Raw genomic sequence first — 72089 nt, forward strand, 5'->3', positions numbered from 1 at the left:
TGAAATTTTTCGGGAAAAATGTAATATAAAAATGTTTGCGGATGACACAATAATATATGTAACAGGAAAGAATAGTGAAGAAATAGTAAATAAATTGAATAGGATGATAAATATAGTAGAAGAATGGATGAGTGTGAATTCATTAAAATTAAATGTGAATAAAACAAAATGTATGATTGTTAGAAGCGTAAGAAAAAGATTATGTGCAGATATTACTTTAAGATGTTGTGATGTATCTACTATTGAATATGTAGAAAAAATTAAATAACCTTGGTGTTATTGTGGACTGCCACCTCAGATTAGAGGATCATTGCGATTATATACTTAAGAAGGTAGGGAAAAAAATCAGTTTCTTGAATAGAATAGGTGGTACCTTATCTGTATACACGAGATGTCTTGTATATAAAGCAATTATAGCACCTCATTTTGAGTACTGTGCAACGCTGCTAGTCGGTATGAATGAAACACAATTACATAGACTACAAGTGGCGCAGAATAGGGCAATGAGAGTGATATTACAATGTGAACGACGCACAAAAATTGAAATTATGTTACATGCGCTACAGTTTATGAATATAAAACAAAGACTCTACTTTAATGTATGTATTTTTATATTTAAAATAGTGATAGGGATTTTACCGAAACAGATGAGAAATAAGATAGAAGTAGTAGGAAAGACGACATACAGACAAACAAGGCAGGCAGAAAATATTGCAATTAAATTTCGTAAAACAAGTAGTGCACAAAAAAGTCTATTCTACGAAGGTATAAAAATGTATAATGCTCTACCTATTGAATTAAAAAAATGTACAAATATTACTGTATTTAAGCGAATATTACGAAATTTTATAATGTCAGAGGAATTCAAATGATAGATATATATTGTATATTGTATTAACCATATGTTATGTTATATGTATTTCTAAAAATAGCTGAGAAAGCTAAATAAATTTATTCATTCATTCATTCATTCTCTCCTTCTCTCCCTCTCTCCTTCTCTCCCTCTCTCCCTCTCTCTCTCCCCCCCTCTCTCTCTTGTTCAAATTGTTCAATATTGAATATTATATATTTAATCCGTATTATAATTTTTATATTATATTACAACAATATATTGTGTTTTAAAGGTGTAGCTGAATATACGGTATGTTTCCGGAACCGGTAATTTTTTTAAATTTACAGTGCCAATCTATTATAAATCTTAATTCTAAACTATAATCAATACTACTTCAAAAGATATTTCAATTATATAATTAGATATTAAGAGTCGAATTTTGGATTAAAACGATTATTTAGTCAGAAAGTTTATTTTTTTCTTCTCGCAATATTATAATGTATAATAATATCATTGATTTTGATTTGACTGTATTTTTATTTTTTTTATTAAAAATTGATATCAATTTTATATTCAGAAAGTTTCTAATAAGCTTCTGCAGCATTCATCTTTCTTTTATAATATTCTGTTTTATCAAATTGAAGCGATATATTCTTATGTTTAAAATATAGCAAGTTTATTTGGATTTTTGAATATATGGCATCTTCCAGAACCGATACAATTTTTTTTTTAATATTGTACTTTTCTTTATTTTGTCGCAAGATATATTTAATTCATTAAAATATTATCTAATGTGTAATTTTTTTAGGAAACTAAGATAGCCAGTCATGTCCTGTATGTTATTGCTTAAAATGTGATAAATGTTTAATAAAGAGTGTTTTTGTTCACTATATTATTGATTAATAACAATCAAATCAATATGAATTATTATTCATATTTTTTGTAAAATTGCAAATCATCACACAAGAAATCTTCGGCTTCCGGTTCCGGAGTGAGAGTGTGTGACAGGTGTGAGAGTCTGTGATCAGAGTTTTACGGAAAAAAGGTGGTTGGAAGGAGAGGAGTGAAGAGAGGTGTGTATGGGTGATAAGAGAGCAGAAGTGGAGTGAAAGAGAAAAAGGGAGGGCGGTGAGTAGTGATAGTTGGGACAGGATAGGAGGAAGAAAGTAAAGGAGGTTAGGTTGTGACCGGTCTTTAGAGAGTAACGCGTGATACGTATCACTCACCAGTCCCCAGGTTGCAACGCTTTCGCCAAGTTTCATCGATCGCCAGGTATTTTAACCAATGGAAATACTAAGGTTTGGTTATTTGGTAAGTAACGATGAACAACTTTGGCCAGAGATCCTTCTTCAGGCCAATTTCCCTATTTCCTCGATTTAGACTTCCTTCTTTTTCTGTTTCAGGTCGCTGGACATCGATGCACCGCCCGTAGAATCCGGAACCACCGACAGGACAACCATTCACAAGGATGGTCAACTCAACCGATTGGGATTGGGTAAGTATCACAGGTAAGTGAACACTTGATTTTAATTGTCACTGACACGTCATATATATATTTAAATATATATTTATTTTAATGAAATTATGTTTTATTACAGGGAATCTCAATTAAATTAACTCGCGCTGTTCTACTATGGTAGGTATACTCGCGGTTACAATTCTCGACCTTATATCACGTCACGTTTCTTTCAGGTTTTGTCGCGTTCGCGTCAACGAGTCTGAAAGTGTTCTTTCTACGCGGTACGAGGGTGTGAGCGGAAGCCCCCATCGCCGAGCGATCCTTACGCGTCGGGAGTCGGAGAGTCTAAAGCTCCCGAGTCCTCGGATCGTCGCTTCTTATAGTACGTCTCCCCACTGCTGGGTAGCCGGCCAATCCGCGTCCTCGGAGGTTCTGTTTCATGTCAGTTGCTTCTTAACTATTTTTAATTTAATTACAATGCTTAAAACTATCTGTACACACATATTTATATATTTACACACTTCAATCATTTATTTCTTGCATATAATATTGATAAATTAATATTTGTAATTGACTTTATAACGTGATTGTTTTTCACAACTAAAAATAACGTCAATTCATAATTTTAATAAAACGTAAAATAAATAGCATCTGTCTGCTTGATTTAAATTATAAAATAACTTTCAATTAGTGTTTTCATTTCTCAACACTTTGTTCACGAGCGCGTGCAGGAAAGCGGATATATTGAGGAAGCGAAGCGATAAGTGCACTCAGATATTAGTTTAACAATGTTTACTGTATTAACACAAAATTTAACATATACAACAAAACAGTGTTTGTCACTACTAACAATAGTGCCGTAATAGAGTTCTAGTCCGTAATTCGAGATCGTTAGTTGGTTGATAGCGGGTGTCGACAGCGGTTTTAACTAGGTATAAGCGGTATAACAAGCGTGCGATATGCGGTTTCACGACGGATAACTGCGATAAGACCCGGATGATCATGGGTGAGCTCCTTTTATTGATTCGGTCAAGGAGTCACCCTTTTCGCCGAGCGCCAATAATCATCCTTAATTTTAAACATTTAGAGGTGACTCGAAGGCGCCGTACGCTATAGGCTGCCTCGTGATCCGCGCAGAGTAGGCACGTGCCTGTCATGCGCGAGTCTTTAGATCGCGCGATCGATTGGCCTTACAGTGCCCATGTGATGCGGCCGCGCATGCTTTTCGCGACGTCGGTGGTTGTGTTCCGGCGCGGTGGCTGTTACGTGTTTATATGTTTATGTTGTTTTTTATTGGCGTATCTGTCATCGCAGATTTATTGCCTATTTGTTTTTGTCCTCAAAGTCGCAAATTAACAGATCTTTTTGAAATTACAGAAATAATGTATAATTATTTATTGCAGCTTTGAACAACTTCCTTGTTGATTTTGCATTTCGCTATCTCAAAATCATTTCTTAACTAACCTAATGATTGGAATGTATTTTAAATATGTATAGCGTTATGTTATTAGAGTTTGCTAACGATTCGTCAACTTTCGTTTATTGACCTCGCACTGATCATACGGATCGTTCTCTAATTCTTTTCTTTTTCTTTTTATTTTTATATATTTCGCTTTCTCGCGATATTATAAACTTATTCTAATTATTAAAAAGTTATAATTAATTATATTACAAAACTTTGTTCGTACGCTCTATCGTGCGTATATTATAATTAATGTTTCAACTCAAAATAACTATAGGATTTATTTCTCCTTTTGATACTAAATCAAAATCAATTATTACTTTTGCGCTCTTATTATTTAAATTAACTTTTGCTCTTGCGCACTCTATAATTAGAATCAAATCAAAACTAATGTTTGCTAATCAAAATAAAAACAACTTATTCTTTTACTCAAAACTCAATATTTAAAACTTAAATCTATTTTAATCTAACTTTAAATATTTATATTCTTTTACATGTATGTATGTATCATTTATTGTTTATCCCCTCGGGGTTTACAAGGCGCTTTTACAAGGAGCGTTCCCGAATCTTTTACAACACACCACCTCTCATTAACCTGGCTATAGTGACTTTACAATATACTACCAACACCTCTCTCCCTTATCCTTCCTTCTTCCTCCTTCCATCCTCCTCCTCTCCTTCTCTCCCATCTCCTTTCTCCCTTACTCCTTCTCCTTAACTCATCCTGCTCCCCTTCTTTCCACCGCTCCGTTTTTCCTTTCCATCAGTCCCGACTACCAACACCTCTCTCCCTTATCCTTCCTTCTTCCTCCTTCCATTCTCCTCCTCTCCTTCTCTCCCATCTCCTTTCTCCCTTACTCCTTCTCCTTAACTCATCCTGCTCCCCTTCTTTCCACCGACTCCGTTTTTTCTTTCCATCAGTCCCGAGCAGGCATATGGGGTGATTGGTTCGAACAGGATTCGAACCTGGGACCCATCGCATGTCAGCCAGATACTGAACATGCGGGGCCACATTTCACCCCTATATTCTTTTACATTTTAACTTTATTTAACTTTTTATTTCTTTCTCAATTATAACTTTAGTTATAATTCTTATTTTTCTTTTAAACTGTATAACTATTATTTCAAATAAACTTATAACTAACTATTTACATTCCTCTCTTTTTATTTACAGGTACCTTGGCCTTACTCCTTGGAAGATCCAGGTCTCGGCTCTGCTGGAAACGGGTATATTCGAGCTGTGAGCGCCTGTCGGTCGCAAGGTGAGGGAAAGGCACGAGGCGTGGAAGGTGCAGAGAGAGTAGAGAGTGTAGACGGGTGGTGCGGAAGGTGAGAAGGCATAAAGTATAGGCAGTGGAGAAGGAAGAGTCGAGTGGGTGGGACGGAACGGTAGAGCACGGACAAAGAGTAGAGAAGATAGCCCGGGGAAAGAGAGAGTAGGACGCGGAGAAAAGAAAGGTGACGAGAAGAAAGTAAAGGCGGCAATGGAAGTAGAAGAGTTGGTGAAGGTAGGAGACGGGGGAGAGGCGGTAGAGGCGGGAAAGAAAAAGGTGGGGAGGCCAAGGAGGATACAGGAGTTAGGGAAGGAAAGGAGAGGGAGTACGGGGAGCACGGGGTGTATGGAGGATTTTTTCAAAAGGAAAAGGGATGTGTTAGGAGAGGAAGGAAAGGATAGAGAAGAGGGAGAATTGAGGAGATACAAAAAAACGGAGAAATTACAGGAGGAGGGGAAGGAAGATATAGGCAACTTGATTAGAGGAATGAAAGAAAGAATAACGAATAAGATTAGTGAGAAGATCAGTGAGGAGAATAGAGAGATAGGGAGAGATAGGGAAGTTGAGACTGGAAATATGGCAAAGGGAAAAAGAGTGGAAAAAGGATTCAAAACTTAGAAAAGAGGGTAACGGATATGGAAAATGAAAAAGGAATGGGGTTGGAAGGAGGAGGAGGAGTAATGAGAGGGGTTGGAGGGGGGTAGGGGATTGGAGGAGACAATGGTAGCTAAAATGATAGGATGGGATAGGAAGATGGAAATGAAGGAGAGAGAGGAAAGGAGGAATAATATTGTTATTCGTAGATTAGAAGGAGGAACGGGGAAGACGAGGGAAAAGGTGAAAAAAAGTGTTAGAGGAGATCGGAGTGAAAGCTGAGATAGAGTGGACTAGAAAGGTGAGAGGAAAGGAAAGGGGGGAGACGGAAACGGTGGTGGTAAGGTTAGGAAGTAGAAACCAGAAGAGACAGGTAATGGAGAGGAAGAAAGGGTTAAGAGGGAAGGCGGTAAGGATTGAGGACGATTCAACGTGGGAGGAGAGGAAAATAAAATGGAACCTGGGGGAGATTGCAGACGAGGAAAGGAAGAAGGGGAATAGGGTGTGGACAGGATATGGGAAAATTAGAATAAATGAATGTTGGTGGTGATGGGATGAAGGGGAAGGTAGGCTTAGGAACTGGAAGGGAATGGTAAGAGAGGGGAGTGAAGAGAAGGGGGAAGAAGAGGACCGGAAGAGAGAAAAAGAATAAGGAAATGTAGAGAGGAGAGGAAAGAAATAAGAGGGGAGGAAGGAGCAAAGGAGAAAAGAGAAGGAAAGGGAGGAGAAGAGGAAACTAAAAAAGAGCGGAGGAGGGAAAGGAGAGAAGAAGAGAAATGGTGGAAGGTGAGTTTCTGGAATGTGGCAGGAGTTAAGAATAAGGAGGAAAAATTTTGGAAGGAGATTAAAAAATGGGACGTGGTAGTGATGATGGAGACATGGGTGGACGGAAAAAGTTGGGATAAGGTAAGGAGAAGTCTGCCGAAGGGATATAGATGGGAGAAACAGTTGGCGAGGAGGAAGAGTAAGAAGGGGAGGCCGATGGGGGGATTATTATCGGTGTCAGGGAGGAATTAGAGATGACAATGGGGGGAGAGGTGGGGGAGGAGGAAGGATTAATGATGGTGGAGGTAGGGCTAGGAGAGGAGAAATGGAGAATAGTGGGGGTATATGTGAAAGGGGATATGGAAAGAAAGTTAAAAGTGTTGAAGGTTTGGATGGAGGTGCAGAGAGACGATAGGTGGACATTGATAGGGGGTGACTTCAATGCAAGGACAGGTTCGGGGGGAGGGATAGGAGGGGAAGGAGAGGAAGAGGAGGTGGAAAGAAGGTCGAAAGATAGAAAGATAAATGGGGAAGGGAGGAGATTAATAGAGGGGATGGAGAAAGTAGGATGGGGAATTTTAAACGGGAATGTGGAAGGGGAAGAAGAAGGGGAGTTCACGTATACGAGGGGAAGAGGAGAGTCGGTAATAGACTATGTGATTTGTGAGGAGAAAGTGAGAGATAGGATGATAAGATTAGAAATAGGAGACTGTATAGAGTCAGACCATCACCCGATTATAGTGTCACTAGAAAGAAGGAGCGGAGGGAAAAGAGGGAGAAAGAGAGGAGGAGAGGAAGGGTGAGGGGGAAATGGACAGTAAGGAGAGGAGAAAGGATTATAGAAAGGATAGATTGGGAAGAAGGAGAGGATGGGGGCTTAGAGGGAGAATTGGAAAGGAAGGTGAGACAGATCGGAGAGGAGTTGAGTGAGTGAGCAAGAGAAGTGGGGGTAGGGTAAGGAGAGGTTGGTGGGACGAAGAGTATGAAGTGAAAAGGAAAGAAGTGAGGAAGGTTCTAAGAGAATGGAGAAAAAAGGTGGGGGATGAGGAGGGTACAGGAAAATGAGGGCGGAGTATAAATTGATATGTAGGGGAAAGAGGGAGGAGGAAAATGAGAGATGGATTAAGAAAGCGCAAGAAGCAAGGACGGAGGGGGATGTTTGGAGGGTAGTGAACAGGGAGAGGAAAAAAATGGAAGGGAGTAGATGAAGGGATAGAGTTGAAGAAATGGAAGAAGTATTTTATGTCGCTACTGGGAGGGGTGGAAGGTAAAGTGCTGAAGGGAGGAAGAGGGAGGAGGTTAGAGGATGAGGAGCAGGAGATAGAGGGGAATGAAATAAGGAAAATTTTGGGGAGATTAAAGAAGGAAAAAGCGGTTGGGGGGGATGGAGTGCCGAATGAAGTATGAAAAGCTGGGGGGGATAGGGCAGAAGAGTGGGTGAGAAAATTTTGTAATATAGTATTGCGGGGGAGGGATGGCCGGACAGTGAAAGGAAGAGATAATAGTACCGCTGTTGAAAAAGGGAGCAGGAGACAGGGTGGAGGACTATAGAGGGGTGACGTTAATGCCAACGCTATATAAGGTTTATATCCGAATTTTGACGGAGAGGCTAAAGGAAGAGATAGAGAGAGAAGGAATGATTCCACCGAGTCAAACAGGTTTTAGAAAGGGGATGGAGGTTATAGACAATATTTATGTATTGAATTATCTTGTGAACAAGCAGGTAGGAAGAAAGGGGGGAAGGATGGTTGCGGCATTTGTGGACCTGAAGGCGGCGTTCGACTCGGTGGACAGGGAGGTATTGGGGGAAGCGATGAGGAAGAAAGGGGTTAGAGAAGGGCTAAGGGTGAGGATTGAGGAGAGCTTTAAGGAAACGAAGAGTAAAGTGAGAGTGGGGGAAAGGCTAGGGGAGAGTTTCTGGACGGCAAGAGGGGTAAGGCAGGGGTGTCCGATGAGTCCATTCAACCTGGTTGTGGCAGATGTGGAGGAGGTACTAAGGAAGGGACGATGGGGTGGAGTAAAATTGGGAGACGAGAAGGTTTACTGTCTGGCGTATGCGGACGATATGGTTTTGCTCGCAGAGGAGGAGGAAGGGATGATACATATGATGGGGAAGCTGGAGGGGTACTTGGATGGAAGAAAGCTGGAGATTAATGTGGGTAAAACGAAGATGATGAGGTTTAAAAGAGGGGGTGGTAGAATGAGGAAAGTGAAGTGGTGGTGGAAAGAGAAAGAGGTAGAAGAGATGAAGGAGTTCACGTACTTCAGGTACAGGTTGCAGAGAAACGGGGGTCAGGGGGCACAAGTGAGGGAGAGGGTTAGAAAGGCAGCGGTGGTTATTAGACAGGTATGGGGGATAGGTAAAAGGAGGTTTGTGGGGGACTGGGAGAGAAGAATTTGGTTATGTGAGAGGCTAGTAGGAACGGTGATGGGGTATGGAGCGGAAATATGGGGCTGGAAAGAGAGAAAGGAAGTAGAATCGATGCAGAATAGATGGATCAGATGGACATTAGGAGTGGACTGGTGTACGCCGGGGTACATGGTGAGGGAAGAGATTGGAAAAGATAAATTTAGGTTGGAAGCAGGGAAAAGGGCGGTGGGATTCGAAAAGAAGATGGAGGAGGGGTGGGGGGAAAGCTGGCAAAGAAGTGCCTGGAGGAGATGAAAAAGAGGGTTAGGGAAGGTAGAGAGCTATCGGGATGGGAGGAGGAAAGGAAAAAATTCTTTGAGGGAAGGGGAAGGGGATTAAGGGAAATGGTGGAAAGGAGGGGGAGAGGGGAAGAAGTGTATGAAGGATGGGAGTAGCGGGGCAGAGAATTGCAAAGAGAAGAAAGATGGGAAAAGATCAGAGAGTCCAGGTATAACAGATGGTATGGGAAGATAAAGGAGGAAGGAGTACCGGCATATCTAAAGAAGGGAGGGGGGAGAGTAGACGGAGAGGGTGATTAGGCACAGAATGAACAATGAGATGAGAGGAGCAAAGTATTGGGAGAAAGAGGAGAGGAGGATGTGCAGGAGATGTGGAGGAGGGGAGGAGACATGGGAGCATGTGTTAGGAGAGTGCATGGGTGAGGAAGTGGAAGGGGACTATTGGGGGAGGATGAATATGATACTAGAGAAGGAAGGGGGGAGAATGGTGGTTGAGGGAGTTAGAGGAGGAAAGAGAGGGAAGGGGGGAGAGGGAGGAGGAAAGGGTGAAGGAAGGTGGGAGGGTGAATGGACGGATGGTTGGAGAGTGGATGAAGGAATCGGAAGTCGAGGCGGTTGTGATTAGGGTCAGATCTCTCTCTCTCTCGATAGGTTGGAATAGGGTAGAAGTGTAAGATAGTGTGTAAGATAGTTATAAGGAGATAATGTAAATAGTTGTAAGTAGATGTAAGTAGATGTAAGTTAGAGTAAGGAAGCAACAGATAAGCATAGAAGAGAAGGAAGGCTCGATAGGAAAGGAGAAAGGAGGAGAGGAGATAGGAGATCAAGGAGAGGAGAAAGGAAAGGAAGGACAGAGGAGGAAAAGGAGAGGAGGAGGAAAGGGAGAGGAAGAAGTTGGGGGAAAGGGGGAAAAGAATGTTATTAGTAGAATGTGAGGTCGCATATGGCCAGAAGAGGAAGGAAAGATGGGAGGTGTGAAGGTTTGGGTACGCTCCGTATAAAAGCGCCTTTAATCCCTAAGGGGACAAATAAAGAATACATACATACATACACACAAGAAATCTTCACATAAAATAAATCAGAATAAATTATGGAATACAGCTTCCTGTATTTTACCGGCAATAACAAAATTGAAATGAATTAATATAATAAGATATTAAATTATGTATAATAAATACTTATCTCGGAACGATATTTTAATAATATAGTTAGATGTTAAAAGCTTTGAATTAAAACAAAAAAGTTTATTTATCTTTTCTCTTGATATTACAAAAACATCAATGATATTGATTAGAATGATTAGATTTTTATTATTTTTTAATAAAACTTGATGTTATCAGTTGATTTTAATAAGACTTTAATTAAGCTTTTAAAGCCTTTAATAAAGCCTTAATTAAGACTTTAAGTTTCAATTGCTTTCAAGTTTCTCTTATATTATGCTATTTCATCATATTAAAGCGATATACGAGGGTTGTCTGATAAGTTTCCGACCTCAACATGAAGATGGCAGCACTCGTAAACAAAAGTTGGGGAATGTGTTTGCGCATGCTTTGAAAGGTACTCACCAAAATTTCAGCCATTTTGGACGCGCAGTTGTTGTTTGACAATCATTTGAGTGAGTCAATGTGAGTGTTTTTGTGTAAATGGAAAAAATCGAGTATCGAGCTGTCATTAAATATTTGTTTTTGAAAGGCAATACGCCTACGCAAATCAAAGACGAGTTGGACGCTGTGTACGGGGACTCTGCACCATCATTTACCACCGTGAAATTTTGGGCTGCTGAATTTAAACGTGGCCGTACCAGCTTGAGTGACGATGAACGTTCGGGACGTCCAAAAACTGCAACCACTGACGATAATATCGCTCAAGTTCACCAAATGGTGCTAGACAACCGTCAAATTAAAGTTAGAGAGATAGCAGAGGCTATGAACATGTCCAAAGAACGTGTTTGTCACATATTGAATCAAGATTTAGGCATGAGAAAGCTGTCCGCGCGTTGGGTGCCGCGTTTGCTCACTTTGGACCAAAAACGTGTTCGAATGAACATTTTCAACGCTCTGTTGGCGCAGTTTAGATGCAATAAATCAGAGTTTTGGCGCCGATTAATTACTGTAGATGAAACTTGGATACACCATTATACTCCAGAAACAAAAACACAGTCAAAACAGTGGACTGCTGCTCAAACAGTGGAAGGGGGAATCGGCTCCAAAAAAAGCAAAGGTTGTTCCTTCGGCTGGGAAAGTGATGGCAACTGTTTTCTGGGATAGTCATGGAGTTATCTTAATCGATTATCTTCAAAAAGGAAAAACCATTACAGGAGCATACTACGTATCAGTACTTGACAAGCTGAAGGCAGAAATTGCGGAAAAACGGCCACATTTGCAGAAAAAAAAAATTTTGTTTCACCAAGACAATGCGCCGTCTCACACCTCAGCGGTTGCCATGGCGAAAATCCACGAATTACGGTTTGAACTGCTTGACCACCCTCCTTACTCACCAGATCTAGCCCCAAGCGACTTTTTTTTGTTCCCTAAGCTAAAAGTTGCGCTCGGAGGACAGAGATTTTCGTCGAATGAGGAGGCCATCATCTTCGTAAACAACTATTTTGCAGAGAAAGACGCCGAGTACTATTTGGACGGGTTGAAGAGATGGGAGCATCGCTGGGAGATAGTGTATAGACTTACAAGGAGACTATGTAGAAAAATAAAAATTAATTTGAAGAAAAAATGTCTTGTATCTTTGTTAGGTCGGAAACTTTTCAGACAACCCTCGTAGTCTTATGTTTAGAATATTTTTATTTGCATTCTTGAACATATGGCATGTTCCAGGACCTGTTTTCGATATACACTCAAAATTTTTAAATTTACGCTATATCTTGCAGTACATATATATAGGTATATATATATATATATATATACTTATTTAGTATGTGTCACTTTGTCATGTTTTGAATAGAAACATTACTGTCTTTCTCACTGTCATTATGTCATATACGTTTGAAGCATAAGTTACAAAAATAAATCAATTATTATAACTTTACGTATAAAGGTAAACTATATTTGGATAATTCACCTTTTTATATATATATATGTGCAATAATTTTATAATATATAATCAAATCCGCCAAATACATATGTATATACATATAAATGTACGTACATCTGGATGTACAGACCCGGAATCTGCCTTTGTATATCATACGGCAGATTCCAGAACGTCCTGGAAACTGTCGTAGAACCTAATTTTTCCAGGACAGTCCTGGAAAATGCCAAATGTCTTGGAATCTGCTTATACAAAACGTCAAAAATCCCGGAAACTGCCCCTGGACATACATATATGTATATATATATGTATATATATGTATATATATGTATATATATGTATATATTGTTGCGTCCTCGCAGCTGACTTCGAGAATAGTCGAAGTCGCGTCCCGTCTCACGCACACTCACTCACGCTCGCCGAAATAAATTAGTCTTGCGTAGAAAACGAAGAACTTTTAATAATAAGAATATGTAAATTAATACAATAAAAGTAAATATCATATCAGGATAAGCCAGTCCGTATAATCAACCGCGCCGCGCGAAGGCTAAAGACCAACTCCACAATATGGCGCCGAGAAACAACAACGCGCCGGTTGTTTAACAACAACTCCTTGGAGACGCGCTCGGAGACGATCTTCCAATTCCTGTCGAACTTCCCGCCGGACAATATACCCAGCAGTCGACAAATACGGGGACACAACACTATCCCCTCTCTTCTAAGATTGTCGTCCCGACAATCCTATTGAGTATGATCCAAATTTCTTGTCCGTCTTTGGAGTACTTTATACGATTTCTTGTCCTACCCTGAGCTGCTGCTGCAGGTTACCGAATTGCGCGTTTCTTACTCCATTGACGTAATTTATTCTCCGATTGTTGTTTCTTTGATCCATCTTCGAACAAGGGGGGGGGGTATCTTCCGTGGACCCGTCATCCTCAAAGGGACTGCCCAAGTTCTTGTCTCGACATTTGCCCTACGACCCTCGGGAAAACCACGGATCTAAAAACCGCGGGTGAGACAGTCTTCTTATAATTTCCTCCTTTCCTTTTCGTCTAAACCATTCTTCCTCTAGTTGTCGTTTCTTTTTCGTCTAAACCATTCTTTCTCCAGTTTTCTTTTCCTTTTCGTCCAAACCATTCCTCTTCCAGTCTTCCTTTCCTTTTCGTTCAAACCATTCCTCTTCTTCTTACACACTTCTGACAACACTGCACCGATTCCATGGTTAGAAGCATCGAGAATAAATCGCCCTTTATTCCTTGGGAAAGATAAAATAGGAGAAGGCACAAAACGTTTCTTTAACTCTTCAAATGCTGCTTCACAATGTCGAGTCCAAACAAACTTTATTAAATTTTCAGTTAAAGAGAATAATGGCTTCGCTATCAAAGAAAATCCTTTGACGAATTTCCTGTAATAGGAACAAAAGCCTAAGAAACTACGAACCTGCTTCTTAATTTTAGGGATTGGCCAGTCTTTAACAGTAGAAATCTTGTCAGGAGCCGTAGTTATTCCTTCCTCAGAAATTACGTGTCTTAAATACTTGATTTCTCTTTTGAAGAAAGAACATTTTTTTGGATTCAATTTCAAATTAGAAGAGCGCAATCGCAAAAATACCTGCCTTAAATGGCTCAACATTTCTTCAAAACTTTTACCGAAAATGATAATATCGTCCAAATATACTAAGCAAATCTTAGATAACAATTGTCGTAAAACTTTTTCCATCAATCGCTCGAAGGTAGCGGAGGCATTACAAAGCCCAAAGGGCATTACAGTAAATTGCCACAAACCATTTCCAATCGAGAACGCAGTCTTCTCCTTATCCTCCTGACGAATCTTTACTTGCCAATATCCGCTTTTCAAATCCAAGGTGGAAAACCAGCAATTTCCATTCAACCGAACAAGCAAATCGTCAATTCGGGGCATTGGATAGGAATCTTTTTTAGTAACTGCATTTAATTTTCTGTAATCCACACAGAATCTAATGGTTCCGTCCTTCATTCTGACCAATACTGCAGGTGAGATCCAAGGACTTTGTGATTCCTCAATCACTCCTTGGCATCTCATTTCCTCAATAGTCCTGTCAACTTCTTCTCTCATGTGCAAAGGAATACGACGAGGGACCTGTTTGATAGGATTCGAATCATTCACATTAATTGCGTGCTCTACAACATCACAATTTCCAGCTACTATTTCTTTCGTAAAAACATACTGAAAATCTATAAGAAATTTAGCAAAAAGACCTTTCTGTTCTTCTGAAAATCCCTTCGTTTCTTTCTCAAAGAGTTCTCTTAAAAATTGAGGAAAGTAATAGGACTATGCCAATTCTAACCAATGTGGCTCCGAGGGGGGTGCGGGGCGCGGGGGTATCTCGGGGCGCGGGGGCTGACGTCATGCGGGGCGGGGGGATCTCGGTGGCGCGGGGGCTGACGTCACGCGGGTGGAGGGGATGTTTCGAAAAAGAAGGGGGAGTTTTCAGAGTGCAATATTTGTAGATGGTATCCTTACGACTTTTTTATGAGGGATCATAGACATTTTCCCAAAAAGGTATAGAACAAGCGCCGATGTACGGCTGCTCAATCTTGTCAACGGAGCGTTCTAGAGTCCATTAAAACTATGTTTTTTTTCATTTTTATGGACAAAATGTCCATTAAATGCCCATAAAATCATTAGGTTTTATGGAAAGGAATGGAGATCTTAGGGCCGACGCTGCGACGAACATGTCAAAACGTTATTTATAGGTGCAAATGTAAAAGCGTTGACATTCGGCAGTACCCTCGCAGAAAATCAGTCGTAAACGAGAGCGAAACATCTTCCTTAATATTTTTAAGGAAGAATTGCAACGTATCAGCGCCAACGTTCTTGTAACCGGAGCGTTCTAGAATCCATAAAACTATGTTTCTCATTTTATGGACATTTTATCATTAAGATATTCTTTTGTGGAAATTTAGGAAATTTTGAGGGGATGCGACTGTGACGAACATGTCGTAACGTTATTTATATAGGTGCAAATGTAAAAGCGTTGACATTCGGCAGCTTTGTACCCTCACAGAAAATCGGTCGTAAACGAGAGCGAAACATCTTTTTTAATATTTTTAAGGAAGAATTGCGATAATTTTGAGAGGAATGGGGGTTGAAACTTATGGAGAGTGGGTCTCCGCGTCAAAAAGTCTTTAGCATTCGACGAGTTAAAGTGTCCTATGCGAAGTGTCAGTGGCATAGTGTAGTGAGTTAAAAAGAAATGGAAAATAATAATTTCGAGAGAATATTAGTCGAGTCATCTGTTAAAGATGTGATTATAGTTGAAGACAGTGATGAAGAGATGGAGATAAATGTTGAAGTTAATAATGAAGAGGAAAAATTATCCGATGACAATGAAATACATGTTTTACAAGACTCCGATTATGATAGTGAGTGTAGTGCGGACCTTACTGAACAAAAACAAGTGCGGGTTCTAAAACGATCTGATATCCACGATATTGACGAACTACAAAAATTGTGTTGCATTTCTTTTTATTGTGAAGTTAATAACGACAAATTTTGCACAGCATGTTTTTTGCGAGTCAATGACTTATTTTTACGTGCTCGTGCTGTGCGGAAACATGATACTGAAAGATACATTTTACTTTGGGGAGATAGATGCTGCGAATGTCGATTATCAGTGTCTCAAATAGTATCGTGCAGTCTGTGCCCTATTTGCAGACAATAAACTTTGGGAGATTGTGCTGGGACAATTAAAGTGCTGTGAAAATGGCGAGTGATGTGAAGATGATAACTCAGGACGAATACATTGCATCGCTGGAAAAAGATGTGTTGAAGAAAGCCGATTTCTTCGAAAAAGAAAATTTTGCAGTGCATCCAAATGAACGTAAAATGAGTTATAGTAAATGGGAGTTGGAGTGCGATGGATGTATCGATTTGCTGAAAGGACAATACCCACGACCATGGAGATTTTTTGGGAAATTTTATGAAATAAAAATTAATCCAAAATTATTGATCGGAGATTTGCAGTCACGGACAGCTCGAATCGCGCGACTTGAAGAAATAAGAAGATCGTTACGCAGACGTTACTTAAGCGTTGATACCAATGTTCCAGCACTATCGACAAACACTCCAGTAAATTCAATCGTGCAGGCAATACACGGGCGTGAAATAGGTTTCAAAAAACGTCACACGAAAAACCTGTATGATTGCATCTTTACGCATAATTTGTATCATTCTCCACTCGACTTTTTTGAATGGCGAGTTCATAATTTCTATGTAACAGAACTCAATCCTGGTTGTATTGCAAACGAGTTTGATTGGAACTGGTAAGTGTTTTTTTTACAATAAATTTTTAAATTTTTAAAAAATTTCTAATAAATTTTTATGTTGCAGAAGGAGCTCCCTCCGCCCCACCGCCTCGCAGCCACCTTACCATCGCTGGCGCCAGACCACCCCACCGCCGCCCGGCGACCTTGCCGCCTCGCGATCTATCCGCCGCCGTCGCCCATCGCGACCCCCCAGCGCCTCACAGCCGCCGCTTCGCAGCAGCCGACGCATTTTTCTTACATATATTTTATTTTCATTCATATTTTTTATTATATTTTAAATTCTATACTCTTTAAATTTTTATATTCTTATATTTTAAATTCTATACTCTTTAAATTTTTATATTCTTATATTATTCCTTTTATATTATAATTAATATCAATTATTTTATATATTATTTTTATATATTCAATTTTTTTCTTATATTCAGACACACATGTATTACACACATATATGATTAAAAATTATTAATATTAAAAGAAAAATATATATTTATTCTAGAATAAGACGTCCTTCTCCCTCATCGCGACATTATTTAAATTATTAAAAAATTATTATTAAAATATTAATAGAAAAAATTCTCTCTTGCGAACACCTCACGCTCTCCTAAGCGCTTCCTCTCTCGCAGTCCCTAACCTCGCGCTATCTCTCTCTTTCATGAACCTCGCCGCAACATCTCTCTCCTTCACGTTCGCCTCGCGCTATCTCTATCTTCTCTCGCGCTACCTCTCTCGCGGTCCCTAGCATCACGTTCCCCTTCCCCGCATGACGTTATCCCACAAGGACCGCTACAAGCTTCGTATGAGAGCTGGAACTGCTTACGGGTGGGAGAAAAATGGAGAATGGAAATGCGTGTGAAGAAATTATGTCATGATTTAAACTTAAAATCTCAGTAGTGATACAAGGCCGGTTCTAACCCTGGTCCTCTGAGGGGGGTGCGGGACGCGGGGGGTTCTCCGTGGCGAGGGGTATGACATCACGCGGGGCGGGGGGATATCTCTGCGGCGTGGTGGCCGACGTCACGCGGGGGAGGGGATGTTTCGACAAAGGAGGGGGAGTTTTCTGAGTGCAATATTTGTAGATGGTATCTTTACGACTTTTTTATGAGGGTTCTTAGACATTTTCCCAAAAAGGTATAGAACAAGCGCCGATGATTGACAATTTTGTACCCTCGTTAGTATAATTTTATTACGGAAGCGCCGATGTCCGGCTGCTCGAACTTGTCAACGGAGCGTTCTAGAATCCATAAAACTATGTTTTTTTTCATTTTATGGACAAAATGTCCATTAAATGTCCATAAAATCATTAGGATATTATGGAAAGGAATGAAGATTTTAGGGCCGACGCTGCGACGAACATGTCAAAACATTATTTATAGGTGCAAATGTAAAAGCGTTGACGTTCGGCAGCTTTGTACTCTCGCGGAAAATCGGTCGTAAACGAGAGCGAAACATCTTCCTTAATATTTTTAAGGAAGAATGCAACGTATCGGCGCCAACGTTCGGCAACTTGTGTCCTTACTCCTCCATAAAACCGATATCTCGGGAAACTATCTTTTGAGATACGCCAAATGTTAGAAAAGGAGATAGAATTAGGTGAAATATATAAGGAGGATGAGAGCGCGTCAAACCATAGTATGATTTGAAAGCGCATAGATGCAGCAGTGAAAAAAGTTTAGTGGTTACTTTTCTTGTGTCAGAAGTGTCAGTGGCGTAATAGTGAATAAAAGAAATAATGGAAAACATCGAGCAGAACGAACGCGACCTGTTGGAGCGGTCCCGCCAAGTCACCACCTTGGGTGAATATTTTGCATGGGCGCTGCACTGCGAGGAATTGATCAAACAGCTTGAAGAACGCAACCGTGTCAAGCGTCCGCGACTCTCGATTGGATATAGACAATCTTTGGTTGCTAGAATCGCGCAACTCGAGGGTGTAAAAACTCGATTGCAGAAACAGTTTATATCCAGTGGTGGTGAATACAGTGGCGACAATAACGTGGAAAAACTCGTTTGGCGAGAGATTGATACGGCGTTCGAGAGCCGCATCTTAACCGGTGCGGTAATAAACAATAATTACATCGTACCTCGTCAATTTCTCAAGGATGCCAAAGACATTATGATCGAACACGTGCAGAAAGTGATGCAAAAACACATTAATGTAAAAGTGAACACCGTGTTTAATGGCGAGTTTGTGTCCGGTGATAAACGCGCCAACAAAAGTGTCAATACAAAAAACTATGAACTCTTTCGCACGTCCGATTTACACGAGTGGTACGAGCGCCGTGTTATCGAGCCCACGCTAGCATCGCTAGAAGAGTTTCAAGAACGCGATAGTGGTTGGGCGTTATCACAAATAATTAACTTGACTATAAATATAAACAAGTTCAATGCGCGCGGGATGCCATATTAAATTACCGCGAGAAATTATGACGAAGAGAGCGGTAATTAATGTGCAATCCAGAGACAATGCGTGTTTCGCGTGGTCAGTGGTGGCCGCTCTGTACCCCGCTGAAAGACATATGGAACGGGAATCTACATATCCGCACTATACGACAGTGCTAAATTTACAAAACATTGAGTTTCCAGTGACCATAAATCAAATTAAAAAATTTGAACATATAAACGATATCTCAATCAACGTCTACGGCATCGAGAGGAAGAAGGAACTATCAATTGTTCCGATACGACTCGCCGATCGGAAAAGAGAAAAACATGTGAATTTGCTATACGTGGAGGACGACAACGTTGGACATTTCGCATGCATCAAAAATCTATCCCGGCTTGTCAGCACGCAACTGAGCAAACATGATCACAAGAAATATATCTGCGATCGGTACGTATATTTATTGCAATAAAGTTATATATTAAAATAATCGTAAATAAAATTTTAATTTTTTCTTTCATAGATGCTTACACTATTTCGGATCGGAGGACAAGTTGCAGTCACATACAGTAGACTGCGGAAAGATAAACGACTGCGCTATCCGGTTACCAAGCGATAAAGACAAGTGGCTCGGCTTCGACAACTACAACAGAAAGGAGCGACTTCCATTCATAGTGTACGCCGACTTGGAATGCGTTTTGGCAAAGACCGAAGAAGCAATAAATTATCAACATCACAAGCTATTCAGCATCGCTTATTATATACATTGTTCGTACGACAACTCGTTATCCGCGTATAATTCTCGCCGTAGCGTCGATTGCGTTTCATGGTTCGCCGAAAAACTTAAAAATTTAGCGTTACGTATAAAGACTATTTTAACGACAAATGTTCCCATGGTAAATTTAACATCGGACGAGTGGAAAAAATTTCACAGCGCAACGCATTGTCATATATGCGAAAAACCATTTATACAAGACGATACACGCGTACGCGATCATTGCCATCTGACTGGATACAGAGGTCCCGCGCACTCAAATTGCAATCTAAATTATAAAGAATCTTTTTGTATTCCAATAGTATTTCATAATTTATCAGGTTATGACGCGCATTTCATTATCGAGGATATAGCTACAGCGTTCGAAGGGGAAATCGAATTACTTCCGATAACGAAAGAAAAATATATATCATTTACAAAAACTGTTAAATTGACACAAGACAATTCGAAAAATCATATAAAATTATGTTTTATCGATTCATATAAATTTCTGATAAGTCTTGATAAATTATCATCTTTTTTGAATAAAGAAAAACTCAAAATTTTACATTCTGAATTTAAAAATTTACCGACAGAAAATTTCAATCTATTAACACGGAAGGGTGTCTTTCCATACGAATATATAGATTGTATCGACAAATTGCAAGATACATGTTTACCACCGCGCGAATCATTTTACAGTTCTTTGACCGGTAGCACAATATCCGAGAGCGATTACGCGCACGCCGAGAACGTCTGGAACCGATTCTCCCTTCGAACGCTAGGCGAATATAGTGATCTATATTTAAAAATTGATGTCATGTTATTAGCAGATATTTTTGAAAACTTTCGCGACACTTGCATCGTGAGTTATGGACTCGACCCTGCGTATTACTACACTCTTCCCGGGTATACATGGGATGCCATGTTAAAACACACAAATATAACATTCGAATTGCTTACAGACATTGATATGGTCATGTTTATCGAACGGGGAATACGCGGTGGTTTAAGTCAATGTTCCAATAGATACGCCCATGCTAATAACAAGTACATGCAATCGTATGATCCGTCGAAACCATCATCATATTTAATGTATTTAGATGTAAATAATTTGTATGGATGGGCAATGTGTCAACCGTTGCCTTACGCCGATTTTCGATGGGTCGATGACATATCTAATTTTGACATATCATCTATCACGCTCGATTCGCCTATAGGCTATATCCTCGAAGTAGATTTAGAATATCCGCAACATCTTCACGACATGCACACTGACCTACCGTTTTGCCCAACGCGATAAACCACCCGGTAAGCGGGAAGATAAGTTACTCGCAACGCTTTACGATAAGAAGCGTTATGTGATACACTACTACAACCTGCAGCAGTGCACGCGTCACGGCCTTCAAGTTACAAAAATACATCGCATATTACAATTCACTCAATCCACATGGCTTCGCGGTTACATTGGACTTAATACGCAATTTAGAACTCAAGCGAAAAATGATTTCGAAAAAAATTTATACAAATTAATGAACAATGGAATTCAATCAGGATTGGCAATCCTGAGAAGAGGATTTATTTTATCACATTATTTTTTCGCATGTCCTGTGCTCATAAAATCGGAGAGACCAAGCCTCATGGTTGACTCAAAATCATCATGGATTACAATGGAAAGATGGAAACGTTTCATATAGCATGGCTCAACGTTTGATTACAACAGCTATCGTTGGTGGACCACATGAAGAAGAAGAAGAATCCATTCTCGTATATGTAAAAGGACTTGAAAAGCGAGAATGGTTAGCCGATATATTGGATGATGCGGGAAACGGTTTCATTATTGAGACCTTGGATGCTGATTACGACGATATCGAGTCTCTAAATAATCTAGATGTTAAAAACACTGTGCGATGTGGAAAACATGTTAAGAATTGCGCATTACAAAATGTATTCAAAACATTTAACTGGTGGCCGCAACGCCAGAAAGAATTGCAAGATTTGGAAAAATAAAGTATTTAAACATTAATGTGTTTTATCTCTTATTCCCCTTCCCCAATCCTTTCCTCACGAATCGTTTCTAAGAATTCTTTTTATCCGAGCGCCGTTTCCCCTTCTCCTAAATTTCATAGCGCCAATAGTATTCTATAATCTCTCACCACATTTATCCCACTACTTTGAAAAATAAGTGTCACGTATATTCTTAATTTTATACGATCAATGTTGCGTTAACCGTTCGTGCTGGTGGTTCACTTTTAAAATCTGGAAATATGTACTACGCTGAAAGAAGCAGCGGCTCCGGCAGACATGTGAATAATTACATACCGAATTGTAATGAAACTCCATCGTTTGAGAACAAATGCGACAAGTAAGTTTAACTTTTTCTATTTTTCTATTTTTATGTCTTTATATTTTTACAAATTGTATTATTTTTCAAACTAATTTCATTTTTACAGCATTTCGTTGGAGCCTCGTGCAGTTCGTATACTAGGTAGACGATATGCATTGACAGCTACGGAATTTAAATTCCTCGAAATTGGTATCAAAGTGGATCCACCGAGTTACGTGGAAATCGCCATAGGAGATCATCGAGGAAAGGAACTGATACTATCTCTCGAAGCGTGGAAGGGACTCTACGAGCAACGTCACAATATTCAGAATCTGCTTCGGAACGACTCTAAAGATGTCCACAGTTTTAGCGTTGGACCACTAACAGTGAGATTTCATACGATTAACGACGCCAAGTTAATAAGTCTCGAATCTTCAAATGTACGCATGATGATGATCGAATCGACGTTACACCGTATGTTCGATCTCGATCCATCCATCGATGTAACTTTTGACCGATTGGTTAAAATTACCAATACAGTCGATATCAAGTTTACGCAATTTTCAAATATCGCGTCCAATGTAACGAGTCCTAAAGAAGTATCAAATGTAATACGCGCTAGCGACGCCTTCAACAAGCATCAGCTCATCGATTGCGAGCTGGCAGCTTTAGTTTTTAATCCATAATATGTAAGAAAAAAAATATTTAAAAGAAGAATAAAGAGTTTTTAAGTCTAAATTATGATGTAATTTCTTTGCATGCATTTCCATTCTCCATCTTTCTCCCACCCGTAAGCAGTCCCAGCTCTCATACGTAGCTCGTTGCTAGGTCCTTGTGGGGATGACGTCATGCGGGGAAGGGGGAACGCCAGGCTAGAGATCGAGAGGCTAGGGACTGAGAGGCTAGGGACCGAGAGGCTAGAGACCGAGAGGCTAGGGACCGAGAGGCTAGGGACCCTGACAGAGGTAGCGCGAGAGAGATAGCGCGAGAGAGATGACGCGAGGCGCAGCGAGGAGAGAGAGAGAGAGAGAGAGAGAGAGAGAGAGAGAGAGAGAGAGAGATGACGCGTGATGCAGCGAGGAGAGAGAGAGAGAGGCGAACGCGAGAGACAGAGATAGCGAGAGGCGCACGCGAGAGATGATGCAGCGAAGGAGAGCGCGAGGTGTTCGCAAGAGAGAGAATTATTTTTTTAAATGTTTTTTTTTCCCAATATTAATAATAATAATTCTTTTATAATAATATTCTTAATATAAATGGGAGGAAAGAGAGGAATTATTCTAAAGTAAAATATGTGTTTTTATATTTAAAATAATTTTTTTTTATTCATAAAATAGGTATGTGTAATATTTATAATTTTGTGTGTGTGTGTGTGTGTGTGTGTGTGTGTGTGTGTGTGTATGAATGTGTGTATGTGAATTTAAAATTTTAAATATAAGAATATATAAGAATATAATAATATAATATGAATATAATATAAAAATATTTAAAAAAATATATAATAATATAATATGAATATAATATAAAAATATTTAAAAAAATATATAATAATATAATATGAATATATAAGAAAAAATACAAATAAGATAAATAGATAAACAATATAAATTTAAAAACGAGAGTACATATCAAACAAGAGGGCGAATCTATTTTTTCAAAATCTAAATTTAAATCATCGTAGAGATAAGATTCCGAGTTTAGATATAGCTTAACGTTGGCTAATTTACAATGATCGAATGTAGTAACATCTTTTGTCATAACATTCTTTTTACCAGTCTGCAATGCAAAGATCACATATCGCGGCTTTTCCAGCTGAGAGGCGGTTTTCACAGTCCACGAATGCTTGGTCGTACTATGTAACAGCGGAAATTCGTACAGATCCCAAGAGCGAAAATGTTTAAGAATCGCCCGCTTTCCAATGTTCGTAACAAGGTTTATTGATTTCGTTCAATATTATATGCGGCATACGCCATTGTATCTTGATCAATTCAATATCAGCTTCAGCAGGTCCATACAGACAATTGTTGTCGTTGCGCGAACGTATCAAAATTAATTCGTGGCGAGCATTAATCACAACTCGCTTGTAATCTTCGCAAAATCCCAACAGCATGTTGAGCGGCAAAAGTTAAACATGCAACTATCACCACATGATCCATTATGTGTCATATCCCACCCGGCATTCTTCAAGATTTTACTTCTCTCGGTAGTTAAAGAGACATAATTTTTCAACGTAGAAGTTATTCCAACGGTTCTGTTGCGATCAATCTCCACACCATCGAGTTCATATCGAATTTCATCAAACATGAACGCAACGCAGTTATTTGCCAATACCAAGTGTTTCATTTGCATCTATTTTAGATATCGTCAACTTTCCCTCAAAATACAGAAAGCTTTCGCACGGTAACGTGTACAAATCCTGGTGATGTATAGGTATCCGTATCTCATCGCTATGTCCAAGCGATGAGTTGGCGTATGGATTGTATGTATGTGTCTCAACCTTGACGATACGATCATCAAAGACTGGTTCACCACCAATATTCCAAATATCAATCATCTTTTCGTACGATGAATCCCAATGATTTTAAAAATTCGCGATTCAATGCGCTGAGTTTCTTTTTAGTGTAACGAGATCTCTGATTATTGTCGCTCACTGCCGCAGCTGCTCTCGCAAAAGTATTGTCCCTCGTAAAAGTATTGTCCCTCGTAAAATTATTGTCTCTCACGTGCTCCGTATCATTTAGCACGAGCATCACACGCTAATTTTGTCGACGCCGTACGTGCAATTTTACAGTAACTTCCTCTCCTCGAAAATCCAGCAATCGTCCTTCTTGATCAACAATGCGTATCGTTAGATCAGTAATGCTCCGTACGACGATCGGGAGATAAATGATCTGTGCAGGCGTTTCCGATATCTTATATCCTGGCGGCACGCTCGGTGAAAATTCATGTATCGTGTGTACGCGCTTGTCATTACTGTACGCACCAGTGGTGACGCTACATTCTATACGGATAATATTCACGCTAATAATATTTATAGGTAAATCCGAATCATGCCATTTGTGAGGTTGCAATATACGATTCGACGAGAATCCCAACAGCGATCCAATGCTGTCTGGTTTACTAAAATTTATTCTATAGATGCATTTGATTTCGCTCTTTAGAGTATTATGATTGGCGCGAAGCGCTATTGCATCTTCATTCTGCTCTTCATTGGAAGGATATTCTGAAATTGCACGTCTCAGATACTCATCTGTAGCTTGTATTTCGTATGATCCTTCGGGTATCGTAATTTCCTTGTCATCCTTATCAAAGTAAAATTTATTATTCTTAGAATTTACATTCGGTATCGTATGATAAGTTTCAAAATCTGTTAAACCGAGCTCATAATCACCATTCGATAAATCTATAGCTGGAAAGTAGCTTACAGCGAGAACGCTACTTTTGCCAGTCAACGTTAATGTTAGCAACATGTTGTCAAACTGAATCGTGATGATGGATTGACAGGCTTTATATCAGTCGTTTGAAGAAATCGTAAACACAATTGTCCACAATTATTCTGATTATAATTTTGATAGGATGTGTGATTGTATTCTATTTTCGCAACATTTAAATATTGCACCAATTCTTTGGGTGGTTGAAGATTGCCAAAACTATCGAAATATATTGCTCGATTTCCTTTCTTTACATATGCTACCCAATGGGTACCGGAACCATCAACGTCATCCAAATTTACAATACCGCTTTCATTTTGTCGTATACCGCTTATCGGTAAATTATTGCACATGAAAACACCTCTAAAGAATGGTATACGCATACGTCTTGCCAGTTGTTGCAATTGTACATTAGTTGTTACACCCACAGGCATTTTTATCGTTTTTTTTGACGTTTTTTTTTCTTAGTTGAGAATCCCTGTCCACGCTTGTATGGAGCGAGATAAACTCCACGACCTTCCATAGCGCGATTATGACATTGCATTTCTTCAAGCTGACGTTGCGCAGCCTTGCTATCATTCACAGCCTTTGCGACTCCCGCTGCTCCACCGGCCAACGAACCGAGAACTCCCAACAATGGTAAAATTGGCAAGATACCACCACGCTTCGCCACAGGCAGTATTTGTTTCTTCTTCTTTTTCAAAGATTTTTTCGTCTTCATCCCCATACCGAATTTTGTCTTTGCTTTCATAGCTGCCCAAACAGTCGTAGCGGCTGCTCTTTCACCAAGAGTCGAATCTCTCGCAGTAATACGTTTTCGCGCTTTCGCAGCGAGTATATTGTCAGCAACGTGTCGTTCTCTGAGGGCGTTGCTTTGAGAATATGCAATGTCGTGCTCGCGACACGCAGCATCCAATGGATTAATGCCTCGATCACCTCTAGCCAATCGCTTTTCCAAATGAGTCCCTGGACCGCAAAACTGATAGCCGGGGATATGTAATTCGATGGGAAGTGCGTTTATCGCGCGATTAAAGAGACCACTACCTATTTTCGTTGACATTCGCTGCAATCCTTTATCATCGGCGCTGGACCGTCGATGTGCGTTCGCTGCCTAGGTCGATTGTAATGTTCGAAACAGCGGCAACAGGCCTGAATCTCTGGATCCGCCTTTATGTGTTCCGGAAGCTTGTCCCACACGTAGTGGATGTGATTTTCGTATCGCAATAAAAATGCTTTTGGCACAAATTGCAGCTGTTCGGCGCTTAAACCGTGAATATCGGAAGCACTTGTTAGCAGAAGAAACATTTTTTCGCTACTGAGCGATTCATGGTTCCGCGCAGCTATAAATAGGCTCTCCATGACTCATTCATTCATTCGAGAGAAAACATGCGGTTCGTTCAGCAATCGACGATAATCAAAGTTACAAATTTCGATGATAAAACACGGTTAATGTTGGATAAAGAAATACGCAGACATGGAAACATGCTACCAAATACTATACGCGGTATCATCTGCGGCCCCTCGAATTGCGGTAAAACTAACGCGTTGATTAGTTTGATAGAAAGTCCGCACGGAGTTTGCTTCGAGAACATGTACGTTTACTCGAAATCGCTTCAACAACCGAAATATCGATATTTGGAAAATTTGCTATCAACGATAGAAGAAATTGCTTATTTTACATTCTCTAATAATAGCGATGTCATTCCACCGAGTGAGGCGCTTCCGAATTCCATTTTTATCTTTGATGACGAGGCATGCGACAAGCAAGATATGATAAGAGAGTACTTTGCAATGGGACGACATTCGAGCGTCGACTGTTTCTATCTTTGTCAAACGTATGCCAAGATACCCAAGAATCTTATACGTGACAATGCAAACTTATTAATTTTATTTAAACAAGATGGGACAAACTTGAAACATGTGTGCAACGATCACGTAAGTACAGATATGTCTTACGATAATTTTCGCGCTTTTTGCCAGAAATGTTGGCAACATAAATATGGATTCGCGGCGATTGACAAGGACAGTCCGCTGACTAATGGACGATATAGAAAAGGATTTAATGAATTTGCAATACCGCAAAGCAATTAGTCGCTTTCGACACATTGATCGAGCAACGTCTAAATTACAACTTGATGAATAACGATCGTGAAAAGATTGTGAGAGAGATTTCGAAAACGAGCGATTCAATCCGCAAAAAATATCGTTTCTTGAAAACTGGTAAAATGGAGGAGGACGATGCATTGGAGAGGCATTTTAAACCAATCTCTGAACCTCTGAAACAGCTTGTTGAAAACACAGTCGGTGTTGAGTCTGGTGAAGAAAAGATTGAACCATCGAGTATGCTTGGAGAGAAAAAAGAGTTTAAAACAAAGCGATCAAATATATCATTGAGCGGTATAACTTCTACTCTAAAGCGAATCAAAAGCAGGCGAATGCAACAATTATTGGATGCAACTACTTCTACTCCGATACAAGATGTACAACCAAGACAATTATTACATGATAAGACATCTATCGAGGAAATTTTCGAGACTTCACCTGAATCGCTTGTGACATCGATTCAACATTCATTACAAACATCTGAGGGTCAAAATTCATTGCGAAATCACCTGGGTCCACTTGCTCAAAAATATGTGGCAGCTATATTGAGTCAAGATAAAAATTCCAAGATGGATTACGTATACGGTGTTAAATTTATCGACAAAGGAATGATGCTCGGTAATAAAAATTTCGATGTGGATAAAAATGATAATATAATTATCGATGGATCAAAATACGTTGGAACAACAGGTCTTTACGAGCTGGTTTTCAAGAGTATTCCCGACGATGAAATATATACTGCAAATGACTTGCAAAACTACAAAAGTATATTAATAAGAACAAATGCGCACAGACGAAATGGTAATGTGAATCATCCAGTATTAGGTAACAAGGGATACAAATATAAATATATAATCGCACCATTATTCTCTGATAAAAAATCTGGAAAAGGTATACCGCATGCTATGACCTTAAACAATATTAAGATTAATTATGTGCATTGGAATGATCCCAACGAGTTGGTAGATCGTCTGCGATTGCTCGAAGCTTCACATCAAGCCGGCAACAACGCCCACGGCAATGAAATATTGTCGATTATCGAGGAACTTTACGAAGCTGGCATTATTATAAAATAAGTTATACATCCACGATACGAGTCAGTCTGTCAATATTAGTGATATCGAAATGTCGATTAATAAATTTGGATTATCACTTGGAACGTCGAATAATAATAATTCATATTATCAATGGAATGGATTACTAAGAAATTACGTGCGCGATAACACTCTGTGTCTAACAGCCTCCGGCTATGACGCAAGGTCACGCAAGATACGACGTGTAGCGCAACCGGAAGATGATAATGATGCAGCCAACAAACGATATGTCGAAGCGAGTGTCAAGCTTTTGAGAGATCAACAGAAAGAAATTGAGAAAAAAATAATAAGGCTTGAAAGGAATATGCAGGCGCTATTATTAACGCTGGATAAAATGGCTGTAACGCAGACTACATCAAAACATACATAAAGAACTGTACGTGAAAATTATATCACATTATTACAAATATGCCTCGATCAAACACCTCTGAAAAGCAGCTACTCGTGGAGGAATTGCACGCTCCAGCGAGAAGAAATTTTCCGCGTAGACGCGTCATAGTACGTGGATACGACAACCTGTGGCAAGCTGACGTGGTCGAGATGCGTCCTTATGCAAGAGTCAACAAAGGATACAATTACATACTCACCGTCATCGATGTGTTGAGCAAGTATGCATGGGCCGTGCCGCTCAAGAATAAGAGCGGACGCGAAACAGCGGACGCTATCGCCGAGATAATTCGAGATGGCAAGAGATGTCCGAGAAACATACAAACCGATAGAGGAAAAGAATTTTACAATGCAAATGTGCAGAAACTCGTAAAAAAACACAACATCAATCATTACTCGACGTATTCTGTTATGAAAGCCTCAGTGGTGGAACGATTTAATCGTACTTTAAAGAACAATATGTGGAAAATGTTTACACTCAATGGTAATTACAAGTGGATCGACGCGCTGTCGCGACTCGTTGCAGAGTACAATGCGCGAAAACATCGCACTATCGGCATGAAACCTATTGATGTTACTCCGGAGATTGCTGAAAAACTTTTAAATACGATATACAGTAACGTAAAAATTGCTGCTCCGGCAAGATTCAAAGTAGGCTGTCAGGTACGTGTGAGTAAATTCAAGACCATCTTCGAAAAAGGCTTTACACCAAATTGGACTACCGAAATATTTAAAATTATCAAAGTGCAGAAAACTAATCCTGCGACATATATACTTGAAGATTCGCGCGGAAATTCCGTCGCCGGAGGATTCTACGAGTACGAGTTACATCATGTTGCAAATCCCGATGTATATCTCGTGGAAAAGATTTTGCGGAAAAAAGGCGATGATGTTTATGTGAAATGGTTGGGACTGGATAAATCTCACAACTCATGGATTCATAAAAATAATGTATTATAAACATTTATTTAAAATATCTGTACACTGTTTATTTTACAATATATTTATCTAATAATTTTATAAATACAAATATACATATAATATACATATTTATAAAAAAAAATATATATATATATATATTACAACAAATATTATTTACAAAGGTATTTTATAATGTCCCCATGGTAATGTATCAGTGGTTTCAGGTATGATATACCGCTTGTCATCGTGAGGACTTAGAGCAATTTTTGTCTCGCGAATGGTGTATACTTCATGCAATTTCGATCTTATACACGACTGACTACGTGTCATTACAATCTCTTCATTCAAACACCGCGTATAATCATCAAACGTTATCGTTCTCGCGACAACGTTACTCTTGACTCCTTTTACTTTTTTCGTATCTTTCTTGCCATCCACTCGCAAGGCGTACCTTTTTGCTCTAAGCCCTACAAATTCGGTCATAATCACACCGTTATTTTCATCTTTCATTAGACCAGGTACTTTTTTATTCACGAGCGGTATACCATACACATTGTCCGCAGCGTAATCGCTCGTATCAAATTTGCTTACGTCGCGCTTTATATTCTTATACACATCTTCACATTCGATGTGGTATATTAGGCTGTCTGTGTCGGTGTACATTACCCTGCATCTGTCGCGATATAGCGGTGACATGTACTCGTGATGAAATTCGTATAAACATGTTTCGGAGATGTCGAGTATGCACATGCCGACATAGATTGGTTTGTAAAATTTTACTTCGGGTTTACGTAATTCTACAGCGATTAGATTTTCTGAAAAGATGCTTCTACTGTGGAAATTTGGTTTCGCAATCATTGCCTCTGCACCGTATCTTCCTTCCCAATGTGTGATAAGTTTTACATCAACCCGATTACGCACATTTTCCATCGTTTTGCCGAATACTGCATTATTCATCAATTTATATAAATTTTTTTCAAAATCATTTTTCGCGTGTGTTCTAAATTGCGTATTAAGTTCGATATAATTTCGAAGCCATGGAGATTGCGCGAATTGTAATATGCGATGTATTTTTGCAACGCGAAGGCCGTGACGCGTACATTGCTGCAGGTTGCGGTAGTGTATCACATATCGCTTCTTGTTGTATAGCGTTGCGAGAAGCTTATCTTCCCGCTTGCCTGGCGGCTTGTCCCGTGTCGGGCAAAACGGTAGGTCAGTGTGCGTGTCGTGAAGATGTTGCGGATATTCTAAATCTACCTCGAGGATGTAGCCTGTGGGTGAATCGAGCGTGATAGATGATGTGTCGAAATTAGATACATCGTCGACCCATTGAAAATCAGCATAAGGCAATGGTTGACACATTGCCCATCCATAGAAATTATTTACATCGAAATACATTAGATATGAAGATGGTTTCAATGGATCGTACGACTGCATATACTTGTTATTAGCGTGTGCATATCTGTTTGAACATTGACTCAGACCACCGCGTATACCCCGTTCGATAAACATTACCATATCAATGTCTGTGAGCAGTTCGAAATTTACACGTGTATGCTTTAACATGGCGTCCCACGTATACCCGGGGAGAGTATAATAATACGCGGGGTCGAGCCCATAACTCTCGATACATTTATCCCGGAAATTTTCAAAAATGTCGGCTAATAACAAGACATCAGTTTTTAAATATAAGTCGCTATATTCGCCCAGCGTTCGAATGGAGAACCGCTCCCATACGTTTTCGGCGTGCGCGTAATCGTTCTCGGATACAGTGTCGCCGGTCAAGGAACTGTAAAATGATTCGCGCGGCGGTAAACACGTATCTTGCAACTTGTCGACACAGTCAATGTATTCGTATGGAAAGACACCTTTCCGTGTTAATAATTCGAAATTTTCGGTGGATAAATTTTGAAATTTCAATTGTAAATTTTTGAGTTTATCTTTACTTAGAAATGATGCCAATTTATCGAGACTAGTATTGAGAAATTTATATGAATCGATAAAACGTAATTTAATATTTCTGGATTTGTCTTCTGCAATTTGAACATTTTTTGTTAAAGATATATATTTTTCTTTAATTATTGGAAGTAATTCGATTCCCCCTTCGAACGCTGTAGCTATTTCCTTAATTATGAAATGTGAGTCGTAACCGGATAAATTATGAAATACTATTGGAATGCAAAAAGAGTTTTTATAATTTAAGTTGCAATTTGAGTGTGCTGGACCTCGGTACCGCCCGGTCAGATGGCAATGATCGCGTACACGTGTATCATCATCTTGCATGAATGGTTTCTCACATATATGACAATGCGTTGCACTATGAAATTTTTCCCACTCGTCTGATGTTAAATTTACCATGGGGACGTTAGTTGCTAAAATATTCTTTACGCGTATCGCTAAATTTTGTAGTTGTTCGGAAAACCACGAAACGCAATCTACACTACGACGAAAATAATACTCGGATAATGAATCGTCATATGAGCAATGTACATAATATGCTATACTAAATACTTGGTGATGTTGAAAGTTTTTTTCTTCTTCCGTCTTTGCTAGCACACATTCGAGATCTGCGTATACGATAAAAGGAAGTCGCTCTTTGCGATTAAAGTTGTTGAACGCGAGCCACTTGTCCTTATCGCTCGGTAACCGGATAGCGCAGTCATTCATCTTTCCGCAGTCTACTGTATGTGACTGCAACTTGTCTTCCGAATGGAAGTAGTGTAAGCATCTGTAAAACAAATAATTAGTTTTTTTTTCCACATATATAATTTATATATATATATATTACATTTTTATATATTTTATATATTGCGTTTTTAATTAAATATACGTACCGATCGCAGATATATTTTTGACCATTATGTTTGCTCAATTGCGAGCTCACGAGCCGGGAGAGATTCTTGATCCATGTGAAATGTCAAACGCTGTTGCTGTCTTCCACGTACAGCAAGTTGACGTGTCTGTCTTTCTTCTGCTCACTGAGACGTATCGAGACAATGTTCTTTTCTTCGATGCTGTACACATTTATCGAAATGTTGTTTGATAGTTCAAACTTTTTAATTTGATTCACAGTCACTGGAAACTCAATGTCCTGGAGATTCAGCACTGTCGTATAATGTGGATATGAAGATTCCCGTTCCACTTTTCTATCGGCGGGGTACAGAGCAGCGACCACCGCCCACGCGAAACATGCATTGTCTTTTGATTGCACGTTCACCACCGCTCTTTTCATCATTATTTCTCGCGGTAATTTAATGTGGCATCCCGCACGCATTGGATTATACTTGTTTATATTTACAGTTAAATTGTTTATTCGCGATAATGCCCAACCACTATCGCGTTCTTGAAACTCTTCTAGCGATGCTAGTGTGGGGTCGATAACGCGGCGTTTGTACCAATCATGTAAATCGGAGGTGCGAAAGATTTCAAAGTTTTTCGTATTGATACTTTTATTAGCACGCTTATCACCCGACACGAACTCGCCATTAAATATAGTGTTCACTTTCACACTAGTGTGTTTTTGCAACACTTTTTGCACGTGTCTGATCACAATGTCTTTGGCCTCCTCTAGAAATTGACGAGGTTCAATGTGATTATAGTTTATTACCGCACCAGTCAAGATGCGGCTCTCGAACGCCGTATCAATCTCTCGCCATATGAGTCCGATGTCTCGCGAACTGCTTCCGGCACCTGCATGTACAAAACGTCTGCGTACCGAATTCTTCAACCCTTCGAGACGCGCGATTTGGGAGACAAGCGATTGTCGAACTCCAATCGGTAATCGTGGTCGTTTTATTCGACTTTGTTCTTCCAGTGATTCGATGTATTCGTCACATTGCTGCTCCCACACAATGTATTCCTCCACCGAATTCACCCTTGCTGATTGCTCCATCAAACTTGCTTCCAATTGTGCCATATTTGAGATGCTCTTGCTGAACCTCTGACAAAGATACTGACAGAGTATGCCTCCTTACCAGCATTTTTATTTGATCACTGACACTTGAAAAACTCGAGTATGTTGCATTTTGCACATTTAACCTTGACAATAATTCTAATATTTCATTAAGGATGATGTCATAGCAGCCGTGCATCGGCGCTTGAAAATTGCAATTTTGCACATTTTGAACACCTGGGGGATGACAGCAGCCGGTGCATTGGTGCTTAAAATTTGAATATGTTGCATTTTGCACATTTTGACCTTGACAATAATTCTAACATTTCATATGAGGATGATGTCATAGTAGCCGGTGCATTGGTGCTTAAAATTTGAATATGTTGCATTTTGCACATTTTGACCTTGACAATAATTCTAACATTTCATTTGAGGTTGATGTCATAGCAGCCGCGCATCGGCGCTTGAAAATTTTGAATATGTTGCATTTTGAACACCTGGGGGATGACAGCAGCCGGTGCATTGGTGCTTAAAATTTTGAATATGTTGCATTTTGCACATTTTGACCTTGACAATAATTCTAACATTTCATTTGAGGATGATGTCATAGCAGCCGCGCATCGGCGCTTGAAAATTTTGAACATGTTCCATTTTGAACACCTGGGACTGATGTCATAGCAGCAGCTGTGCATCGACGCTTTGATTGGTTGAAAATAATATCGGATCAGCAATAATCCCCACCCCATCACAATGGATATTATGGATAAAATTTAAAAATAATTTAGTATTACATTGATCACTCGATTGAAAAGGTTCTTTTAAAATGTACTCCGCCAGCATGAATTATTACGTTCCAGTACAAGAGAGCAATGTTTTGTACAAGAAGAAATGTGACAAGTAAAAATCAAAAAGACAAAAAGGCTCGTATAATCCAACGCAATAAATAATAATAATGGAATATAGTGAAAGGCCAACTAACGAGCAAATAAATAGATATAATATAATATAATAAATTCATTTAATCATGCTCTTAAAATTAATAACATGTAAATTCTTAACATGTAGACGTTTCGACTTACTTAGTCTTCCTCAGTACAAATTCTAACTTAAACAAACGCTTAAATAATATAATAATTAAAGTATATCAAACGACCATGACGAGCGAAATATCATCAATATTTTAACATCGGTGTATTTTCTGAGGCACAGCAAGAATAACATTTCCCATCTTATCATTATGGAACGCTTTTGTTAGTAATGAGAGATTTTAAACCCATTCTTCGTTTGAAGGCGAGAAAGGATTTGTCCAAATTTTGTCAGTTTGAATGTATTTGTCAATCAATATAAATGCGAGTTCCATAGTAACAGACCGGTTTGTATCTTTGTATTAAACTGTAAAATGCGTCCTGATAATAAAATTCTGTTTTTAGCTTCTTATCTATAGCGTGTCTCTAACTTGACTGTCTTGGTACTGAGGAAGACTAAGTAAGTCGAAACGTCTACATGTTAAGAATTTACATGTTATTAATTTTAAGAGCATGATTAAATGAATTTATTATATTATATTATATCTATTTATTTGCTCGTTAGTTGGCCTTTCACTATATTCCATTATTATTATTTATTGTGTGACGAAGTTTCAATATTATCTGTTAAATGAATTTTTCAATAAACAACTTTTTTTTTGTTGTTAAATAATTTTTGAAATATTGTTCTAATTATTTTTATAGCATTCATCGTGCGGCTCGTATACTTGGAAGAAGATACGTCTTAACCCCAACATCATACAAATATTTGGAAATAGGAATCAGCGTCGGAATAATATCCTATGTGGAATTGGCTCTCGGTGATAATCGAGGCAATCAAATAATATTACCCATTGAAACATGGAAATCTCTAATGCGGAAACGAGCGGACGTTGAGCAGCTAACTGAAACTCCGCTATGGATTAGTGATCTGACACTCGAAGCGGTTAACATGTATACTTCAAAAATTATAAAAATTACTTCATCTGATAATTCTTTGTACATGAAACCATCAACGTTACTACATTTATTCGATTTCGACAAATGTATTGATCATATGTATTCCTGGCTGTGTGAGAATACTCATAGTGTTAATGAAAAATTTAAACAATTTGTAAATATTTTACAATGTGATAATATCCGCGATGTGAGCAATGCCGCAAAGGCGATACGTGATAGTAATATGTTTAATAGCGAATCACTTATAGATTGTGAATTGATAACTTGTGCTATAAATGAAATTATTTATAATGCTTGCAACAAATAAATTATTTTACTGTTAAACTGTGTGTTTAATTATTTCTTTCCTGCCCCTGTTCTATATGTATATGAATAGTATGTATATGAATAGTATGATGTGCACATGCATTATCAGCAAAACTCTTCAAAAAATGATGAGTTAGATGATACTCCAGTTAGAACAGACAGATGAAGAGAGATGTAGAATTAAAATCAAGAGGGGAGCAACATTATAATATATGTGTCGTGTCATAGAGTAGCAGACTTATACTTGCATGCTCGTGCTGTGCGGTTGCATGAAACTGTAAGATATATAATTCTGCAAGTGTTGTAAAGATGATAACTCTGGAGGAATATATTGAATTACTGGAACAACTTGTGTTGTTCCATGCTGCTGACCTGAAAGAATGGGATTTTTTCGGACTGCCTCCACATAAAATTGATAAAACGATTTACTGGATGTGGGAGCCAGATTGTGATGGTTGTATCGACTTGTTAGAAGGACAATGCCCGCAAGAACTAATGAGAATTTTCGGAATGCAAATCAACCCCAAGAAATTATTAATTGGAAATTTGCAGTCACGGACAACTCGAATCGCGCGACTTGAAGAAATAAGAAAATTGCTACGCAAACGGTTCTTAAGCATAGATACCAGTGTTCCTGCGCTTTCGACACACACTCCGGTTAATTCAATTGTGCAGGCGATACATGGGCGTGAAATCGGTTTGAAAAAACCTCATACTGATGCTCTAAAATATCAACTATGGGCTATGAAACTATGGGATGATCCGAAAGAACGCTCTTTCCTATTCGAGGTGAACGTTAAAAGATTTTCATATGCTGAGCATAGAGAATCCTCTGAGGAGGAATAATTGTTGTATTTCTTTTCATTTAAAAATTATTAAAATAATAAATTGATTAATAAAATAAATAATAATATATTTAATAAAAATTTCTGTTATGTAGGAGTTCCGCCCTGCCGCCTCATAGCCACCGCCACCTCGCAGCCACCATTGCGCTGCAGTAAATTTTATATACTTTTTTACATTTTATATTATATTTTATATCTTATTTTATATTATATTTTATATTTTATATATTTTATATTTTAAATTTTTAAAATTTTTTAATTTACACACACACAAAATTGTATGATTGCACACACACATAGTTATATAATAAAAATTATTTTAAATATTAAAAATATATAGTTTATTTTAGAATAGGTCCTCTCCCCTTCCTCATCCTAAAAATATTAATTAAAAAAAAAATATTATAAAAAAATATTTAAAAAATTCTCTCTTACGAACGCCTCTCTCTTTGCGTTCTCCTTCGCTGCATCAGCTCTCGCGCTCTCCTTCGCTGCATCAGCTCTCGCGCTCTCCTTCGCGTCATCTCGCTATCTCTCATCATCTCGCGCTATCTCTCTCGCTCTTGCGTCATCTCTCTCGCGTCCGCCTCGCACTCTCCTTCGCGTCATCACGCTACCTAGCCATCTCGCACTATCTCTCTCGCTCTTGCATATACGCCTCGCTTGCGTCATCTCTCTCGCGTGCGCCTCGCGCTCTCCTTCGCGTTCCTCTCTCCGCGCGGACCCCTTACCCAAAAAGCTTCATGCGGTCTTTCACGGATTCCTCTCTCCCCGCGGACCCCTCGCGGACCCTAAAATCGCGAACGCTCCCACTCCCCGCGGACCCCTCGCGGACCCTAAAATCGCGGACGCTCCCCCCCCCCGCGGACCCTAAAATCGCGGACGCTCCCCCTCCCCGCGGATCCCTCGCGGACCCTAAAATCGCGGACGCTCCCCCTCCCCGCGGACCCCTCGCGGTACATCGCGGACGCCTCCCGCGTGACGTCATTCCCCCTCACCGCGTGACGTCATTCCCCTCCCCGCGTGACGTCATTCCCCCGCGACCTGGGTTGCCCTCGCCCCTCACCGCCCCTCATTGCTTCTGGGTTAGAACTCTCCTTATATCACTACTGGCAATGTGTCAACTATTGCCTTATGCTGATTTTCAATGGGTCGACGATGTATCTAATTTCGACACATCATCTATCGCGCTCGATTCACCCACAGGCTACATCCTCGAGATAGATTTAGAGTATCCGCGACATCTTCACGACACGCACACTGACCTACCGTTTTGCCCGACACGCGACAAGCCGCCAGGCAAGCGGGAAGATAAGCTTCTCGCAACGCTATACGACAAGAAGCGATATGTGATACACTACCGCAACCTGCAGCAATGTACGCGTCACGGCCTTCGCGTTGCAAAAATACATCGCATATTACAATTCGCGCAATCTCCATGGCTTCGAAATTATATCGAACTTAATACACAATTTAGAACGCAAGCAAAAAATGATTTTGAAAAAAATTTATATAAATTGATGAATAATGCAGTATTCGACAAAACGATGGAAAATGTGCGTAATCGGGTTGATGTAAAACTTATCACACATTGGGAAGGAAGATACGGTGCAGAGGCAATGATTGCGAAACCAAATTTTCACAGTAGAAGTATCATTTCGGAAAATCTAATCGCTGTCGAATTACGCAAACTCGAGGTAAAATTTTATAAACCAATCTATGTTGGCATGTGCATATTCGACATCTCCAAAACATGTTTATATGAATTTCATCATGAGTACATGTCACCGCTGTATCGTGACAGATGCCGGGTAATGTACACCGACACAGACAGCTTAATATACCACATCGAATGCGAAGATGTATACGAGAATATAAAGCGCAACCTCAACAAATTTGATACGAGCGATTACACTGCGGACAATGTGTACGGTATACCGCTCGTGAATAAAAAGGTACCTGGTCTAATGAAAGATGAAAACAACGGTGTGATTATGACTGAATTTGTAGGGCTTAGAGCAAAAATGTATGCCTTGCGAGTGGATGGCAAGAAAGATACGAAAAAAGTAAAAGGAGTCAAGAGTAACGTTGTCGCGAGAACGATAACGTTTGATGATTATACGCGGTGTTTGAATGAAGAGATTGAAATGACACGTAGTCAGTCATGTATAAGATCAAAATTGCATGAAGTATACACCATTCGCGAGACGAAAATTGCTCTAAGTCCTCACGATGACAAGCGGTATATCATACCTGAAACCACTGATACATTACCATGGGGACATTATAAAATACCTTTGTAAATAATATTTGTTGTAAAATATGTATATTTTGTATAAATATGTATATTATATGTATATTTGTATTTATAAAATTATTAGATAAATATATTGTAAAATAAACAGTGTACAAATATTTTAAATAAATGTTTATAATACATTATTTTTATGAATCCATGAGTTGTGAGATTTATCCAGTCCCAATCATTTCACATAAACATCATCGCCTTTTTTCCGCAAAACCTTTTCCACGAGATATACATCGGGATTTGCAACATGATGTAACTCGTACTCGTAGAATCCTCCGGCGACGGAATTTCCGCGCGAATCTTCAAGTATATATGTCGCAGGATTAGTTTTCTGCACTTTGATAATTTTAAATATTTCGGTAGTCCAATTTGGTGTAAAACCTTTTTCGAAGATGGTCTTGAATTTACTCACGCGTACCTGACAGCCTACTTTGAATCTTGCCGGAGCAGCAATTTTTACGTTACTGTATATCGTATTTAAAAGTTTTTCGGCAATCTCCGGAGTAACATCGATAGGTTTCATGCCGATAGTGCGATGTTTTCGCGCATTGTACTCTGCAACGAGTCGGGACAGCGCGTCGATCCACTTGTAATTGCCATTAAGTGTAAACATTTTCCACATATTGTTCTTTAAAGTATGATTAAATCGTTCCACCACTAAGGCTTTCATAACAGAATACGTCGAGTAATGATTGATGTTGTGTTTTTTTACGAGTTTCTGCACATTTGCATTGTAAAATTCTTTTCCTCTATTGGTTTGTATGTTTCTCGGACATCTCTTGCTATCTCGAATTATCTCGGCGATAGCGTCAGCTGTTTCGCGTCCGCTCTTATTCTTGAGCGGCACGGCCCATGCATACTTGCTCAACACATCGATGACGGTGAGTATGTAATTGTATCCTTTGTTGACTCTTGCATAAGGACGCATCTCGACCACGTCAGCTTGCCACAGGTCGTCGTATCCACGTACTATGACGCGTCTACGCGGAAAATTTCTTCTCGCTGGAGCGTGCAATTCCTCCACGAGTAGCTGCTTTTCAGAGTTTGATCGAGGCATATTTGTAATAATGTGATATAATTTTCACATACAGTTCTTTATGTATCTTTTGATGTAGTCTGCGTTACAACCATTTTATCCAGCGTTAATAATAGCGCCTGCATATTCCTTTCAAGCCTGATTATTTTTTTCTCAATTTCTTTCTGTTGATCTCTCAAAAGCTTGACACTCGCTTCGACATATCGTTTGTTGGCTGCATCATTATTATCTTCCGGTTGCGCTACACGTCGTATCTTGCGCGACCTTGCGTCATAGCCGGAGGTTGTTAGACACAGAGTGTTATCGCGCACGTAATTTCTTAGTAATCCATTCCATTGATAATATGAATTATTATTATTCGACGTTCCAAGTGATAATCCAAATTTATTAATCGACATTTCGATACCACTAATATTGACAGACTGACTCGTATCGTGGATGTATAACTTATTTTATAATAATGCCAGCTTCGTAAAGTTCCTCGATAATCGACAATATTTCATTGCCGTGGGCGTTGTTGCCGGCTTGATGTGAAGCTTCGAGCAATCGCAGACGATCTACCAACTCGTTGGGATCATTCCAATGCACATAATTAATCTTAATATTGTTTAAGGTCATAGCATGCGGTATACCTTTTCCAGATTTTTTATCAGAGAATAATGGTGCGATTATATATTTATATTTATATATATATATTATATATTATATATATAAAAGAACCTCGAATTGGTCATTGGGGTGTTACGTGATAATGGGTATCCATTACAACTGATTTTTTAAACATTTCACGAAAGGCTTAGGACTTTGTTTGCGAGAAATAAAAATAATAATTCAGGTGACGCTAACAGAACACCTGATACTAATTCGGCTCGCGTTGCATATTTTAATGTCCCATACATACCCAAATGGTCCGAGCGGTTTAGCCATGTGGTCCGTGATCTAGATGTAAAAATGTCCTACACAGGTTTGAATAAGTTACGCTCGTTTATTCGCGTGCATAAAGACACACTGCAGAAAGACTGGCATAATAACGTTGTATACAAAATTTCATGTCAAAATTGTAATGCCTCTTACGTCGGTCAGACCAGCAGGCAGTTGAGAACACGCATTAGGGAGCACAGAAATCACATAAAAAGAAACACCGCGCAAAAATCCGTGATCACGGATCACAGGCTGAATAACCACGAATTTGATTGGGATAACGTTGAGATCTTGGATGAAGAACGGTTTCTAAGGAAGAGACTTGTTTCAGAGATGCTGTTTATCAGGCGCCAGATAAATGGCCTAAACCGACAAGAAGACACAGAGTGTCTAAGTCAAGCATATATATCTGTTATGACAAATATGCCTCAAATTTCTTGAAAGACGGTCTTCGTTTAGTTATTATCGAATTCCTTTAGAGAGCCATAAATCATTTGTAACATTAATCTCCATACATCGTATGTTTGAGAGAGGGATATAGAGAAAGGGGGGGAAGCGAGAGGAAAGGGGGGACAGGGATAGAGGGAGAGAGACGGAGGGGGGAGGGGGAGAGGGGGGAGAGGGAGAGAGTGGGAGGGAGAGGAAGGGGGAGAGGGAGAGAGAGAGAAGGAGAAATAAATTCCACACATTGTTTGACATTGACTTCGATAACAGGCTATGAGCCGTGATAGGGCGCCTTATAAATAGCATCAAAACGAATATCTTCTTCACTCGTGCGTCGGGCGCGTCCGCGTACGGTCGTGTGAACGTGCGATGGATGAGTGTGTGAGTAAGAGTGAGCCCCCTTTCGGTAATTCCTCACTATACTCGTCATTAGAGTCCACTTTTGAGTACCTCATGACATATTATGTCACTTTGTCTATCTAAGGGGATATCGATAGGGGGGGCTCACGGCTTTTGCGCTACGTGCGGTAGTATGTAGATTCCCCATTATTATTTATTGTATTAAATTTACTGAAGAAGGTCCAAAGAAAGGACCGAAACGTTTAGATTCAATAAATTTGTTATTCCAACAAGTTTGTTTTTAATATCTGCGTACCTACACCCTACGCGTGGCTCCATATAGCCTCCTTTTGAATTTGTAATATTTATATTTGTATCCCTTGTTACCTAATACTGGCTGATTCACATTACCATTTCGTCTGTGCGCATTTGTTCTTATTAATATACTTTTGTAGTTCTGCAAGTCGTTTGCAGTATATATTTCATCGTCGGGAATTCTCTTGAAAACCAACTCGTAAAGACCTGCTGTTCCAACGTATTTTGATCCATCGATAATTATATTATCATTTTTATCCACATCGAAATTTTTATTACCGAGCATCATTCCTTTGTCGATAAATTTAACACCGTATACGTAATCCATCTTGGAATTTTTATCTTGACTCAATATAGCTGCCACATATTTTTAAGCAAGTGGACCCAGGTGATTTCGCAATGAATTTTGACCCTCAGATGTTTGTAATGAATGTTGAATGGATGTCACAAGCGATTCAGGTGAAGTCTCGAAAATTTCCTCGATAGATGTCTTATCATGCAATAATTGCCTTGGTTATACATCTTGTATCGGAGTAGAAGTAGTTGCATCCAATAATTGTTGCATTCGCCTGCTTTTGATTCGCTTTGGAGTAGAAGTTATACCGCTCAATGATATATTTGATCGCTTTGTTTTAAACTCTTTTTTCTCTCCGAGCATACTCTATGGTTCAATCTTTTCTTCACCAGACTCAACACCGACTGTATTTTCAACAAGCTGTTTCAGAGGTTCAGAGATTGGTTTAAAATGATTCTCCAATGCATCGTCCTCCTCCATTTTACTAGTTTTCAAGAAACGATATTTTTTACGGATTGAATCACTCGTTTTCGCAATCTCTCTCACAATCTTTTCACGATCGTTATTCATCATGTTGCAATATAGACGTTGCTCGATCAATGTGTGGAAAGCGACTAATTGCTTTGCGGTATTGCAAATTCATTAAATCCTTTACTATATCGTCCATTAGTCAGCGGACTGTCCTTGTCAATCGCCGCGAATCCATATTTATGTTGCCAACATTTCTGGCAAAAAGCGCGAAAATTATCGTAAGACATATCTGTATTTACGTGATCGTTGTACACATGTTTCAAGTTTGTTCCATCTTGTTTAAATAAAATTAATAAGTTTGCATTGTCACGTATAAGATGCTTGGGTATCTTGGCATACGTTTGACAAAGATAGAAACAGTCGACGCTCGAGTGTCGTCCCATTGCAAAGTACTCTCTTATCATATCTTGCTTGTCGCATGCCACATCATCAAAGATAAAAATAGAATTCGGAAGCGCCTCACTCGGTGGAATGACATCGCTATTATTAGAGAATAACCAATTTCTTCTATCGGTGATAGCAAATTTTCCAAATATTGATATTTCGGTTGTTGAAGCGATTTCGAGTAAACGTACATGTTCTCGAAGCGAACACCATATCTTTCTATCAAACTACTCAACGTGTTAGTTTTACCGCAATTCGAGGGGCCGCAGATGATACCGCATATAGTATTTGGTAGCATGTTTCCATGTCTGCGTATTTCTTTATCCAACATTAACCGTGTTTTATCGTCGAAATTTGTAACTTTGATTATCGTCGATTGCTGAACGAACCGCATGTTTTCTCTCGAATGAATGAATGAGTCATGGAGACCCTATTTATAGCTGCGCGGAACCATGAATCGCTCAGTACCGAAAAAATGTTTGTTCTGCTAACAAGTGCTTCCGATATTCACGGTTTAAGCGCCGAACAGCTGCAATTTGTACCAAAAGCATTTTTATTGCGATATGAAAATCACATCCACTACGTGTAGGATAAGCTTCCGGAACACATAAAGGCAGATCCAGAGATTCAGACCTGTCGCCGCTGTTTCAAACATTACAATCGACCGTGGCAGCAAACGCACAACGACGGTCCAGCGCCGATGATAAAGGATTGCAGCGAATGTCAACGAAAATAGGTAGTGGTCTCTTTAATCGCGCGATAAACGCACCTCCGATCGAATTCCATATCCCCGGCTATCAGTTTTGCGGTCCGGGGACTCATTTGGAAAAGCGGTTGGCTAGAGATGATCGAGGTATTAATCCATTGGATGCCGCGTGTCGCGAGCACGACATTGCATATTCTCAAAGCAACGCCCTCAGAGAACGACACGTTGCTGATAATATACTCGCTGCGAAAGCGCGAAAACATATTACTACGAGAGATTCGACTCTTGGTGAAAGAGCAGCCGCTACGACTGTTTGGGCAGCTATGAAAGCAAAGACAAAATTCGGTATGGGGATGAAGACGAAAAAATCTTTGAAAAAGAAGAAGAAACGAATACTGCCTGTGGCGAAGCGTGGTGGTATCTTGCCAATTTTACCATTGTTGGGAGTTCTCGGTTCGTTGGCCGGTGGAGCAGCGGGAGTCGCAAAGGCTGTGAATGATAGCAAGGCTGCGCAACGTCAGCTTGAAGAAATGCAACGTCATAATCGCGCTATGGAAGGTCGTGGAGTTTATCTCGCTCCATACAAGCATGGACAGGGATTCTCAACTAAGAAAAAAAAACGTAAAAAAAAATCGCTAAAAATGCCTGTGGGTGTAACAACTAATGTACAATTGCAACAACTGGCAAGACGTATGCGTATACCATTCTTTAGAGGTGTTTTCATGCGCAATAATTTACCGATAAGCGGTATATGACAAAATGAAAGCGGTATTGTAAATTTGGATGACGTTGATGGTTCCGGTACCCATTGGGTGGCATATGTAAAGAGAGGAAATCGAGCAATATATTTCGATAGTTTTGGCAATCTTCAACCACCCAAAGAATAGGTGCAATATTTAAATGTTACGAAAATAGAATACAATCACACATCCTATTAAAATTATAATCAGAATAATTGTGGACAATTGTGTTTACGATTTCTTCAAACGACTGATATAAAGCCTGTCAATCCATCATCACGATTCAGATTGACAACATGTCGCTAACACTAACGTTGACTGGTAAAAGTAGCGTTCTCGCTGTAAGCTACTTTCCAACTATAGATTTATCGAATGGTGATTATGAGCTCGGTTCAACAGATTTTGAAACTTATCATACGATACCGAATGTAAATTCTAAGAATAATAAATTTTACTTTGATAGCGATGACAAGGAAATTACGATACCCGAGGGATCATACGAAATACAAGCTATAGATGAGTATCTGAGACGTGCAATTTCACAATATCCTTCCAATAAGGAGCAGAATGAAGATGCAATAGTGCTTCGCGCCAATCATAATACTCTAAAGAGCGAAATCAAATGCATCTATAGAATAAATTTTAGTAAACCAGACAGCATAGGATCGCTGTTGGGATTCTCGTCGAATCGTATATTGCAACCTCACAAATGGCATGATTCGGATTTACCTATAAATATTATTAGCGTGAATATTATCCGTATAGAATGTAGCGTCACCACTGGTGCGTACAGTAATGACAAGCGTGTACACACGATACATGAATTTTCACCGAGCGTGCCACCAGGATATAAGATATCGGAAACGCCTGCACAGATCATTTATCTCCCGATCGTCGTACGGGGCATTACTGATCTAACGATACGCATTGTTGATCAAGAAGGACGATTGCTGGATTTTCGAGGAGAGGAATTTACTGTAAGATTACACGTACGGCGTCGACGTCGACGAAAATTAGCGTGTGATGCTCGTGCTAAATGATACGGAACACGTGAGAGACAATAATTTTACGAGGGACAATACTTTTGCGAGAGCAGCTGCGGCGGCTGTAGTGAGCGACAATAATCAGAGATCTCGTTACACTAAAAAGAAACTCAGCGCATTGAATTGCAAATTTTTAAAATCATTGGGATTCATCGTGCGAAAAGATGATTGACATTTTGAATATTGGTGGTGAGCCAGTCTTTGATGATCGTATCGTCAAGGTTGAGACACATAGGTACAATCCATACGCCAACTCATCGCTTGGACATAGCGATGAGATACGGATACCTATACACCATCAGGATTTGTACACGTTACCGTGCGAAAGCTTTCTGTATGTTGAGGGAAAGTTGACGGTATCTAAAATAGATGCAAATTAAACGCTGGTATTGGCAAATAACTGCGTTGCGTTCATGTTTGATGAAATTCGATATGAACTCGATGGTGTGGAGATTGATCGCAACAGAAACGTTGGAATAACTTCTACGTTGAAAAATTGTCTCTTTAACTACCGAGAGAAGTAAAATCTTGAAGAATGCCGGGTGGGATATGACGCATAATGGATCATGTGGTGATAGTTGCATGTTTAACTTTTGCGTATCGCTCAACATGCTGTTGGGATTTTGCGAAGATTATAAGCAAGTTGTGATAAACGCTCGCCATGAATTAATTTTGATACGTTCGCGCAACGACAACAATTGTCTGTATGGACGTGCGGAAGCTGATATTGAATTGATCAAGATACAATGGCGTATGCCGCATGTAATATTGAACGAAATCAATAAACTATTCTTGTTACGAGCATTGGAAAGCGGGCGATTCTTAAACATGAGTTTTCGCTCTTGGGATCTGTATGAATTTCCGCTGTTACATAGTACGACCAAGCATTCGTGGACTGTGAAAACCGCCTCTCAGCTGGAAAAGCCGCGATATGTGATTGTTACGTCCAGACTCAAGGAAGGAAGAGTCGAAAGGAAGGACGTGACTAAATTTATCTTTTCGAACGACGGCAGACTATCCGTCTGTTCGACCCGAACGAACGTCTGGGCCCAAATAGGTCAACGACCGCAAGGGTCGCTCTTACTCTATTTAAAGGGCCGTTCGCTCGGTGGTCCCTTTTTGGCAAGAGAATTTAATCTCTTTTACGCAGGATGGGACCTTGTGCGATCCTGGTTTACGGGAATGAGTGGGAACGGGTTATTAATAAATGAAAATCATTTATGTTGAAATTTATAAATTTATTCCTAATATAAAGACGAAAGAATTTATATACATAATAATATTATTGACGGACTTAGTTGCTAATGAAGAGTGAATGTATGTGTATGTGTCGCGGGTGATACATTAGTACGGAGGTCTTCAATCGGGGCAGAAAGGGGTAAGAGTTATTGTTTAAATTTTAGGGTCCCGATTGGTGGTTACAATAATTTAAATGGTAATAGGTATATAAAATTAGTGTCCATGTGTGTGCGTGTAAGAGAGACTTCTAGGTTATATGAGTTCGGTAATTATGGCGGTGGAGGGGGGATAGGTTCGTAGGAGAAGGTGTGCAGGGACGGCTAAAAGATATCTACGCCCGGGAACATACCAGGGGATGATGTTATTCCTATCAGTGGTCTCTAGAAATTCGCGTAAGGCCTCGTGGTCTACGGAGCCTGGACCAATCGTGAAAGCTCCCTCAGGGACTTCTCGTATCCCTGGGAGCTGGTTTATCAGCCAAGCTCTAAATTGCTCGTATGAGAGCTTGGCAGGCGATTCTGATTCCTCGGAATCGTCGTCGCTGATATCTACTATCTCAAACCCTTCCGGATGTTCCCTATTTACAGAGGACGTTGGGGATGAGGGAGGAGAATCTTCAAGGGTGATTGTTGAGGGAGCCGGAGACGGAGATCTAGGTGGGTCAGGGCGTTCGGGAGAAGCAGGGGGAAGAAAGGGAGAAGGGCTCCGCGGAGAATCGGCGTCCTCAGAGGAAACAGAGGAGTGAGGGGAAGGGGCCCGCTGAGGTATAGCGGGTTCGGGAGAAAGAGGAGAAGGAGTTCGCGGGGAATCGAAAAATTCTGCAGAAGCAGAGGTAGCGGGAGACGGCGTCAGCGGGGTTTCTATATGTTCGGGTGAGGAAATAGGAGAGACCGTAGGATGATATGTATTAGTTGTCTCTGTGTGGATCGGTGTGTTAATTTTTCCTAGGGAGCCGAAGGTTTCGCCCGCAGCCAGACTCCGTGCCAACGTTTTCTTTAACCGCCTATTACGCCGGTTTCGCGCCAATTTAGCAGCGGTTCGCGAGGGTCGTCTCCTTGGATTTTCCACTACGAGAGCGAATAATAAAGTAACCGGACAAGAAGAGTTCTTACTGAAAAAATAACTCTGGGAGTTCTTGTAAGAGAAAAAAAAAGTATATATATATATATTTATTTTTATATAATTTTGATATTTTAATTATTTAATAATTTAGTTAGTTATTGTATTACTTATTTGTTCATTCGAGAGAGAGAGAGAGAGAGAGAGAGAGAGAGAGAGAGAGAGAGAGAGAGAGAGAGAGAGAGAGAGAGATAGAGAGTGAGAGAGAGAGTAAATCACGGATTGCTCCGCTATCGCGGGAAATCCGGAGTGATTTCAAAAGATAAAGGGATGATAGAAATCACGGATTGCTCCGCTATTGCGGGAAATCCAGAGTGATTTCGAGAGAAAGAGGAGATGGAAGAAATCACGGATTGCTCCGCTATCGCGGGAAATCCGAAGTGATTTCAAAAGGTAAGGGGATGATAGAAATCACGGATTGCTCCGCTATCGCGGGAAATCCGGAGTGATTTCAAAAGGTAAGGGGATGATAGAAATCACGGATTGCTCCGCTATCGCGGGAAATCCAGAGTGATTTCGAGAGAGAGAGAAGATGGAAGAAATCACGGATTGCTCCGCTATCGCGGGAAATCCGGAGTGATTTCGAGGGGGAGAGAGAGATAAGGATGGGGGAAGAAAGGACAGTTTTTCGAAGTTAGAATTTAACAAGGATAATAAATTAATAAATTAAAAAGGAAAACAATTATAATTTAATTGAAGTCCCAGAATTATTTTAAGTATTATTAGTAAGGGTGGAGATGTAGCGTGCTTGGTAAACTTACTACTTATGGAGTGCGCAGGTGTTAATTATTCCAGGTGTGAATCTGGCTACGGACTCCTCTGTGAGAATGGTGTTCCACTCACAGTTGTTCACTCGCGAAAATCGTCGTACTCGGTGAGCACTGGGCACACGATGATTTCACAAATGTCAGTGCGAATGCTCACGAGTTCGAGATTCACTCGAAGGATGGTGATACAACTTTTCGCGAATGATCCGCGTGCGTAGGTTTGAGAAAAAATTGATATTCTCTGAGAGATGTCACGGGTATATATACCTTCTTGCTCCTCCTTCCCTTTAGTTTGTTAATATTTCCTGACGAATAGGGAATTTTTCAATAACGCCCTTTCAGTCCCGGAGGCGTCTCTTGACTTTAAAAGTTTACCGGGATTGGTCAGGGCTTTTGTTTAAGGCCCTAGGTTTTGACCAATGGAGAATTTGTTGAGGTTTATATTTTTATTATCCTCTTGAGATTATCTCTGTGATCAGGCGGCATTTGTTTGGATTCGGTTATCGTTGTTAGTCTGGTAAAATTTTATTCGTTTTCAAGTGGAAGTTTTCTTCTAAATTTTTATTGATTTTCAAGTGGAGATTTCCTTCTAAAAAGTTTTTATTGCTTTTTAAGTAAAATTTTCCTTTAAAAGAAAGATTTTTATTGCTTTTCAAGCGCGAGTTGTCAACTAGTCAAAGCGAGAATTTCAGACACCGCGAGTTACATCTGGTATGTATCTCTCCTTTTTTTTTTATTTTTATTTTTACGATTAACCGTCTCCGGTCAGCTGCTTCGCCTGCCAGATCATAGTCTTATTCCCACGCCTGTGATTTTTCAATCATCGCCTTGCATTCTTTGAAAGAAAAGAATCGTGGAGTCCACAGGACGTAACACCCCCCGCCTTAGACAAATGTTGGGGTGTAAAACTCGATATTTGCAAAGAGAATTATATGGATTAATCCGATTCTTTTCTTTCGGAGGAATCACGACTTGTTGATTGGAAGGGCTCACATTTAATTTTTATTTTATTAAATGTGTTACCTTGAATTATTAATTATCTTCTTAATTGTGTAAAGAAGGAGGAAAGACAAGGCGACCTCCAAAACCCCTTCCTTTGTTCTTTCGTCCTTCTTGTGTCGTTTTATTCTTTACTCATAGCTTATTTTTAATTGTACTTATTTATTTAAATTTACTACCGCTAATACATGTAACGCAGGTGTGGAGCCCTTTTTCTATCGTATGAAAATTCTAATGAAAATAGAGGGATATATATATATATATATAAAATATATATATGTTATATATAAAGAAAAAGAAAAGAACTAGGCACGTTTTTATCTGCCTGATTTTCGTCAGTAGTAAATGTCAGTTCTCTGGTGTCAAGTAGCAGGTCCCTTCCTTTTATTGCTCTTCTACCCCTCTGGGGATCACAGCTTGACCCCAGCCTTCGGCCAAGTATGTCTGGTCAACGTATAGGTATTCTTCTATGCAGTCCCTGCAGTTTATCGCCGGTTTGATTGTTACTATTACTTTATTGCATTTAGTGCAATTTGTTTGGTCGTCAGCTGATATTTTGTGGACCAAATTATGCGGTGGTATTGTTGCATATTCTTGGTTTTCCTCGGCTGATATTTTATCATAGCATTCTTGACAAATTTTGCTGCAGTCAGTCGTGTCTTGATAGATTTCACCCTCCATTAATGTAACACACCGGAGTTCTGTGAGATTTCGGTATGTTTCGGGGTGGTCTTCTGGTTTAACACCGTCGATTGGGCCTTGGCGTACTTCTTCCGGCATCTCGGGTGTCCATTGGAGATGGTGATATACTGGCATTGTTATACTGCAACCGACGATCAGGCAGTATGTTTTGACGATAATAATAGAAAATGGTTCCACTTGTTTACAAAGTATTATTATTATGAGGTTAAATATAAGGTATAAATTTACGCATGTAAATAAAAGAAGAAATACATATATTCATGATAAGTATATAAGAAACTTAAACCTAAGAGCGCAAATGTTGAAATATTACCAATAACGATTCAATATATATATGGTATAATAGTAATTAATACTAAAGAATAATATGATATGATAATGTGTAGCATCAATAATGACGCTATAATTATAATATGCAAAAGAAGTACATAATATAAAGAGGAAAGGTAGGGTGATATAATGACTAATGATAATAGAGTAATTAATATTTGGGATATATGGGAGTACTTAAACGCTTGCGTAATTCTAATTAATACATAATTCAAAATTCAAACGAAGTAGTAGTAAGGTAAAGAAAATTTAGGGTCTATAGGAATACTTATTGTTAAACACTAGAGTAATTCTGAATTAATACACAATTCAGATTTCAAATGAATAGTGGAGTAATAAAAATTTAGAATATATAGAATTATTTAAATGCTACAATAACTCTAAGTTAATACATAATTCAATTTTATATATATATATATTTTTTTTTTTTTTTTTTTTTTAGACAGGGTTCCACGTCGGCGGTGACTTTTGTACAGATCTCGACTTGGCCTAGTCGGAACAATGCATCTCTGAGGTTGTATGTTGTATCGAATATTTTTCTGGTCTTGATATGGAGCTTCACCAAGGCCGCACCTTTCCTTAGAGGATGGACTATATTTATCCATCCATCTTGTCCCTCTAAAAGGAGTCGACACAGGTCTCGTGTCATTATTGGCCACGTTTTCCTACCATTAGGGGCTGCGATGTGGGCTAATCCACATATTATGGCTTGCCAGGATACCCCCTTAAAACGGTCTTCTAGGTGATACACTTCGCTCATACGGCGCCACCCTGTTCACCATACTGTTCTTCCCCAGTCGCCGAGCATTATTTTGACCATCCAAGTGTTTTTATTTATGCTTTGTATAAACCCTCGCTTCCATCCTTTCTTGTCTTTAACCACGACCTCTAAGTCCTCCTTCATATGGTGAGGGTATACGAGCAATGAATTGGCTCTCCTATCCATCCGGAATTGGATTTCTTCTTCCATTTCCAGGAGTTCCCTTGCGCTATTTTTTAGTTGTACCCAAAACAGCGAGGGTGATTCCGCTCTTACTACGGTCACCTTCAGGCGACCGCGAGTCAAGAATTCAGTGTCGATGTAAGAGGTTTCCATTTCTGAGGTAAAAATAAAGATAAAATATTTATGTATTTTTGTGTGGAGAATTTCGGGGGGGGGGTTTAATTGGGGGTATGCCTTAATCTCCTTAGCTTTTCGATTCTCTGAGTTCGAAAGTATACGTAGCGTCTTCCCGTGGGGGAAGGAGAGGATAAGTAGTTGTCGCAGATGTTTTGTTTTCGGTGTGGTAAATCTCGGGCGCCCCGCTGTGTTGGGGACCAGGGGCCGGAGCGGTGGGTTTTTGTTTTTTGAATTGTCTTGTTTTCAGATGTATCAGCAGATGTGTTAAAGAGTCCCATAAGGCTCCGATTAGGTACAGAGACCACCCGTACACTGTGTGTAAGGTGTAGCCGTGTACTATTGTGTCTAGTGTGAGTTTTATGGCTCTAATGCATAGGTATATTCCGAGTAACCCAGCACTGAGGTTTCCGAAAAATAAGAATTTATTCCAAAATTTGTTCCATGTAGACATCGCTATTTTTTCTATAGTGTTTATATCCAGTAAATTGGAGATCGACCCCCCCTCTAAAGACATGGATCTTCCCATCACTCCTCTCGCTAGAGAGTTGAGAACTGCGGGTCTCTCGGCTGGAAACATTATATGGTCTCGCAAGTCCTTTAAATCGCTTTCTGTATATATGCCGCTTGTGGCAAGCGATCCGGGGCTGATGTATTTCCATACAGGCTTGGTTAATGGCTTCATGGTAATTGGCGGTATACTGTCCACTGGTCTTGGCATGAGTTTATACCAAGAGTCCTCCAATTGGTACATAGAAGGTGCTAATGTATTACATGTGGTTTGCGTTCCTTGTCGTAATAGTATATGAGTTTGCGGGGTTAAGTAATATGTTTGATTTTCCCGTAACACGGGTAATTGATTATAGCAACGATTGATGAGCAAGAGTTACTTCGACGGGTACACATTTTACAATGTGAATTACTTCTCCCGCTAGTAGAGCCATATAACCGGGCCCTTTCATTAGGTGATATGCGAAGATATCTGGTGATTGTGTGGCAATTGCTAAAGCGTTTTGTAACATTCGTTGCTCTAGATTGCATTGTTGTAATAGGATATCGTGATAAAGCTGGGTGATTTGCGTGCGGATATGTTTTTCTACGTACACAAATTTTGAATTCATGTACGTGAAGATATCGAGATTTGATATACGTGATTGTTTTTTAAAAACGGCGGTTCCTCGCACTGTTTCGAAAATCATTAATTTAGGATGTTCGGTACGTATTATCGAATATCCGCAGACATCTTGTTTGCCCTTACTGGTTAGAGCGAATATTGTGTCTTGTGTGGTGAGAGAATATACTGTTTGGCCTTGCTCGTCGTCAATTATTTTGTAGGCGTACCCCTCGAATAATATTCCATAGTTATTAAATTTACAGGGACCTGCAGGTACGGTATTCCAATACGTGTCTCCTCCTTCGATGTCTACGCAATGTGTAGAGCCGAGTTGGCAAGTAATGCCGGATCTGAGTTGTACTTTATTAGTGTTGATGCGTACGTCGGCAGTGTAATCCTGTAATGTGATTTTTACAGTTCCGACTACAATGACATCCGACCATGTTCCGTAAGGATCTGAGTATGCTCCTCCGTGGCATTCGCCGTAGTTGTCTACTTGACCAGCTAACGTAATCGGTCTGGTTATTGTGCGATTTAAGTCCTGAGATAAGAGTGCGTCCTACTTGATAACTTCCGTAACTATGCATTCGCCTGCAAGCCTCGCGAGTTATTTCTTCTATATATGAATATTTTCCGTTATGTACATCCATTGTGTGAGAAAACATTCCGCATTTCTTGACTAATCGGTCGATTTCAACTTTGCACTGTATTACGTGCACTGCTTCGAATTCATTAATTTGTAACAGCTGTACGTAAACTTGATCTGGTTTAATTTCTTTACGAGGGATATCGCATTCCTCGATGTTTAACAATGATAGCGTGGTTAGGTTTGCGGAGGAAGATCCACAGTCGTATCCTATTAGCCCATGTGTTGGATGCAGGTATACTGCTAGTATTATTAATATTGCGATTAGTCGTCTGAATTTGCGATCCATCTGAAATATTAATTATTTTTGTAGGTGTGTGTATCTTTTTCCTCTTATAACCTTTATGTATTTTTACTTTATTTTTATTAATATTATATTTTGTATTTTTATTATTTATAAAAAAAAATTTATTTTTGTGGAAAATTAATCCTTTTTGTTGATTATTTAGTGGTTTTAATGTAGGAAATTCGCAATCGGTTAGGATGCACGATTCGGCTATTTTTCTTTATTCTAATTTTTACATTACTTTTATTTAATATTTCTAATACTTCGTGGGGTCCTGTATAATGATCTCCGAATTTTCCGGGTTTTGGACCTTTTAGGAGAAACACATGGTCTCCCGGTTTGAAATTTTGAGGATTAATCTTCTTGTCGTAGTATGTCTTGGATTTGTGTTTCGCTTCGATGACGTTTTCACGAGCGTTTCCTTGAATTGTGTGAAGTTGTGTTACGAGGCTTATTAGATAATCGTCATAATTTGATAATTGATCGTTCGAAGGTAAAATTTCATTCGATGGAGTTCTAGCTATTTTTCCAAAGACTAGTTCGTATGGCGTATGTTTGGTTGCTTCATGTATGCTAGCGTTGTAATTAAACATCGCAAGGCTTATCCACCTGTCCCATTGTTTTTGTTCGTTTGCATATTGTTTTAAATATTCTCCTAATGCGTGATGCGATCTTTCTAATGAGCCGTTGGATTGTGGATGAAAGGCCGTTGTACGAAATTTACGAATTCTAAATATTTTTGCAACCTTTTTCATTAGGTCACTAAGAAAATTTCTTCCTTGATCCGTTAATATTGCCTTTGGCGCTCCGAATATGCAGATGAAACGATCTACGAAAGCTTCCGCGATAGTTTCGGAGGTTTGGTTTTGTAATGGTATACCCATACAGTATTTGGTCAGCTGATCTGGTAAGGTCAAGATGTATTCGCTGTTTCTTTCTGTCTTGGGTAAAGGTCCGACAATATCCATGGCTACCTTGTCGAAAGAAGAGCCTGGTGTGTCTGTGATTATCATAGGCTGTTTTGTTTTGACGCGTACTAATTTTCTCAGTTGGCACTGCAAACATTGTTGTATGTATCTTTGAACGTCTAGTTTTAAGTTTTCCCAATAGTAATTGTGTTTTATTCTATTGTATGTCTTAGTGACGCCGCGATGTCCTCCTATCAGCGAACAGTGCATCTCACCAATTATAACGGATCGTAGATCTTTCGGTGGATATTTAATTTGTCCGTTGCAAATGATTATTTTGGTAGTGGAATTAATGAATCTTAATTGCAGTTGCGATTTGATATTATTCCATGGAACGTTGTTGATAATTTCTTTTTTGCAATGCTGAGTGTTTCTAAATTTAAATTTTCAGTCAAATTTCGTAAGTCGTGTATGACCGCTATAATTTGGTTGAGAGTCGCTGTGGGGCCTTCTCGTTCCGTCTCACTGATGGGTAAGACTATGTGGTAGTAGGTTTTGTATTTTATTGCTTTCGCATTACCTAACTCCAGGGGTCCTATATTCGGGAGTTCGTTTCTTTCGAAGTTTTTCAGATCCTGAGTCTAAAGGTTTCCGTAAATGTCGACAAAATACGCGACATTGTCTTTTCGCAGAAATAATAGTTCGCGAGAATCTATAACGTTGCTTTTAATTATTTTATTCTCATTGATAGTAGGTTTTATTTTTATTTTTCTTGATTTTAAATTTTTATTGATAATTTCTTCTTCGTCGTCGCTTTCTTCCCTTTCTTTTCCATCTGTTTCTTTGTTATCCTGATCTTTGTCTGGCGGATCGTTTCTTTCTTCTATCTTTTCAGTATTGTTTTTGTTGTTATTATGATTTTCATTATTTTTCTTAATATTTCGTTTTGTCGTCTGACTTCTTGTTGCATTCTGTTTTGTTTCGGAGGATCATGTATTAACGCTTTTTCGATAGTATATGACGCAGGAGGTTCGTTTAGTTCTTCGGGGGTAAAAGGTATAGAATCAGCGTTATTATCAGGGGGGTCTTCTTCGAATATCGGTTCTTCAATTTCTTCGGTATCTGACAAATATAGTTGAAAATCGTCGTCTTCCTCTTCTTCGTCATCGGTTTCTTCCAGCATTCTGGAAATTATTTCTGCATCTTCCGGATTATTTGGATTTAAAGTTTTTCGTTCTTTTATTATTTTGCAATCAATTTCTTCAAGATCTACTGGGTTTCTTGATAATGCGTCCGCATTTACGTTAGTTTTTCCTGCCTTATAAACAACGTCGTAATCGTATTCCGCTAATTTTAATCTCCAGCGAAGTATTCTCATATTTGCGTCTTGCGCGTTTTTAAACCACATTAAAGGTTTATGATCTGTAACTAAGGTGAATTTTCTTCCATATAAGTATGGTCTGAAGTGTTTAACGCAATATATTATGGCTAGTGCTTCCTTTTCGTAAGTGTCGTATTTCGTTTCGTCGTCCGTGAGTGTTCTGGAAGCGTATGCGATAGGTCTGTCCTTGTTTATTTCCCCTTGTGAGAGTATTCCTCCTACGGCTAAACCTGACGCATCCGTAGTTAAAATAAATGGTCGAGAGAAGTCAGGGTATTGTAGTACTGGCTCTTCACATAATTTTTGTTTCAATATCTCGAAGGATTCTTCTTGAATTGATGTCCATTCGAAACGAGTGTCGTTTTTTAATAGATTTGTTAACGGTTTTGCTAGTTTAGAGAAATTTGAAATAAAGCTCCGGTAATATCCGGCAAGTCCCAAAAATTGCTTAATATTTCTTGGGGTTTTCGGTCGGGGAAATTTATGTACTGCCTCTAATTTTTTCGGATCTGATTTTACTCCATCTCTGCCAATTACGTGTCCCAAATAAGTTACTTCGGTTTTTAAAAATTCACATTTATCAGGTTGTAGTTTTAAATTAGCTTGACGAAGTCGTTCTATTAATGCGTTATATTTTCGTTCGTGTTCTTCTAAGGAAGTAGCATAAATAACAATGTCGTCCATATAAACAAATAATTCTTCGCCCTTTAATCCTGTTAATACTAAATCCATTAGGCGCAGGAGCGTTTTTTAATCCAAAAGGCATTCGATCGAATTCGTAGTGACCGAAGGGAGTAGTGAATGCAGTTTTGTGACTGTCAGTAGGATCCATTTTTATTTGATGAAATCCAGATGCTAAATCGCATACGGAGAAATATTGCGCGCCCCCTAATTGATCTAATATATCTATGATGTTAGGTAATGGATATGCGTCTCCGATGGTCTTGTCGTTTAAACCCCGAAAGTCGAGGACCATTCTCCAGCGCTTGTTTCCTTTGGAGTCCTCTTTCTTCGGCACGATCCATATGGGCGTATTGTATGGCGATTGTGAGGGTTTTACGATGCCTCCTTCTAACAGTTCCTCTACCTGCTTATTTATTTCTTCTTTATGTAGTTGCGGGAATCTGTATTGACGAGTGTTAATTGGTCGATCATCTGTGGTTGGTATTTGATGTTGGAGTACATGAGTTGCAGTTAAATTTTCTCCGGGAATATGAAATTGGTTTTGACTGTTTGTTATTAATTTCTTTACACTTTCTTGTTCTTTTTCATTTAGATGTTCCAATCGTAATAATTCGGTAATTTGTATAAAGCGGTCTTTCTCCTTTTCCTCGGAAACCACTAGGCAATTATGCAAATCGTTGCTTGTATCGTTAATTTGTTGTTGTTTTCTTTTATGTTTAGATTTTCGTTTTCGCATAAATTTATCTATAATTTCTTGCGATTTATTTAATAAAGACGTCGAAACTTTCGAAGACGGTTTGGTTCTGTTTTTCATGCGTTTAGAGTTTTTAATGTTTAATTTTTCAATATTTAAATATTTTTGTGCCTTTTCAAGAAGGTCTTTTATAGTGACATGGGATGACTTTAATTTGTCATTGTGGTCTTCTGTGAATAATCCAACTTTCGGAAATTTGATATCTAGAAATGATAAGGAATTTTTCTCTCTTAAATTAGAACAAGATTGTGTCAAATCGCGTAGTGAGGTTTGGTAACTTCCCTCCTCGCAATTGACGGAGCTAGAATTTTCTGTCGAGGTTTGGAAATTTCCCTCCGAAATTCTAGAAATATCCCCTCCAGGAGAGGTTTGGTAACTTCCCTCTCCAAGGGATTTTGAATCATTTAAATTTATGAGAGAGATTTGATAATTTTTCCCTTTATTAGAATTATTCAAATTTTCAGGAGAGGTTTGATAACTTCCCTCTCCAAGAATTTTCGAATTATTAAAATTTTCAGGAGAGGTTTGGTAACTTCCCTCTCCAAGGATTTTTGAATTATTAAAATTTTCAGGAGAGGTTTGGTAACTTCCCTCTCCAAGGATTTTTGAATTATTAGAATTTCCGGGAGAATTTTTATTCCCTTTGTCAACATTAATTTTGTTTGTCTTTCGAGTTATTTCAGTAAATTTTTCTTCATCCTCGAAATTTTTTTCTTCGTCTTCGATATCAATATAAGTTTCGTTGGTGTTCGTTGGTTCTTCGTTTATAGACGAAACTTCATCGTAATTGTTGACCGTCGGACAGTCGGATTTATGGTCGTCAAATAATTGATCCAACGGCTTTAAACGCAAAGTGGGTACGCGGACTTCCACTTCTTCGTCTAAAGTACTTATAACATTGAGATATGCTTTTCCGGAGATGTTCTCTACAATAGTGTCTCCTAAGTAAATTCCATGTTCTATTTTTAATTTTGGTATATATCCCACCTTTATTTCGGGGTTTTCTATCCTTACATAAAATAATGATTCGGATCTCGGAGACACTATTATAGACCGGTGAGAAAAACGGTATGTTAACTCCGGATACGGTCAGATATCCTTGAGCGTAATCTATTTTCGATGATGTTTGTTTAAAGAAATCATTTCCCAATATTCCGGATTGTGGAATCGGAAAGTCGCGAGATACTAAATGGAAAGATATCGGAATTCCAAGGAGATTTAAAGCGACTTCTCCGAGCGTATATACGGGATGATTATTTATACCATTTAATTTTAATATATTTGTATAGTTAATTTTTAGAGTTTTAGGTATAAAATTTTCTTTAATTATATTTGGTCCGGATCCCGTGTCTAATAGAAAGGTTATTTGCGATGGTATTTCGTTAATTTGGACCTGAACAGTAGGCACGCGACTATGTTTATCGAGGTTTACTGTTACGGGTCGTATGTCGATGGTTTGACGGCCTACTTGGCTTCTTGAGATGTCGACGGGTGTGAAGTCTGTCCGGCCCCCCGTTGTGCACCCGACCCCGAGGGACCTGTGTAGTTTCCCTGATTATTTTCTTTTCGACGATTATTACTTGCGTTGCGTAACTGACAATTTTCAAGGAGATGGCCTTGTTCTTTACAATATCTGCAAAATGTATCGTTCTTCGTTGTCAGTTGTTGATTTATTTTAACACGACCTTAGCGGAGTGTCCGAATTTATCGCAAAGTTGGCATGAAACTTTCGGTCTACTTTCCAAACTTCTTTCTTCGTTCTGTTTTTTCCAACAATTATTAGCCGAATGGCCAGGCCTTTCACACCATTGACAAGTAACCGTCGATTTATTAATTTGTTGTTGGGAAGTATTTTGTCGGCATGATTTGGCGTCGTGACCGGTTTTTGAACATAATTGACATATAGTAGTTTTTTCTTGAATTACGTTTACTGACTGACGAGCGCGAGGATCGCGTTGGCGACATTTATCCGCACTGTGGCCGCGTTTTTTGCATATTTGGCAAATTAAAATCTCCGTTCCGTTATTCGTTTGAAAATCGTGCCCTTGTAAGGAAAATTGAACGAGCTTCCTGCAACTACTTGCGGCATGTCCCTCTTTGAAACAGATCTGACAGATTTCCCGCACTTGATTAGTGTACGGTGATTGGCCTGTTTTAACGCCTTGGCCTTGGCGCAAACCTGTCATCTCTCGAAGCTCTCTTTCTATCCTTAGGGCGTCGGCGACAGTTTCTTGTACGTCTAAATCTCTAGCGATTCTCTGCTCTATTTCAGGCTTTAGCCCTCTAATAAAACACTTACACATGTCTTTTTCTACCGTTATTTTTATATTTTGGTTGGGTAAAATGTGACCGGAACTTCGATATGCTTCTAATATTTGTTTTCCAAGTAATTTAACTCTATTTGCGTAAGTGACAACATCCTCTTCGTTCCTTTGATAAATACATCCTAGTTCTCCTTGTAACTGATATACATTTTTAGTGGGTCCATAAATTTTCTTTAAATAAGTAGTTAATTGCAATACAGTATCAAAATCTTCATCCCGAATTGTTCGACGCGCTTCTCCCACTATTCTAGTTCTTATAATTTTAGTAAATTGAGCCTCTGCTTCCTTAGGAAGCATAGCTTTCGCTTCCTCGCAACCCTCGATAAAATAATTTAGCGGAATGTTACTACCGTCAAAAAAGGGGACGGCATCTACCGCGTATTTTAAGGTAGCAAAGGGGTTAGGTTGCGCCATGTTAAAAGAAAATAAATTTTCGGGATCGCTTTCGATATCAAATTTTTCGATTTGATCTTTTATTGTTTCAGTAGTTATATCGGCAGAATCGTCGGAATCTGGCTCGGGCGATTCGACTACTAAAGTATTTTCAGTTAAATCGAATTCTGAGGAAGGATCTTTTAACGAAAAATTTATTTGGCGAGATGTCGAAGTTGAAGGTACTAAAGGTGTGGATGTGTGAATTAATTCGGAATCAGATGGTTTAGATTTAGATTTGCGTGTTCTATGTGGTGTTGTTAATGCAGTTTTATAAAGTTCTTCTATTTGATCTTTATCAGTTTGACCTCTTGTTCCTTTACTCATTACCGCTACCAGGAATCGCACATTTCAATCTCGGACGAGCCCCCAATTTTTATTTATGTTACGTCCAGACTCAAGGAAGGAAGAGTCGAAAGGAAGGACGTGACTAAATTTATCTTTTCGAACGACGGCAGACTATCCGTCTGTTCGACCCGAACGAACGTCTGGGCCCAAATAGGTCAACGATCGCAAGGGTCGCTCTTACTCTATTTAAAGGGCCGTTCGCTCGGTGGTCCCTTTTTGGCAAGAGAATTTAATCTCTTTTACGCAGGATGGGACCTTGTGCGATCCTGGTTTACGGGAATGAGTGGGAACGGGTTATTAATAAATGAAAATCATTTATGTTGAAATTTATAAATTTATTCCTAATATAAAGATGAAAGAATTTATATACATAATAATATTATTGACGGACTTAGTTGCTAATGAAGAGTGAATGTATGTGTATGTGTCGCGGGTGATACATTAGTACGGAGGTCTTCAATCGGGGCAGAAAGGGGTAAGAGTTATTGTTTAAATTTTAGGGTCCCGATTGGTGGTTACAATAATTTAAATGGTAATAGGTATATAAAATTAGTGTCCATGTGTGTGCGTGTAAGAGAGACTTCTAGGTTATATGAGTTCGGTAATTATGGCGGTGGAGGGGGGATAGGTTCGTAGGAGAAGGTGTGCAGGGACGGCTAAAAGATATCTACGCCCGGGAACATACCAGGGGATGATGTTATTCCTATCAGTGGTCTCTAGAAATTCGCGTAAGGCCTCGTGGTCTACGGAGCCTGGACCAATCGTGAAAGCTCCCTCAGGGACTTCTCGTATCCCTGGGAGCTGGTTTATCAGCCAAGCTCTAAATTGCTCGTATGAGAGCTTGGCAGGCGATTCTGATTCCTCGGAATCGTCGTCGCTGATATCTACTATCTCAAACCCTTCCGGATGTTCCCTATTTACAGAGGACGTTGGGGATGAGGGAGGAGAATCTTCAAGGGTGATTGTTGAGGGAGCCGGAGACGGAGATCTAGGTGGGTCAGGGCGTTCGGGAGAAGCAGGGGGAAGAAAGGGAGAAGGGCTCCGCGGAGAATCGGCGTCCTCAGAGGAAACAGAGGAGTGAGGGGAAGGGGCCCGCTGAGGTATAGCGGGTTCGGGAGAAAGAGGAGAAGGAGTTCGCGGGGAATCGAAAAATTCTGCAGAAGCAGAGGTAGCGGGAGACGGCGTCAGCGGGGTTTCTATATGTTCGGGTGAGGAAATAGGAGAGACCGTAGGATGATATGTATTAGTTGTCTCTGTGTGGATCGGTGTGTTAATTTTTCCTAGGGAGCCGAAGGTTTCGCCCGCAGCCAGACTCCGTGCCAACGTTTTCTTTAACCGCCTATTACGCCGGTTTCGCGCCAATTTAGCAGCGGTTCGCGAGGGTCGTCTCCTTGGATTTTCCACTACGAGAGCGAATAATAAAGTAACCGGACAAGAAGAGTTCTTACTGAAAAAATAACTCTGGGAGTTCTTGTAAGAGAAAAAAAAAGTATATATATATATATTTATTTTTATATAATTTTGATATTTTAATTATTTAATAATTTAGTTAGTTATTGTATTACTTATTTGTTCATTCATTCAAGAGAGAGAGAGAGAGAGAGAGAGAGAGAGAGAGAGAGAGAGAGAGAGAGAGAGAGAGAGAGAGAGATAGAGAGTGAGAGAGAGTAAATCACAGATTGCTCCGCTATCGCTGGAAATCCGGAGTGATTTCAAAAGATAAAGGGATGATAGAAATCACGGATTGCTCCGCTATTGCGGGAAATCCAGAGTGATTTCGAGAGAAAGAGGAGATGGAAGAAATCACGGATTGCTCCGCTATCGCGGGAAATCCGGAGTGATTTCAAAAGGTAAGGGGATGATAGAAATCACGGATTGCTCCGCTATCGCGGGAAATCCAGAGTGATTTCGAGAGAGAGAGAAGATGGAAGAAATCACGGATTGCTCCGCTATCGCGGGAAATCCGGAGTGATTTCGAGGGGGAGAGAGAGATAAGGATGGGGGAAGAAAGGACAGTTTTTCGAAGTTAGAATTTAACAAGGATAATAAATTAATAAATTAAAAAGGAAAACAATTATAATTTAATTGAAGTCCCAGAATTATTTTAAGTATTATTAGTAAGGGTGGAGATGTAGCGTGCTTGGTAAACTTACTACTTATGGAGTGCGCAGGTAGGTGTTAATTATTCCAGGTGTGAATCTGGCTACGGACTCCTCTGTGAGGATGGTGTTCCACTCACAGTTGTTCACTCGCGAAAATCGTCGTACTCGGTGAGCACTGGGCACACGATGATTTCACAAATGTCAGTGCGAATGCTCACGAGTTCGAGATTCACTCGAAGGATGGTGATACAACTTTTCGCGAATGATCCGCGTGCGTAGGTTTGAGAAAAGATTGATATTCTCTGAGAGATGTCACGGGTATATATACCTTCTTGCTCCTCCTTCCCGTTAGTTTGTTAATATTTCCTGACGAATAGGGAATTTTTCAATAACGCCCTTTCAGTCCCGGAGGCGTCTCTTGACTTTAAAAGTTTACCGGGATTGGTCAGGGTTTTTGTTTAAGGCCCTAGGTTTTGACCAATGGAGAATTTGTTGAGGTTTATATTTTTATTATCCTCTCGAGATTATCTCGGTGATCTGTCAGGCGGCATTTGTTTGGATTCGGTTATCGTTGTTAGTCTGGTAAAATTTTATTCGTTTTCAAGTGGAAGTTTTCTTCTAAATTTTTATTGATTTTCAAGTGGAGATTTCCTTCTAAAAAGTTTTTATTGCTTTTTAAGTAAAATTTTCCTTTAAAAGAAAGATTTTTATTGCTTTTCAAGCGCGAGTTGTCAACTAGTCAAAGCGAGAATTTCAGACACCGCGAGTTACATCTGGTATGCATCTCTCCTTTTTTTTTTATTTTTATTTTTACGATTAACCGTCTCCGGTCAGCTGCTTCGCCTGCCAGATCATAGTCTTATTCCCACGCCTGTGATTTTTCAATCATCGCCTTGCATTCTTTGAAAGAAAAGAATCGTGGAGTCCACAGGACGTAACATGATCTTTGCGCTGCAGACTGGTAAAAAGAATGTTATGACAAAAGATAATACTACATTCTATCATTGTAAATTAGCCAACGTTAAGCTATATCTAAACTCGGAATCTTATCCCTACGATGATTTAAATTTAGATTTCGATAAAAAAAGATGGTCGATTCTGTATGATATGTACTCTCGTTTTCGCAAATCTTATTACGGGTGTGATATTGAGAATGTACTAACTATCGCAAAATTTCTACATTGCGGTCCTCTCGCAGTTATTGATTGTTCGCGACAAAATGAATCTGTCAAAAATTCTACCGTGGACGTGAGAATAGAATATGAATGTAAGGAAGATGCACCGGCAAATACTACCGCCTATTGTCTCATTTTGCATGATCGTGTTGTCGAATATTGTCCGTTGACCAACATAGTTACTTAATCAGCATTTATCCTCGATATAAAAGATTGAAATTTTTAACAATCGACATCAGTCGTCCAACATACTTGCTACAATATGGATGTACCGACGTTTGTGGATCTACAAGGATTTATTTTCAATAAATAGTTTATTGTGAAGGAAGCGGCGATCCTGAGAAGAGGATTCATTGTTTCACATTATTTTTTCGCATGCCCCGTACCATGGGGTGTGCTCATAAAATCGGAGAGACGTCAAGCCTCATGGTTGACTCGAAATCATCATGGATTGCAATGGGTAGATGGAAACGTTCCATACAGCATGGCTCAGCGTTTGATTACAACAGCTATCGCTGGTATGATACAAGAAGAAGAAGAGTCATCCTCTCTTGTGTATGTAAAAGGCCATGAAAAGCGAGAATGGTTGACCGATATAATGGACGATGCGAGAAACGGTTTCATTATTGAGACCTTGGATGCAGACTATGAAGATATTCCTACCTTAAACAACTTAGATACTACCTATAGCCTACGTTGCGGTAAACATGTAAAGAATTGCGTTTTAGAAAATGTATTTAAAATATTTAATTGGTGGTCAAATCATCGCAATGATTCGCCACACCCTTTTTTTGAATAAATTAATATTAAAATAATATTCTCTTTGTTCTCTCTCTCTCTCTCTCTCTCTCCTTTTCCTCATATGCATACAAGAATTATATGTCCGCACGTGCTCGTATTAATTTCAGTATGCGACAGCATTCTTATGTTATAATTTTAAATGTAGTCGATTGAGGTTTGAATGTGGTTGATTCATGTTCGATCGAGGTTCGAAGGTGGTTGATTGATGTTCGATCGATGTTCGAACGTGGTTTGAAAGTGGTTCGAAGGTGGTTGATTGTTGTTCGATCGAGGTACGAACGTGGTTCGAAAGTGGTTTGAAGGTGGTTGATTGGTGTTCGATTGTGGTTCGAAAGTGGTTCGAAGGTGGTTGATCGAGGTACGAACGTAGTTCGAAAGTGGTTCGAAGGTGATTGATCGAGGTACGAATGTGGTTCGAAAGTGGTTCGAAGGTGGTTGATCGAGGTATGAAAGTGGTTCGAAGGTGGTTGATTGATGTTCGATCGAGGTTCGAAGGTGGTTGATTGAGGTATGAAAGTGATTCGAAGGTGGTTGATCGAGGTATGAAAGTGGTTCGAAAGTGGTTTGAAGGTGGTTGATTGATGTTTGAACGTGGTTCGATCGAGGTTCGATTGTGATTCGAACGTGGTTCTATTGACGTTCGATTGTGGTTTCAATTTTAAATATTATTCATATGCTTATTCTCATCATGGAATCTTTGTCTCGGACCATCTGTTTTCTTATCTCATGTGCCGAGTAAGCGTTCAAGCTATTATGTCATACATCCCCTACTCTTTTTAACGTGAGTCTTTTTAACCCCGTGGTGTTCGTACATCCATCATAAAGTTTCAGACTGTTAATAATGGAGCACGAGGTTATAATTATTGATGATAGTGATGATGAGGTGATAGTGGTTGAAGTTGGATCAGACGTTGATGCTATATCAGACGACGAAATGGGCTCGGACGTTGAAATTGAGCCCGCAAACGATTCGGACTATGACAGTGAGTGCGATGGTGTTACTCGCGAAAGAAGAGCGCAAAACTTGTACACAACGGACATCATCGCCATGGATGATACGACGAGAATGTGCGCGATACGTCTGTATTATCGTCCATGGGGTGGTGCTAAGTTGTGCACAAGATGTTTTGTGCGAATGCAAGATCTTTTCGTTGAAATTTACGTCGTGCGCACTCACCAAACGGCGCAATACGAGCAACTTTTGGGACAGTGGTGTACCGGTTGTCAGGCTCCGATGGACCAAATTTTTACAAGAAACATGTGTCCAGTGTGCAATCCATGTAAGTCTCTTTATTTTTATAATAATAAATAAATTAAAATATTTATAAATTAAAAATTAAGAAAATATTAATAAATTTTTTGTTATGCAGAAACCGCATCCACCTCGCCCTGCCGCGTCGACGTCCGCCGACACCCACCACCTCGCAGCCACCATCGCGCTGCTGTATACATTTTATATTTTTATATTATTATTGTATTATTATATTTCATATTTTAATTTTTATATACTTTTTTACATTTTATATTAATTTATATTTTATATTTTATATATTTTATATTTTAAATTCACACACACACACAAAATTGTATCATTGCACACACACACACCTATTTTATAAATAAACATTTTAAATATTAAATAAATGTATTTATTTTAGAATAAGTCCTCTCTCCCCTTCCTCCTATTAAAAATATTAATTTAAAAAAAAATATTATAAAAACAAATATTTAAAAAATTCTCTCTTACGAACGCCTCTCTCTTTGCGTTCTCCTTCGCTGCATCAGCTCTCGCGCTCTCCTTCGCGTCATCTCGCTACCTCTCATCATCTCGCGCTATCTCTCTCGCTCTTGCGTCATCTCTCTCGCGTGCGCCTCGCGCTCTCCTTCGCGTCATCTCGCTACCTAGCCATCTCGCACTATCTCTCTCGTTCTTGCATATACGCCTCGCTTGCGTCATCTCTCTCACGTGTGCCTCGCGCTCTCCTTCGCGTTCCTCTCTCCCCGCGGACCCCTCACCCAAAAAAAAACTTCATGCGGTCTTTCACGGATTCCTCTCTCCCCGCGGACCCCTCGCGGACCCGACTCCAAAATCGCGGACGCTCCCCCTCCCCGCGGATCCCTCGCGGACCCGGTACCAAAATCGCGGACGCTTCCCCCTCCCCGCGGACCCCTCGCGGACCCGGCACCAAAATCGCGGACGCTCCCCCTCCCCGCGGACCCCTCGCGGACCCTAACCTCGCGGACGCCTCCCCCTCCCCGCGGACCCCTCGCGGACTCGGTACCAAAATCGCGGACGCTTCCCCCTCCCCGCGGACCCCTCGCGGACCCGGTACCAAAATCGCGGACGCTTCCCCCTCCCTGCGGACCCCTCGCGGTACATCGCGGACGCCTCCCCGCGTGACGTCATTCCCCCGCGCCCTGGGTTCCCCTCGCCCCTCACCCCCCCTCATTGCCCCGTAGTTAGAACCGGCCTAGTATCACTGCTGCGCCGATATTTTTATTCATTTCCTTGCGTAGTCGATTAGCTTTCTTTTTGTTCGACGTTGAATTCTCTGCGCGATTATAACGAGAAGTATATTTACTCTCTTCGCCTTTATCCAATTTTTAATAAATCTTAATAAAAAAAAATGGCATTTATTATGTTGCATTATGCATATTATTAGAGTGTTCAATTATCGTAACGTTATTAATATTTCTTCTCGTGTAAAAATAAATTTTGATTCTAGCAATTAATGAAAAATTTTTAGATTTTAAATATACCACACGGATTCTGGAAATATGTATTATATACACAATTATATGATTAATTTTTAAAAAATATAGCTTCGTTTAAATTGTTGTTAGAATATTTGACAAAATGTTTGACAAAAAAATTAATGTTTGTTGTCAAATTATTATATGAATTGTGATATGGTGATTATTATATGAATTTTTGTGATAGTTTATTTAGTGGAATATAAACATTATTAAATATAAAATCAATTTTATCCGACAGAGAAAACGTAAAATTATAAAAGAAGATTCGAAAGAAATTGGTAAAAGAGGAAAAAGAGAAAGAAATAGGAGGAAAGAGAAAATAGATGATAGAAGAAAAAGATAAAGAGTTGATTGAAAAGAAAGGTATGTATGTATAAATAAATTATAATTAATATGTAAATGAATAATTCAGTATTTTAACATATTTATATTTTATTGTATCGTAATTAAAATGTGTTTTGTAAATTTAATTTCTAATTTTATGTATAATAAAATAGGATGTTAAATTTCAAACGTAACAGGTGGAATAGCTTGTAATAATGCATTTTAGAAAAAATGTTTCAAACAAAAGTTGTTTGATTCGAAAGGGGATAAGATAGTACCATTGATTTTGGGTGACATTTCAAGGTCCTGTAAAAGTCAACTTTGTTTTTATGCATGAAACCATAATTTTTTTATATATAAATCAATTTATTATTACATTCTGCGTAAGAGTTTAATGGCCAAAAAGGAATAGTTTACTAGATATTTTATATCTTAGTTTGTGACATATTTTATCATAAAACACAAAATATCTCGAAAAATAATCTTACCTTTCGTAAAAGTAATTTTACTTTAATACTTTTTTGCACAAAATAACGAGATGAATTAATTGATGTAAAAAACATATAGTTGTTTAAAAAAAAAGTATTTAATATACAACAGTTGCAACATGCAACTGTATATTTTTTCTTAAAAGGAATTATGTGTTTTCTTTACATCAATTCATTCGTCTCATTATTCTATACAAAAAAGTATTATAGGTAAGATTACCGAAAATTGAATATTTGTCAAGATATTTTGTGTTTTATGACAAAATATATCAAAGTAAGATAAAAAATATCGTAAACTATTCATATTTTGGCCATTATATCTATAACCTTTTACATAGAATGTGATGATTGACTCGATTTATATAAAAAATTATGGTGGTTCTATTTAAAAACAAAGTTGATCTTCATATAACCTTGGAATGTTTGCCTAAGGTCAAACCAATGGCATTATCTTATGTCCCCCTTCGAATCGAACAACTTTTGTCTGAAAAATTTTTTATTAAATGCATTATTTACGAGATATATTCCACCTGTTACGTTTGAAATTTAACATCCTGTGTGTGTATACATACACACACATATATATATAGTTCTATACATAGTTATTTATATAATAGTTACACTGGGTGGGTTATTTTATTATCCCACTCTAAATATCTCTTTTCCTAATTTTTTTACAAAAAAAAATGTTTCAAACAAAAGGTTATAAGGTTCGGAAGGGAACAAAAGAGAATATCGTTGGCTTAATATTGAATGTGCCTAAATACTTTTATGTACAATGCACAGAATAATGAGACGAATCAATTGATCTAAAGAAAACGTATAGTTGATTTGAAAAAAAATATGTAATTGCAACACGCAGTTACATACATTTTTTATGCGTTTTCTTTACGCCAATTGATTCGTCTCATTATTCTATGCATAAAAGTATTCAGGTAAAATTAATGAAAACTGAATTGTTTTACGAGATGTTTTGTATTTTGTGGCAGAATACTGAAAATTTCAAGCCTCATAACTTGAAAAATGCTTAATAAAAATGTATTTGTTTTAGTGTTTTGGAAACTCTCGAGGTAAGCTTTATACAATGAAAAATAAGAAGTTTTATATAAAAAAACAAATTTGACTTTTATATGACCTTAGCACGTTCCCTCAAGGTCAAACCAATAGTATTCTTTTATGTCTCCCTTCGAATCTTACAATTTTGTTCGACATATTTTTTTGTAAAAGACTTCGAAAAGAGAAATTTGGGGTGGAACATTAAAATGGCCCACATTGTATATAATTTTATATACAGGGTGATTCAGAAGTGATAATTCACTCGTTAATGGGAGATTTTTAAGGTTATTTAGGGATGATTTTTCTTTAGCAAAAATGTTGAGACATCAATAATATTCAAGTTATAAGTTATAAGTGATTAAAAATAAAAGCTTTTTCGCAAACTAAGCCTTTTGGAAATAATAAAATATTAACAAAACCACATTTTTCAGTTAATTTCAAGTATAGTTTACTTTAATTTTAATTTAAGACTTTGTTACAAAGATGATACATGATGGTAAAAATTGACAATCTTCAAAAATGATGAATTTATTGCTCAGGAAAAATCATCTTCAAATAACCTTATAAATCTCCCATTAACAGGTGTACCATGACTTCTAAATCACCTTGTATAATAAAATTAGAAATTAAAGGAATCCGCATAAATCTTATGAAAAATAGCATTCGATGGATTTTATTCATAAAAAGATAAAAATCATTCATATCATAATTTTTTAAAGGGATCAAATCGATATTTAAAAATATAAATTAAAAGAATTTATATTAACCTATGGCAAAGTCAATGAAAAAGTATAATTGTCAAATGTCGATTTACTCCTTTGAAAAAATTATGGTGCCATTGACTTTTTTTCATCTTTCTATGAATACAATCGATGGGCGAAATCTCAAAGAAAAGTATATTTTGATCAAAAGTTTTTGAGTCCTTTCGCAAAATAAGAATCAATTTTCAACACTCTGCAGGCTAAATTGTAGCTCTTAGAGAATTATGCCCATTGAAACTTTTGTTCAATACTACATGAACTAAATCCTAAAGTTAGAACGAAATCTACCATTTTTCATAAGGTTTCTGTAACGTCCTTTACAGAACACAATTTGTATGTGCGTGCATGTGCGTGCGTGTGTGTGTGTGTATTAATTTCTAATTTTTTACATATGAAATTAGAAATTAAATTTTCAAAACACAATTTTAATTACGATATAATTAAATATATATATATATATACACACATTACCGCCAAAAGTATTTGTCATCCTAAAATATTTAAGGATTTTCTAGGAAAATAAATATATTAATATATGAATATAAACTTAAGTTGCAGAGAGTGTTCAAAGTTGATTTTTATAATATTTTTACGAAAAAATTTGACTCACTTTTGATCGAATGCCTTTCGTTAAAACTTTATTTATTGATTGTATTCATAAAAAGATAAAAATCACTGATATCATAATTTTTTATTTTTTTTAATTTTTTAAAGACAATAAAAAGTAGAATAGTTTTGTAACAATTACTACGGTAGTGTAAAGTCAAAGCATTTTTCTAAGCAATTTTTTAATTTTTTCAAAGTAATAAAAAATTTATTTTTACAATTTAATGACTTGGCAACTAACTATTGATCCATTTTTTCAAATAAATAAATCAATACATCGTAAAATTAATGTCAACATAAAGATAATTGTTTGAATCTAATATTGTTTACACTTTGTAATGTTTTTCTTAAGTTTTATGTCATTATTTTATCTTATCTATTAATATACTACTTATTTAAACGATTTTTATAAGAAACAAGATTTTTTAATTAAGTAACTATCTTTAGTAAAAATTACAAAATTGTGGATAGACAAATACTTCTTGGGATGGCAGTATATATATTAAAATAATGTTTAAATATATTCTTTTATTGTACAAAAAATGAACCTCGATCGAACAGCAATCAACCACATTCGAACAACGTTCGTACCTCGATCAACCACCTTCGAACCACATTCGTACCTCGATCAACCACCTTCGAACCACTTTCGAACCACATTCGTACCTCGATCAATCACCTTCGAACCACTTTCGAACTACGTTCGTACCTCGATCAACCACCTTCGAACCACTTTCGAACCACATTCGTACCTCGATCAACCACCTTCGAACCACTTTCGAACCACGTTCGTACCTCGATCAAGGCGATGATGTTTATGTGAAATGGTTGGGACTGGATAAATCACACAACTCATGGATACATAAAAATAATGTATTATAAACATTTATTTAAAATATCTGTACACTGTTTATTTTACAAATAATATATTGTAAAAACATCTAACGCATAATATTTATAAATAATAAAATTTTATATTTTACATGGTATACATACTAATAT

The 72089-nt window shown here is 38.8% G+C and overlaps 3 pseudogenes; 1 reads left to right on the forward strand and 2 right to left on the reverse strand.

Moving 5' to 3' along the window:
- Positions 1 to 18116: 18116 nt before the first annotated feature.
- Positions 18117 to 19236, forward strand: LOC145943247 (uncharacterized; annotated as a pseudogene).
- Positions 19237 to 52191: 32955 nt separating this feature from the next.
- LOC145943249 (uncharacterized) lies at positions 52192 to 55364 on the reverse strand (annotated as a pseudogene).
- A 4013-nt stretch (positions 55365 to 59377) lies between these two features.
- Positions 59378 to 60996, reverse strand: LOC145943250 (uncharacterized; annotated as a pseudogene).
- Between the last annotated feature and the right edge of the window lie 11093 nt (positions 60997 to 72089).

The sequence above is a fragment of the Prenolepis imparis genome, unplaced genomic scaffold (genome assembly GCF_030444845.1).
Source record: "Prenolepis imparis isolate NDT839.2.m4 unplaced genomic scaffold, iyPreImpa1.0 SCAF_11, whole genome shotgun sequence".
In the NCBI taxonomy this organism is placed as follows: Eukaryota; Metazoa; Arthropoda; class Insecta; order Hymenoptera; family Formicidae; genus Prenolepis; species Prenolepis imparis.